The following is a 69,756-nucleotide window of genomic DNA, read 5'->3' on the forward strand; positions in this document are numbered from 1 at the left end:
GATTCAACCCGACCGCGAAGTGATTGAAATTGACCACGAACTGAATGAAATGGATTTTTGACCATCGACCCAATGAAATCTTGGAAAATAACTAGGTTGGTTGGCTAAATTAGCTTCTCCTACCCCAAAATCATATGTGGTACGTTAAGTAAATCATTCTAGTTTAGGAGATATGCTTGTTAAATAAATAGACAAAGAAATGAATTGAAAGATAGAAAATATTTTTATATACTTATATATACATATTTACTTAATTATATAGCCCACTATGCAGTATCTGTTAAACCACCTCTATCTATCAGGTCAAAACACTTATTTTCACCATTAGCTATAGGGTCCCACTGACCCTAATTCACTAGCTTCTTTTTCTTTTTCTTTTTTCGTTATAATTCCTACCGCATTTTGTGGGTCCCATTATAAGGTACGTGTTATATCCAAACCGTCCATCTATTTGACGAGCTCGTATTAAGGCTTGAGACGAAAAATAAGACAGATCTAGCTATCACCTAGATCCATAGCTCAACCGGCAGATTGAGGAAAGATACCCGTTTCAACACTTGAGGTCTTGGTATCGATCCTAAGAGCGGGGCAAGCATGAAAAGAGCGGGGTAAACATAAAAATGAGTAAGGTAAGCATGAAATATGAGCGGGGCAAACTAGAAAAGCAGTATGAGCAAATCAAGTATGAGAGGGAGTCCAAAATAAGGCAAACTAGAAAAGCAGTGAGAGAAACATAAAAAACAATGGGAAAACATGAAAAATAACGGAAACTAGAAAAATAGCGGAGCAGAACCAACATGGGGCAAACTAGAAAATAGGGGAAACATGAAAAATAACGAGGAAAACAAGAAAAAAAGTGGGAGAAACATGAAAAGCAGTGGACTTGAAAAAGCAGTGGAAACATGATCGGGGGAGCAAACATGAAAAACAACGGGGCATGTTTTTCATGTTTTCCCCGCTATTTTTCTAGTTTTCCCATTTTTATGTTTCCCATTGCTTTTTCTAGTTTGCCCACTGCTTTTTTATGTTTCCACTGCTTTTTCTAGTTTGCCCCATGCTGGTTTTTTGTCCCATTGCTTTTCATGTTTCCCCATGTTTTTCATGTTTCCCGCGTTATTTTTCATGTTTCCCACTGTTTTTCTAGTTTACCACGCTCTTATTTAAGTTTGCCGAATTGTCAATTTCTCAAGATAGATTTGCCGCCATTTTTCTAGTTTGCTCAGCTGATTTTCTAGAAATACCCCTCCTTCACGAAACGGATTGGGTACTCCTCCGCCACGCCAATGGCGGATCGTCCCGGTCTCGGGCCCCATCATGATGTATGATTTTCATCCATGCCGTCCATATATTTTTCCAAATCATTTTATGATATGATACCAAAAATGAGGTATATCCAAATCTCAACTATACCACATTACAGGAAACAGTGTTGAATGAGCGTCAACCATTAGAAACTCAGGTGGGGCCAACTGTGATGTTTGTGAGAAACCCGATAAAACTTAGGTTGGGCTTGGGTTGAGGTCTCAGGTTATCCGACCTAACCCGAACTCGATCAATATATTAGTTACTTATAAATTATAATTGAGTGTGGATTGTTTGTGTAGAAGGTACACTAGTGATGTCGGGTCTCATTTGTCCACGTCATTTCCAAGGGATCACATCACGGGAAACAATGGGCATAATGATTTCCACCATTGAAACCATAATAGGCCCAATAGTGATATTTGTTTGTTATCAAACCTATTCATAAGATCATATAGACATGGATTAATAGAAAAAACAATTATAAGCTTGATCTAAAACTTCTATAGCCCCCAAGAAATGATCAACAATAGAAGTTCAATTAAAAATTTCATTTCATGTGGTCCATTTGAACATTGAATAAGTTTAGATCCCCGATGATTGTCTAGTTTGCCCCATTGAATTTCATGCTTGCCTGCTCGATTTCATGTTTGCCCATTGATTTTCTAGTTTGCCCAGATTTCATAGTTTGCCCTGATTTTCTAGTTTGCCCCACTTATTTTTAGTTTGCCTGCTGATTTTCTAATTTGCCTCACTAATTTTTTAGTTTGCCCCGCTGAATTTCTAGTTTCCCGCTCAATTTCATGTTTGCCCCTCTGAATTTCTAGTTTGCCCCCTTAATTTCATGTATGACTAAAAGTTGGGCGGGTTCAACCCGACCGACTGTCGACCCGACATTGGGTTAAGCTCGGGCAGGATATCCAGTCCGATCTCAAGCTTGGGCTATGCAAACACCAACTTTGATAAAACTTAGGTTGGGTTTGGGTTGAGGTCTCAGGTTGACAACCCAACTGAACCCAATCAATATATTAGTTACTTATGAATTATAATTGAGTGTGAATTGTATGTGTAGAAGGTACACTAGTGATGTCGGGTCCCAACCTGATCGGTCCTACCATAGTAGATGCGAAGTGTGGCTGATAAAAGGTAACAAATTCGAGCTCTCTTCCAATTTTTGTAGCTATGGCTGCTTGCATGTGTCCTAACACAACTAACACAAAGAGAACCGGAAAACAAACCGTTCGGGGAATTTCAGCACTAAAGTCTTAGGCTATGATTCATGCATGTGCCTCGCTAGAATCATAGGATAAGAACTCCTTTGTTGTTCGCTAGAATCAACCAAGAGGTGAGATCCGACCCTTGACCCAAATCCTAGGTTAATTGGATTTTCTCTTTCCAACTATCCTTATAAACTTCGTGTGTTGGATAGGTTCTGATGACCCTTGACCCAAACCCTAGGTTGAAGCATTTAATCGGGTTTTCTCTTTCCAAATATCCATAAAAATGCTATACATATGTTATATTTGAGGATTATATAAATATGCAAACCCACTGATGTGTATTGTGTTCGACGAAATGCCTGTGTGGGCCTGATAATAACATTACTTGCTAAGTATGGTTGACAAAATGAGTTCAAACTTGGTTTTGCTAAGTGAGGTTGACAAAAAAGAAAAATGCCATCAGGATTATTGTGAAGGAAAAAAACTAAAAACACATTATAAACTCACTATTGTGACTTGACCCGGTCGACCCCAACTCACTGTTTTGACCTGACCCGGTCGACCGGGTAGACCCGGTCGACCCCATCTGGCTGTAATGGCCATTGACCCGGTCGACCGGGTCAGAGCTTGGCCTATCGCTACGGATTATAACCGTAGCCATAACTATAGTGCTATGCACTTTTTTTCTATTTTCTCTTCTTCTTTTTTCTTTTTTTTTACATGGAGAACATTTTCCCCCATACATTTTTCTATAATACATAATTATGTAAATATGTATATATAAGTACATAAAAATATTTTTCTATCTTTTAATTCATTTCTTTGTCTATTTATTTAACAAGCATATCTCCTAAACTAGAGTGATTTACTTAACTTACCGCATATGATTTTGGGGTAGGAGAAGCTAATTTAGCCAACCAACCTAGTTATTTTCCAAGATTCCATTGGGTCGATGGTCAAAAATCTATTTCATTCATTTCATGGTCAATTTCAATCACTTCGCGGTCGGGTTGGATCGAGTTGAAAGTCGAGTGGGTTGGTTCGGGTTAGTGCTCAACCCTAACCCAACCCAACCCAATCTTGGGTTGGAAATTCTCAACCCAAGCCCAACCCAAGAGGGCTCAACGGGTTGATTGGGTTGGTCGAGTGTATACGTGCTAATATTTTCATTATTACATTAGTTTATTATATTTCAATATATGACTTATTTTTTGTATCTATGATTTTATTAATTATATACGTGATTATTCATCATAAAGAAATTCATTTTTTTCTTTTAAAAACTAAGCTAAAATAAAGGCCTACTCCTTTAAAAAGTCATGTAGCATAACACGCAATCTATTTGGGAGAGAGAAATCCAGCATATCTTGTTAGTGTGAGTCCTTGGAAATCCGGCATACCTACTAATGTACCTTCTACACAAACAATCCACACTCAATTATAATTTATAAGTAACTAATATATTGATCGGGTTCGGATTGGGTCGGGCAACCTGAGACCTCAACCCAAGCCTAACCTAAGTTTTATCGGGTTGGTGTTTGTATAACCCTTCACGTAGGTAGCCCTTCGCACATATAGGTAACCCTTCACGTGTCATTAAGGGCCCTTTGTACTATGTAGAGCATCCGAATTGTGGGGCAAACTAGAAAAACAGCGGGGTAAACTGCATTATGAGCAGGGCAAACTAGAAAAATAGCAGGGCAAACTGAAATATGAGCAGGGCAAACTAAAAAAACAGCAGGGCTGTCTTTGAAACAACGGAGCAAACGAATTATGAGCGGGGTAAACTGCATTATGAGCGGGGCAAACTAGAAAAACAGCGGGGCAAACTGAATTATGAGCGGGGCAAACTACATTATGAGCGCGGCAAACTAGAAAAATAGCGGGGCAAACTAGAGAAACAGCGGGGCAAACTGAATTATAAGTGGGGCAAACTAGAAAAACAGCGGGGCAAACTGAAATATGAGCGGGGCAAACTAGAAAAACAGCGGGGCAAACTAGAGAAACAGCGGGGCAAACTGAATTATGAGCGGGGCAAATTAGAAAAACAGCAGGGCAAACTACATTATGAGCGGGGCAAACTAGAAAAACAGCGGGGCAAACTAGAGAAACAGCGGGGCAAACTGAATTATGAGCGGGGTAAACTGCATTATGAGCGGGGCAAACTAGAAAAACAGCGGGGCAAACTGAATTATGAGCGGGGTAAACTGAATTATCACAAAATAGCATTTTTTTCAGAAGTAATATCTCAAAATACTGTAGAAAAACAAAAGCTCTAAACACTCACACATAAAATCTAACAAAATCGAATATCACAGATTAACATTAGGCATGTTTTGATACAAGGAATGAAATTCTCTTGCTTCCAACAACAAGCATGAATTCCCGAAAAAGAATCTTTAAGTGTTCTAGATAGTTTATCTCATGTGCCTCTTCATGGATTGGTGATGGATCAAAAATCTCCCCCATAAAAGAATCCCAGCCATCCAACCATCAGACTTCTTTTCCAATAGAAAACAAAATCAACAATATTTAAGTAAAAAAATGACCATCTTGACCCTTTCAGGTAATAGTTTCTGGCCCAAAACAAAAGACACCCCACACTCAACATAGGCGTCTTTATGCCAATGTTAATAGTTTTGGAATTTTAAGTATTCATGATGTTGTGGTAACTCTTTAAGTAGATATAGATTAACTCATGATATGGCCTGTTCAACTGATATTTTTCCTGTTTTATAGTTGCTACACCAACAAGCTCGTAGCAATTCGATTAGTTAAGATAGAGAAAAGATTTAAAGTCTCCCAACTTATACTTTTCAATATCTTTGGAAGTTTATAAAAGAAAAGGAATAAAAAATCAGTAAAAAAAACCATAGCCAAACATACATGCAATTGGAGATTTAAATGCGTTAGAGAGATCTAGAAATGTGTTGGATTGAACCAAAAGGACTTCATCAGGACACTTTGGAAAACTTGGTTTGATTTCATGCAATTGTTCATGAGTGACCGTAGGATGAAAAGTTGGACCGAGTGTCAACAATGCCTTGTCTAATTAGATCGGAGTGTTGAACATGAGGTCATTGACCAGTCCCGACAACAACACATCTAGATCTTTGATGAATGACTCTAGATGGAAAGCTAGAGCAGATGAAGAAGAAGATGTGGCCATTGAGATAAGGAAATTGGAAAATTTTGATGCAAGAGAGAAGAAGCAAAGGTAAAAGAAGAGGCGCACAGATTTAGTCTTGTTTATGTATCGGCGACAATACGTGTGCATTAATGAAAGGATGATCATGACTCCTCGTACGATACGATTTTATATGATGTGTCACATGTACAACTCAAAAGGATGAGGCAAAGGATATCTTTCGGTATAGTTTCAGTCAGGTAGAATGAATGGGCAGACAATATGTGGAACAACGATCGATTACATTTATTGTATCGGACAACGGAAAAACGTCGCTTTCACCTTTTTACCAAAGGCGAACTGACGTGGGGGAAATGATGTAGCTTATTTCTGGCCATTTTGGAAAAATCCAATAGGAGAGCAACATGTGGCATTGTATGAGAAATATGATATGGATGAAAAGATCTTCAAGATATGTGGAGCGCTTTTTGTAGAATCATAGCTGACGTAAGTTCAATTTTACACATTAGTAAATGGTCGACAAAGTGATATGGCTGAGTTATTCAAAAGTCTAATGAACAAACCACTGTAGTAATGAGAGAAGGATTTGGAAAGAACAAGCTACAAGAAAACTCTATAAATAGCAGAGGAATCCAACAGAGAAAAAAATGCAATATCCAAACACAATACAATAAAAAAACCAACCAATCTATCCATTTACTTTTATTCCAGCTTATCCTAGAAATAACAATAATCCAATAGCGATAATTCTTAGTTATAATATTTAGTTGTAATCTAAATATACACTCATACGTTGGATTTGATCTTTATTCAATATCACGTAGTCCTTTCAAGAGACACAATCTTGCAGTTGCTCCTACTAACTGATGGTGAGTTTTTCCTTTCGTTTGATTGATGTTTTTCTAGTTTGCCCCCCTCATAATGCAGTTTGCCCCGCTGTTTTTCTAATTTGCCCCGCTCATAATTCAGTTTGCCCCGCTGTTTTTCTAGTTTGCCCCGCTCATAATGCAGTTTGCCCCGCTGTTTTTCTAGTTTGCCCCGCTCATAATTCGTTTGCCCCGTTATTTTTCTAGTTTGTCCCGCTGTTTTTCTAGTTTACCCCGCTCATACTTAAGTTTGCCGTTGTTTTTCTAGTTTGCCTCACTCATATTTCAGTTTTCATTGTTTTTCTAGTTTACCTCGCTTATAATTCAGTTGTCCCGTTGTTTTTCTAATTTGTCTCGCTCATATTTCAGTTTCCCTGCTTGTTTTCTAGTTTGCCTCGCTTATAATTGATTTGCCTCTTTGTTTTCTAGTTTGCTCGCTCTATTTCGATTTGCCGCTCATAATTGTTTGCCTGCTTTGTTTTCTAGTTTGCCCCACTCATATTTGTTTGCCATTGTTTTCTAGGCCCCCGTTCATATTTAAGTTTGCCCCGTTGATTTTCTAGTTTCTCTTGCTTAATTTCATTTTCGCATTTTTTTAGTTTGCCTCGCTCATAATTGTTTGCCGCTGTTTTTCTAGTTTGCCCGCTCATATTTTAGTTTGCCGTTGTTTTCTAGTTTGCTCTGCTCATATTTCAGTTTGCCCTGCTATTTTTCTAATTTGTCTCGCTCATACTTCAGCTTCTCTCATTGCTTTTCTAGTTTGCCCTACTCATATTTCAGTTTGCCCCGCTCGGGTGGTAGACTCTTAGGAGTTTCAACACCCGGTCAAGCGTTCGAGTATCCGTAGGTGGTGAAATTCCACTAGTGTGAGTGTGTGGGGGTGTGTGTTCATGTTTCCCCTGCTAAATTTCATGTTTCCCTCGATCAATTTTCTAATTTTCCCCACTCAATGTTTTCTCAAAGCGATCGTTTTTTATATATCGCAATGGAGAATTCCATCGTTTATAGTTGAAAAGAAGAGTCAAAAGAGGTTTTCCAATCTGATGGAATATTAGAAAATAACTAGGTTGGTTGACTAAATTAGCTTCTCCTACCCCAAAATTATATGTGGTAAGTTAAGTAAATCATCCTAGTTTAGGAGATATGCTTGTTAAATAAATAGACAAAGAAATGAATTAAAAGATAGAAAAATATTTTTATATACTTATATATACATATTTACATAATTATGTATTAGAGAAAAATGTAAGGGGAAAAAGTTCTCCCTAAAAAAATAAAAAATAAAAAATCTGCCACGCTGCCGCGGCAGGCTGTGTTTTTTTTTTTTTATGTTGTGTTACTTTTGTGGGTCCCATCATGACAAGCTCTGACCCGGTCGACTGGGTCCCAGCCCGGTCAACCCCAACTCGCTGGCTTCTTTTCTTCTTTCTTTTTTTTTTTTTTTTCCCTTTGTAATCCCCACTGATTTTTGTGGGTCTCATTATGAGCTATATGTTATATCCAAACCGTTCATCTATTTGACGAACTCATATTAAGGCTTGAGATGAAAAATAAGACAGATCTAGCTAGCAAGGGGACCACACTGTAAAAGGCAGTGGGGAATTGAACCTCTACCATTGAAACCCTTTTAGGGGTTACAGAAGTTTTGGATCATTATGAAATTTGTTTTTCCTCTCCGTACAGGTCTTTGTGACCCTATGAATGAACTTAGACGGAGAGGATTTCTCACAAACATCACAGTGAGCCCCACCTGAGTTCCCATCGCCCGACCGTCCGTCAGCGCTCGTCTCTGCATGCCTGCACGAGGAAGGCAGGGGTATTTTCGTCCTCAAATTCGGTGTCCGTACGAGGAGGTCTTGGTGCGTATGTTAAGTTTGTATTGCTTCGTAAAAACCACTGGATAAAAGGTGGGGTCCACAGTCGTAAATTTAGCAACGAGGAAAACGAGATAAAATTGTCTTTCCTTCTCGTCAATGGAATCAAGGCACGAGATACGAAGTGTACGCAGCTTTTCAGTTTGTACAAGTGCGGCCCATGCTTTGATGATCCAGACCGTCCATCTAGTAGTCCTCACCATGGTAGACCCAAAAAACTTAGGGGTCCTTTAGCACAATGATTTTGAGGGGGTTTGAGGGGATTTTAATTCTCCTGCCATGTTGGCACTGTAAAATAATTGGGGTTTTTAAATCCAAGTAGAAAGCTTAGATTACGTCTAAAATACGTATACGAGAGTTGCTTAAGTGACATGTGTTATTAGGTTATTAATTTATTGGGCACATGGCCCACTGATGATATCTCAAAATAATTAGATTATCAATTGCACTGCTATAATTACTTTAATCCGATGATATGGGCCGTCCAAATATTGTCTATGTGAATCATTGGTTGGTTACTTAGATGTGATCTTGTGCTTGTGGTCCATCCAAGACTTGCAATTTCATCATTTTCGAGCAAAGTATATATTTCGATAGGCTTATTATAACCATTGTGTTAAACATTATATACCTACACTAATTAGAGATATTAAAATTGATTTAATAATTAAATTTAAACTCCTGTAAATATATTATGCAAGACTATTTTTGAATAACAGGGACTATGAATTCAGGGGACGGGCCCTCGTGGGACCGTAATTCGTACAGGCAGGGCTCTATGGGGCCCACAATGATGTGAGTGTTTTATCCATGCTGTTCATCTCTTTTTTCAGATCAGTTTAAGGTACGATCCCAAAAATCAGGCAGGTCCACAGATCCAATGGACCACAAAGTGGGGATTGAACGTCCACCATTAAAAAGTTCTTGGGAACTGGAGAAGTTTCAGATCAAGCTTATATTTGTGTTTTCACTTCATCCACGTCTACATGAACTAATTAATAGGTTGGATGGTAAAAAAAACATCACAGTGGCCTGTAGAAAGGTTTCCACGGTGGGTGTCATTATCACTGAAGCTTTCTTTGGTGTGGTCCGCTGAAGCTGTGGACGTGCTTCATTTTTAGGATCATAATTTAAAATGGTCTGATAAAAGTGATAAATGGCATGGATAAAACACTTACATCACGGTGGGCCCCACAGAGCCCTGCCTGGACAGATTACCGTCCGGGCGTGGGTAGGACGCAATCCACGTCCGAATTCAGGGTGCCGTTTCATTCGTAGATTTAGTGCCCTTTTCGTGATTGGAGGGTGGATGGACAACAATTCTGGCAATCCCTAGATGCACTTATCCCATTGGATAGCCTTCTGATGGACAATTAAGAAAATATATATTTCAAGGGTCCACATTCAAATGAAAAAAGGTTAAAGGTTGGACGGTGAGCTTAGTCCATTATTGGAATTGTTGGGCCATGTTCCATCCATGCTGGGAGCATGAAAAGATTCCAATCCAAAAGAGGAAATCGTGGCCCCACCCTCACAAATTAACCTAAAGGATATCATGCTAAATAATCATATACTAAGTTATAAATAAAGCCATGGGAGAAAGATATCACTAGTCACCGATTATGATTGAAGTCTTCGTTGCAGTTGCTCTGATTTCATTTGCCTTTATTTTCTTCATCCTTCGTAGGGACTCTCGAGGGATGAAACTCCCTCCAGGGTCCCTAGGACTCCCCATAATCGGGGAGTCCTTGAGCTTCCTTAAAGCTCAGAGGGACGATAGAGGGTCCGAATGGATAAACGAAAGGGTTGCCCTCTACGGTCATGTGTTCAAGACATCCATTCTAGGCTCTCCGACTGCGGTCATAATCGGTAAGGAGGGTAACAAGTTCGTATTCATGGATGATGAAGCACTGGATGGAAACCAGCCAGAGTCCTCCAAGAAGATCTTCGGGAAAAACAGCATCTTCGGGCTGATGGGAGACAGGTATGAGATTTGACATAGGGCTAATTAGACCCTAGACACCTCCAGTCTATTTTAAGTTAAATCTCTTTTCATATTGTGTGTTTAGATGTAATTTCATAAAGCTGATCCAATTCGTTGCTGATTGAAATAGTCATTAAAAAGACAACTGATCTAATTAAAAAAAAATAAAATAGATAAACAAAGTCTGATATCTACTTGATTTTGTAGAATTTGCAACCAAACGGTCCCTTAGATGCACTTATGAGGCAATCTTGTTTATTATTTCTTCTATTACAGGCATAAACTTGTAAAGGGTGCAATGATGAGCTTCCTAAAACCCCAAAACCTTCAAGAATACATAGGAATCATGGATGATTTGGTGAAAACAGGATTACTAGCTGAAATGAAAGAAAAGGACGCGATCAAGATTGTGCCTTTTATGAAAGATCTCATGTTCAACATTACATGTACTCTATTGTTTGGATTATACGATGAGCATACCAAAGCGGCCTTGTTCGAGGATTTCTCCGAAGCGATGCAAGCCTCATGGTCCATTCCTATAAATTTCCCAGGCACCATCTTCTGGCGGGGCGTAAAAGCAAGATCTAGGATTGTTGAACGAATGGCCCCGATCGTGAGGAGGAGAAAAGAGATGCTAGTTGCTGGGACTGTCCGTCCGAAGAGCGATGTGATCTCAAGCATGGTTGCATTAAGAGATGAGAAGGGAGAATCGATCAGCGATGATGAGATTATGGATAATATAATCTCACTGGTATTTGCTAGTCATGATACTACCGCCATTCTCTTGAGCTTGATGGTATGGAAGCTGGCTAGAGATCCCAAGATTCATCAGAAAGTCTTGCAAGGTAACCATTTGCAAGAGGTTTGCTGCACACTTGAGAAAGAACTTAAAGTCGTCCATCTAATTAATTAGATATGGCCTTCTAGATCATTTGGCCCAAAAATCAGGTTTGTTCCATTTTTCAGGTGGGCCACAAAAGAACTTCGTTCGCCAAAGTACAGGTGGACCATCGTGATTTTTGGTCCAAAGCATCTTATGGTAGGACACTGACACACGGGTGAACTAGATGAGGTCGATCACGGTGTAATTATATAGGGTACATAGTATGGTCCAAAGCATCTTATATATGGTAGGACACTGCCACTTGAGCTATGGGTCGGGGTGTAATTATATAGGGTATATCGTATAACTCATTTTGGTTTGCGAAATAGGCTTATTTTAGGTTCCGACGGTCCTGATCACTTCCACTTCCACTTCCGATTGGGCCTTATCTGGTCCATCTTGGACATGAAAGTGGCTGCGACCGGCTCTACATTAGACACACCTTATGGACATATTGGGTCTCTCTCTCACTTTTTATTAGATAAATTAACTTGAAACCTAAGACCTTAAGGGTGTGTTTGGCCGGACCAATTTCATGGGATTAGGTGGGATGGAATGGATTTTAAGGTACTGATGGAGGTGTCAGTGTTTGTCCCTTGATCCCATGGGTTTAGGATAGCCCATGGGATATACAGCAGCCAGTTTGGACCGTCCCAAATGGATGGGTTTGCATCTACACTTGCTTCTTGTGGTGTGCCCCACTCACTGTTTTATATTTGCCTTAAAACAAGTTTATGGCTAAATGTAAGCCGGTGAAAATGATGGACGGAGTGGATATCTCATTGATATATTGGTGGGCCCCACATAGAGGTGAAAATTCACATCATATGATTTGCAGAATCCATGTTAGCTACCGGCGGTGTTTACGAGGGCGAGGTACATCCCGCCATCCCAAACGGGGGATGGGATGAGATGGCGCAGGATAACCCTCCTAATCACATCTAATACCATATCCAGCGCCCAGCCAAACACGCCCTAATGTTATAACATGCTCTATTTGTCATTGAGCTTGGTCTGCCGTTCATAAACGTCTTCATCTTACACATGTTTATGATGGCACAAATGATGGTTTGTGTGGATGGGCCACTTTGTACTCACATTTGTAACCTGACCAATGGTTCAGATTTTGTGCACATGAGCAGCCGTGTGGGGAAGGTTGGGCTTATTATACACACACCTGCATGTAAATTTTCAAGGAGAAACTGATCTGGGTGTCGTCTAGCCAGATCTGCATCTGCCATGAAGATTGCATGGCATGAAAGTCAAGCTTGTCTGCTCATTAGGTGAGCCATAACTGTATATTAAATAAGACCATTGATTCCAACATTTTACCTAACATGATGACCAAACCAGCTTGATTTTTGTTCTCGATGATATTCATAGTGGGGACCACCATCCACACTGTAAAAGACGACTCGGACGTGAATTACATTTACCAGATGTGATGCATGTGATATATATATGTGATGCATGTGTATCAATAAAAAATGTTCCTCACATGCATGCACCATACTAAAAACACACACACACGAACACACACACACGTGTGTGTGTGTGTGTGTATATATTGATGTGATGCATGTGTATGAATTGGAGAGGAGCTCATAGTGGCAGAGCTCCTCCCTCACACACACGTCTCTCTCTCTCTCTCTCTCTCTCTCTCTCTCTCTCTCTCTCTCTCTCTCTCTCTCTTATATATATATATATATATATATATATATATATATATATAGGTTCTATTTGGTGGAGCTCACGAGAACTTCCCATTAGGTCATGAGGTCGAGCTGTGTGGCCCCACCGTGATGCATGCCGAACATCTACCCCATCAGTCAAATAAAACATTCCATGGTGGGCCTTGTGCTTAAAAATTAAGTCAATCCATGACTTGTGTGGGCCACACTACATACAAAAGTTGAAAGGGGTTATCCTCCCATTAAAACATTCATAATCATTTGTTGGGCCCACTGAGGAATGATTCACAAATCCAGCCCATCCATTATGTGTGTCCCACTTGGACAAGGGGTCAGACCAAGTTTTAGATGTATCCAAATTTTAAGTGGACCCCACAAAGTGCTTTTATATGTTTTAGGCATATCTTCACATTATTTTAGATGGTATGGCCCACCTAAGTTCCTTATACAGCTTAATTTTGAGATATCCCATCATTTAAAGGGGACCCATCAAATGCACAGTGTTGATGTTCGGCACACATCACGGTGGGGCCCACACATCTCGACCTCATGGGAAGTTCCCTCATGGGCCCCACCATGATGCATGTCTAACATCAGCCACATCACCCCATTAGTTAGATGCACCATTCCATGGTGGTCCTTAAGCTTAAAAATAAAGTCAATCCATGACTTCTGTGGGCCACACCACATGCAAAGGTTGAGAGGAGTTACGCTCCCATTAAAACATTCATAATCATTTGCCGGGCCCACTGAGATGTGGTTCACAAATCCAGCCCATCCATTATGTGTATCCCACTTGAATGAGGGGTCATACCAAGTTTCAGATGCATCCAAATTTTAGGTGGGCCCCACCAAGTGCTTTTATATGTTTCAGGCATGTCTTCACATGATTTTAGATGGTATGGCCGACCTGAGTTCCATATACGGCTGATCTTTGGGATATCCCATAATTTAAAGGGGACCCATCAAATACAGGGCGTTGATGTTCGACACACATCATGGTGGGGCCCACAAAGCTCGACCTCATGGGAAGGGAAATAGATTGGCTACTCCTCTGCCACTGGCCATTGGCTAGTGGTTGGTGCTCTGTGGGCCCCACCATGATGTATGTGTTTCATCCATATCGTTCATCTATTTTTATAGATCATTTTATGGTATGAAAGAAAAAAGAGGTATATCTCAATCTCAAGTGGACCACATTACAGGAAAAGTGTTGAATGACCGTTGACCATTAAAAACGTTTTGGGGGCCATAAAAGTTTTGGATCAAGCTTATATTTATTTTTTCCCTTCATCTGGGTCTTTATGACCTAATCAATAGATTGGATGTCAAATAAACAATACCGGCCTTAGGAGGATTTTAATGGTGGATATCCAATCATTATTGTTTTCCTGTGGTGTGGTCCACGTAAGATTTATATCCCTGTCATTTTTTATCAATCCCTAAAATGATTTATAAAAATGAATGAACGGAATGGATGAAACACATCCATCATGGTGGGGCCCACAGAGCACTGACTACCAACCACGGGGCTGGTGTAAGGGGAGTAGCCAATCCGTCTCCCATGGGAAGTTCCCATGACCTCTACGCATAGAACCATTTCCCATATATATATATATATAGATATATAGATATATCTTTTTTTTCTTTTTTAAATTTAAAATTTAATTTTTCACAAATAAATCCAAGGAACATATTTAAGAATCGGGATCCTTTGTTTATCTCCCAGGTTAAATTTGTGTTTGTTGCAATCTAATTGGCCACATTATCACACATGGCATTTAATGTAGCAGTGCTGACAATGCCAATGACTACGTGGACCAATCTCCATGCAGTAAAATCGAAAGTTTAGCATGCAGTGGATCCAGATTCCATATTTAAACCCTTAAATTGTTAGTCTTATAAGAGGTCACTTAGCGGTTACCAACAATTACCTTTATCAGACAATTCTAACCATTCCATCTAGTGGCTTGCCAAACAGATGGCTATAAAAAAGAAGGCCATCTTTTTAGATGGATTAGATCATCCGATCAATACAGTTTATGCATTGTGGCCCATCAGATTTTATAATTTTTATTCCCAAACCACCAGAACACATGGAGATTTTGAAGGAGAGACAAACACCGGAAGGAAAGCTTACATGGCGTGAAGTTCAAAAGATGAATTATACATGGAGAGTTGCACAGGAGCTTATGAGACTTATTCCTCCTGTCTTTGGTAGCTTTAGAAAGGCTATTAAAGACACCAGCTTTGGAGGCTATGACATTCCCAAAGGATGGCAGGTATGTGTATATCTAACTTCTAAGCATGAAGAGCCAGGCTCTTATGACTCTTTCATTTGGCATGCTTTTTTTTATAATCCAGACCGTTGAGGATGGGCCGGGCATAACCCAAAGGTAACTCAGACATGTGAACGTAATCATCTGGGTTTGTCCTTGGAATTTAGGCCACTTACTATGTTCCTTCTAACTATTCATTGGATAACCGATTGATTGGACGGTTAGGATTGCTTGAAGAATGTGATTTTGTAGATATGTGCCATCTAAAATGTGCCCCACAGTTTAGATGGTCTGGATGGCCCTATGTAAATGGCATACACAAGGAGGGTGGATCATGGCCATCTTCAAAATGGTGGTAAAGTATAACACGTGTCTGTATTGGCATGCGTTTGCTACAATTTTATAAATGGTCGTGATTCATCCACTGAGCATGTGGCATGCATGTGCATCAATATGGATGGACTAACCAAACCATAGACTTGATTGTGAATGGAGCATAGCCTGCAAATCATACTGATCGGATGATCTCGACCATTAGTAATATCAGCTGCTCAACTTAGACCATTGATCATCTTCATTTTAACTGTTCACGTGATGGCCATGAAATAGATGGATAGAACCACTTAATCTCTGTGATTTTGGGTATATGCTCCATTTATGATAGCCCCACAAGTTAGATGGTCTAGATTGACATACATGTATGCCACGTATACACTAGATGAGTCACCACCATTTCATCGGAAACAGATTGGCTACTCCCCCTGCCACCAGCCCGGTGCTCTGTGGGCCCCACCATGATGTATTTGTTTCATCCATTCCGTTCATCCATTTTTACAGATCATTTTAGAATTTGAAACCAAAAAAGAAAGGGATATAAATCTCAGGTGGACCACACCAGAGGAAAACAATAACGATTGGATATCCACCATTAAAATCCTCTTAAGGCCCCCTGTACGGTTTATTTGACATCAAATCTGTTGATTAGGTCATAAAGACCCATATGAAGGGAAAAAAACAAAGATCAGCTTGATCCAAAACTTTTATGGCCCCCAAAAAGTTTTTAATGGTCGACATTCATTCAACACTGTTTCCTGTAATGTGGTCCATTTGAGATTGGGATATACCTCATTTTTGGTCTCATAACATAAAATGATCTAGAAAAATAGATGGACGGCATGGATGAAACACGTACATCATGGTGGGGCCCACAGAGATCCGACCACCAGCCATTGACTGGTCGCAGGGGAGTAGCTAATCCGTTTCCCATTTCATCTAAGCCCATATTCATCTTTTTCGTCTCAGTCACACGTGCATCTCACGCTTCTATTGTTTCTGGTTTCAGGTGCTTTGGGTCTGCCCGCCAACTCACATGGACAAGGACATCTTCGAAGATCCTGATGAGTTCGATCCATCACGTTTTCAAAACCCATCTAAGCCGATCCCACCGTTCGCTTACATCCCATTCGGTGCTGGGGTCCACATGTGCATTGGCAACGAATTCGCTAGGGTTGAGACGCTCACCATCGTCCATCACATGATCACAAACTTTGAGTGGTCACAATTGATTCCTGACGAACCGATCACACGCCAACCGATGCCTTATCCATCCATGGGCCTCCCCATCAAGATCAAAGCCAGGAATCCCTCTGATTTTATCTCAGATGCAACACGTTTCTCCTGACTACGTAAAACATTGCACGGGAAATGATGCTCCCGCTTGTATGATACTTATTAATCGGACCTTTGGAATCTAGTCAATGGATTTAATGCTTGATTGGTTTTTAATAGGCCGTTTGGATGTATGTGTGGTCCACCTATGTTTCGAATCTGCCTCAGTTTTGGCATATATACTAAAATAATAAGAAAGAAATGGATGAACTGCATGGATAAAATTTATATATGGATCCACATGGCCCTTGCTTGGACGCATAAAGCATTTAATTATATATGGATTTCAAATGGAACATTGACTGTCTCCTACCCCGCCACTGGGGCACAGGCATAAGCTCTAGCGGCCACCATGATGTATGGATTTTATCTGCACCGCAGATCATTTCGCCGTGGTAGTTTATAGGATAAGACCAAAAGTTGGACATTTCCAAGACTCGGGCAGACCACACCATAGAAATTAGCGGTAATAATAATAATGCTTGCTATATTAAAACTTTCCCAGGGTTTACTGTGATGTTTATTTGCTATCTAACCTATTTATAAATTTATATAGACTTAGGTGAAGGAAAACACAAATATAAGTTGGATCTAAAACTTTTATAACCCTTAAAAGGTTTTTAATTGTCAAACTGGTGTGGCTGAACGGATGAATTAGACTTTCTTGAAGAGGAGCTGATGCTTGATCAATAATGCTGCGTTGGGTAAGGAAATGTGGATTGAGGTCGTTAATATGGCTTGTTACTTAGTGAACGGTCCCATTCTACAACTATTAATTATAAAATTTTAAAGGAAGTGTAAAGTGATCAATGGGTAGACTATCAAGGATGTGAGTATTTGATTGCGATACTTACTCTCACATATTATTAGTTAAAAGAGATAAGCTGGACTAAATGACTAAAAAGTATGTCTTTATTGACTATGGAAATTGTGTGAAAGGGTATAGGCTATATAACCGGGTTACACAGAAAATCATCCTCAGTTGTGATGTCAGATTCGACAAATGACCCTTATTACGTAAGAATAAACACAAAAAGGATGAAAAGTCGGTTATAGACGTTCATATATACAAAGATGAGACATATGCTAATATTGAGACATAAACAGAGATACAGGAGCAGGTGGAGTAACCGCCTGTGAGAAGGAATCCACAAAGGGATCGTATGTTACCAGCCGCATACATGGATAACTTGAATTTGCATTTTTCCTCATTACGGATGTGAGGGATCCGTCTACTTTTTAAGAGACTTGATGATATAAATGCCGAAAGTTGGAAAGCGACGAGGTATGATGAGATGAATTCCATGTACAAGAATGAGACGTGGGAGCTGGTGAAGCTTTCCGTTGGCTGTAAAGCGATCGGGTATAAGTGGATCTTCAAGAAGGAACATAATAGGTACAAGATAAGGCTGGTGGCTAAAAGATATGCTCAAAGAGAATGTGTGAACTTCAGTTAGATATTCGCGCTCATAGTGAGGTAAGTATCTATCAGATTTGTATTGGCGCTAGTTCCCAATACAATCTCGAGCTGTAAAAGATGGATGTGAAGACAATTTTCTTGAATGGGAAACTGGAAGAGAAGATTTACATGAAATAATCATAAGGTTTCGAAATATAAGAGTTAGAGAATAAAGTTTGCAGGTTAAAAATGTCGTTATATGGCTTGAAATAGTTGCCTAAGCAACGGTACAAGAAATTTGATTATTTCATGGTGAGTCAAAGGTTTACCAGGATTAAGTATGATTATTGTGTCTATTACAAGACACAGTGATATACGAAGTTCATTATCTTGATATTGTATGTTAATGACATGCTTATCGCCAGTCATAGCATATATGAGATCGACATATTAAACACTCAACTATTAGGGACATTTGAAATAAAAGATTTGGAACTGCAACGAGGGTTTTCGGCATTAATATATATAGAGACAAGAAGAAGAGTAAGCTATAGTTATGTCAGGCAGAATACCTTGATAATGTATTCGTGAAGTATGAGATGGACAAGGCAAAGCTAGTCAATATTCCCCACACGGATTATTTTAGGATTTCTTCTGAACAATGTCTTAAAATAAATAAAGAAAAGCAAGTTATATCTTGTATTCCTTATTTGAGTACAGTTGGCAACTTGGTGTATGTCATGGTTTATACCAGACCAAATATTTTACAAGCAGTGGGTGTTGTTAGCAGATATATGTCTAACCTTGACAAGCAACACTGGGAGGCAATGAAATGACTACTTCGATATATTCGAGGTACGTAGGACTACATCTTGACATTTGAAAAATCAGGAGACAAGTTAGTAGGCTATGTGGATTCAGATTACGCGAGCAATGTGAATAATAGAAGGTCAAATTTCGATTACTCATTTGTGTTAACGGGTGGAGCGATCAGTTGGATGTTAAAGTTTCGGTATATGGTAACACTTTCCACAATCAAAGTTGAGTATTTGACGGTAACAGAAGCATTTAAAGGTGTTTGGTTGAGGGGAATGATAAATCAGTTAAGGCTTCAGTAGGAGGACGTGCTAGTTAATTGTGACAGCGAAAGCATAATTAATTTGATAAAGAATTCAATTTATTACTCATGTACTAAACAAATTGATATGCGTCATCATTTTATCCGACAAGTGCTTGAGGAAGGAAGCGTGACTCTTGATAAGATACACACAAACGTGAATCCGACTGACATGCTTGCGAAGGTAGTTCTCACAAAGAAGTTCAAGTTCTGTGCAACTTCTCTGGGCTTAACGAAGGCCTAATGAGGACGAAATATTCACAGGAAGCGACGATGAAAGTATGATGGAAGGCAATTAGAAATGATAATGTCAAATGAGCAATGGAGAATGAAGATTGAAGATTGAAGACATGGTGGATATCTGTTGTATAATGTCTTAAATTTGCAACAAGGTTTGTCGATGTCAACAGACCACTCAATCCTATCGAGCATATATCAATGGTATCGATGCCATCGATAGAAGCTCATGAATCATATCGAGAAAATCTAAAAAAATCGTAGTTGATTGCTAGACAGTTTTAGAGGTTGCTACTCGATGACATTGAATGATCTTTAATGTTATCGACTGGTCCTCGATGTCTATCGATGCAATCAAATGACCCATCGAAGGAGTGCGTAGAATTGCGTAAGTGCGTGATTTGTTTCCTATTATATATATATATATATATATATATGATGTAATTGGAATTAGGGAAGATATTAGGGCTTTCTAAGTTATTCTAAAGGGTTCGAGAGCATAACTAGGGTTTTCAAAGGAGATTTGAGGGTTGTTTGAATCGGTAAGATTTACTATATCTTATAATATTGTTTTCATAGTGCATTATTTATCGCTTTGTACCTTGTTTTTTTTTTTTCGAAAGAATTGTTCTATGTAAAATTCAAATTACCTTATTGTTTGGGTTTGTTTGCGTGACTATGATTACTTGGTTTAATTACGAGAGTCCCAACAACTCCTATATAAATGGCTTGGATCATTGAAAAATGACTCAATATATAATAAAGGCTAAAGTCTAAATATATCCGGTTGCAATGCATCAGGATGTGTTGTAGCAAATTTGTTTGTAGTTTGACTTGTTTTATTTCGAGACAATGTTGTATATATAAGTGCTCATGTTTTGATTGGATGATTAAAAATAGATTGCTTTTAAATGAGTATTATTATATAAATGGCTTGGATCATTGAAAAATGACTCAATGTATAAAGGCTAAAGTCCAAATATATCCTGTTGCAATGCGTCAGGATGTGTTGTAGAAAATTTGTTTGTAGTTTGACTGGTTTTATTTCGAGACAATGTCGTATATATAAGTGCTCATGTTTTGATTGGATGATTAAAAATAGATTTGTTTTAAAAGAGTATTAATATTTTTTGAAATGTAATAAACGGAGTTGTATAACAGCCATAAGTCAAAATTAAAATAGATGGCTTTTTCAGCGTATTTATACCATGAACAGATTTTAGGATACACTTTAAAAGCAAGTTTGTTTTATTATTATTATTATTATTTAAGAATTCAACCAATACTTAAGCACATGTACTGTGTAATATGTTTTTTTTTTTTTTTTTAAAAAAAAAAAAAAACCCTTTTTTAAACCTTTATTTGGGGGGAAATAGGCCACCAAACCAACGGCTTAGAATTGTCTGGCCTGTACAACATATGATTACGATCGATCGGATTTAAATGTCCGGTTCATCAATTGCTCATAGGCAACTGTATGGACAGGTGATATTAGCGCGGCCTCCCCTGGCCCACAACCATTTCCACCTGTTTCCATGCTCTTGAATTGATAATTCAATCAATGGCCAAGATCCAGTAAGAGTCCTTTTATGTAAATTCCTTTTGAGGTCCCAAGGGCCTACCAGTGAGTGCATATGATCAACCACCCTGAAGAGATGATCTAAACCATCAGATCGCAAGCCCTTAATCGATTGATTTTAACCATCTATTCAGGAATATTTTGGGGCATACACAGTCTACGCCGGGCCCTTCCAATCCAACGGTTAATCGTGGTTGAAGGTGGTCCCTACTGGGTCTGATTTGGGAATTTGCAATGGGAAATAAGTTGAAGAATATCCAATGGATAATTTCTCTTGATTAAAGATCATAAAGAAATACACGGACAGCATTAGTTTACCTGTCACTTACAGTACTGGGCGTACATTGTTAAGAAATGATTCTTGTGCAAGTTGTGGTCGACTAAGACCCGATACGTTCGAAATCAGTCACCTGAGTCGGAGTCGGGCCCTACTCAGACAATTAACGAGTTGGGTCAAGTGTCTGAGTCCTCACACCCTGTTCTATAGATCAAGTGGTAAACTAAGTGAAGATAACTTTTCTTCAACACTGAGGTCTTGGTATTGATTCCCTAGTAAGCATCTGAGTCCTTTAACTATGGTTAAAGTATTTGTGGTGCTGATTCTGTAATACCCAGTCCATTCCGTACTAGTTTCTATGCATATATGTAAGATAATCGACACCCTTAGCTAGACCTAGATTAGCCGTTCATAGTACACACCCAACTGACCAGGACCTCTAGACCTTGAAACCTATCTCATATCAACCGCCCCATCACCGCGATCGTGGCGGTACCACCCGTGCATCGGTATGATACTCCGTTAATGAGATACACCGTGAAGGATAATAAGTGTATCATGTGCGCATGGCACCATGTATTTCATTTCACACATGTGCACAACACATGTCATGCACACATGTACATGCCACACATGGGTGAGAGAATCTCTACCCATGTGTGTGATGTCACATACCCATACCTCTTCTCTCTCATGTGCATGAAAGTTAACCTTTCTCCATGCCATACACTATGCATGACATCACCACACCATGCCATCCCATGCTCCTTTAATCCACCATTAATTACAAAGCATGAATTAAGTACCATAATCCTAGCCTAAGATAATATTAATCACATTAGCTTAACTTAACCAAATTTTATCCATTTCTTTATAAATACCCTTCCATCCCTTAGCATTTCACCATTTTTCCATAAGAGAGAGAGAGAGGAATGATCTTGGTGGGCCATCAACTCCATCAATCCCATACCTTTCATCAATCTCAACCATCAATTCCATCCTTTCCATACATCTCAACCATCTATCTAATTCATCAAGGTGAGTACACCCACCCTACTCATTCTTATTTTGTTTTTGTTGTGTTTTTGTATGGTGGAGATGATGTTGATCATAATGATGTGATTAATGGTGTGGATGATGAAGATAGTATGATTGATGGTGATGATAATTGCAATAAATGTTATGAATGGTGTGGATGATGAAAATAGTATGATTGATGGTAAAGAAAATTGTAATAATGATAAGATGTTATTGATGGTGTAGATAGATAGGAGAAAACATATAAAAATAAAATAAAATAAATTTATTATAGAGTTCATGTGGGACCCATTAATAGTGGGCCCCACAAAAATGATTGTATGACATTCAAATCATCCAAGTGTGGCCCATTAGGCTAGCCACACACTCTCACACACACACCCCCATGCACACATGTGCACAAATATATATATATATATAAGAAAATAAATAAATAAATAAATTTAAAAAGAAAAATATACAGAGGGAGTGAGACGCTACTGCCAGCGTCCAGCGGACGTTGCAGCAGCAGCATCCCAGCTGCATTGTAAAGGGGCAGGGGCTGTGGGTCCACAACGAGCCTCACCCATAATGTATGTATCAAATCCACGCCGTCCATTCAATTCTTCATATCATTTTAGGCATTGAGCCAAAAAATGAAGCCAATCTAGTTCTCTGGTAGGCCACACCATCATAACTCATGTGAAAACATGCTAAAACATATAAAAGTACTTTCTGGGGGCCCACCTGAAATTTTGATGTATCTGAAACTTAGAATGACCCCTTAACTTAGTGGTACACACGCAATAGACGGACTGGATCGTCCCGTTGTGGGCCCCAAATATGAAAAACAAAAAAAAAAGAAAAAAAAAAGAGCAAAACAACACTGACGCTGCATGCTGCAGCGTCAGCGTCTGACGCTGGAAAGAGGTGGCCCCCACCACAGGCCCCACCATGATGTGTGTCGAACATCAGTCGCATGCACTTGATGAGTCCCGTTTAACAATGGGCCACCCCCAAATTCTAGCCATACACGGAACTCAGGTGGCCCACACCATCAAAAATCATGTAAAGACATGCTAAAATATACAAAAGTACTTGATGGGGCCCACCTGAAACTTTGATGCATCTGAAACTTGGACTCACCCCTCCACCAAGTGAGACACACACAATGGATGGACTGGATCTCTCAAGTGACCCACCTTGATGAGAAAATATACAAATAATAATAACAATAATATCAAAATAAAATAATGGTGCGAGGAAGTGACGTCCACATTTGGGGTAAAATTTTGTAGGCCGATCATGGCCACACCACAATGTATGTGCTAAATCCATACCATTCATCCATCTTACTAGTACCATTTATTGTATGGTCCCAAAAATCAGGCCGATTAGAAGTTCATGTAGGCCATGCCACTTGGACAGTGAAAATTGTATACAAAATGCTTAGATTTTTTTGGGGCCCACCTTGGTGATGAGTGGTATATCTGGGCCATTCATTCACTCCTTTAGACCATTTTAAGTCATGAGTAAAAGAATGAGGCAGATCCACAACTTAGGGGGACCACACTATAAGAAACAGAGGGAATAAAATTCCCTACTATTAAATCATTTGAGTTCTACTGTGACGTGTGACTGCCACTAAAGTTGAGTTAGCCATTAGATCATGGAGCCAACTCGTGACATGTATTTTACATCCCATTCGTTCATCATTTAGACCATCCATGTGTCATAAATCCCACTCGACGTATGTACCTTATATCCATGTCATTCATCTAGTGGGTGGTATCAGCTATGATGTTGTTTGTTATATGAACTGTTCATGGGGTGAACCCCACCATGTCAATGAGACCCACAATTATACAAAATAATAATAATAATAATAATAATAATAATAATAATAATAATAAGGAAAGGGAATTGTATGCTTACCAATGAAAGCTTCCCTGAACATAATGTGAAGCATGTGAAGCCCACCTAGGTGCATGTGTTATATACCTGACACTGCCTATGTATTTTCCAGTCACTTAGGAAGTGAGCCCACCTCTTGCCCGTAGACACAAGATGAAGTAGAACTCAATTTTAGGTGGGCCAGGCCATGCTACAAGTAGAAAGTGTAATAACCATTAGAAATTCTTAGGCTCTGGTATGCCCTTATATGCTGGGATGCTTCCTTGGCCATGGACTCCACTTTGTAGTATGATGTAGATGTATGCCTTTCATCAGTTTATCCTCATCATTTTAGGGTATGGTTCCATAGACTAGTCAGATCCAAATCTCATGCCACGGGAGCAATATTGATCACTTATCCTCCGTTAAATATTTCCTAGAGTTACAGTAATGTTTGTGAGAAATCTATCCATCTATTCCTTTTAATCGATCATGGACCATCTAATATACATGTTTTACCAGCCATTCATCTATTTTGATGAGATCATTTTAGAGAGCGGGGCTTCCTATATATTTGCAGCAATCTAAGTCGTTTTCATGGTGCCTATTGTAATAGTTATTTCTCATTTAGTCCGCCAGTGGGTAGGAATCATGTCGATCACTACACTATAGGAATTTGGGATCTTGGGTGGCCCAACTAATAGTGTGGATTGGTGGAAGTTATGTGGACCACCACATATGAGTGCTTGATCTTTTATAGCCCACCTAACTGTATGAAAATTGGGGTAATCGTGTGACTACTTGTTTAAGTAGATTTATGATTGTTGTGGCCATTAACCATATGATCACTGACGGGATGAGTGATAACTAGATTTGATAAAATGGTGCTAAATATGTAGCTCATAAATCTTGTGATCATGTGTGACAGATAGCCGTAAATCATGTGGGTATGTGGGGAATGTGTAGCCCAACCATATGATCAAGTAGTGCTTCGGTGACTACTAAACTATGTGAAATTGTGGTACTGGCCGCCCGGCTACGTGAAAATTTAGTAAAGCGGTTGCCCCATTATGCGAAATATGGTATAATAATAATAATAATAATAATAAGTAACTATCTCACCTTAAGTCCCTTATTATGACAAGTAGAATGACATTTGTGTGGCCACTCAACCATACGGACTTCTGATAATGGAATGACCATAAGACCATGTGGGCATATGAAAAATTGTGTGATTACTCAGACTCATGGACTATGCCGATGGTGTAACTTCCTGGGTACATGAACTTAGGACTTGTGACAGATTGATCATAGGCCCATTGAGATATATTTTAGGCCCATATGATGAGGCTCATTGTGATGTATTTCCTGCCCATGTGATGTGGCCCATGGTGATGTGAATTAGGCCCCGGTATGTGGCCTACTTGTGAATTAGATTTAAGGCCACTTGCAATGTATTTGAGACCCATGGGCGTGGCTCATTGAGATGTATTTTAGGCCCATGGGTTGTGGCTCATTGTGATGTATTTGAGGCCTATGTGTAGTGCTCACCTCTTGTGTGTTTGAAGCCCATGGGTCGTGAAGCCTGATGTGGTGTATTCATGGCCCATGTGACGAGGTCCATTGCGATGTGTAAGGCCCATATGATACGGCCCAATGTGATGAATGTGCGACCCTTGTGTGAGACCCAAAGCAATGTATCTGAGGACCGATGTGATTTGTGATTTCACCATGATGTATGTATTGATGTTTATGTGGGTCATTCCTTGGGGGCAATGTTGGTTAAATGTCCACATTGTCAAAGTCGATTGTTGATGCCGATTATTGATATTGATTATGAGTATGTGACAGCATAGCATCATGATACATGCCCATACGCATCATCTGCATGTTTGTTATGAGATATGATTGACCATTGCATATGTCATTGGACAGATTGTTATGAGACTCCCTGATAGGCGAAGGTTATCTCACATGAGCACGCGGTATGCGTAGGATTGATGCATGACTGGATTATATGACTCATGCATCTCGCATTATGATATGTGTACGCCCTAGCGACATCAGGGTCGTAGCCTCCACAAGCGTATCGTGGATGGCCAAATGGGACACCGGAAATGTTTGGTTCTAGCATACGGGCGCCATAGATGTCCGTGGGTGAAAGTCCCTAAACCTCCGTTGCTAGGAGACACCCCAACGTTCAAACCGAGTGGATACATGAGCGCCCGAGTGCCGAATACTAAGAGGTCACGTCTCCCACTGTGTCGTGGTCAGTTGGGAAGGGGTGTGGCCTTACCCGCTTGAGAGTAGGGGCCATAGCTAGGCTGAGTTTGACCAGCTCGTGAATGGGTCCTCTATCGACGTGCCGGGTAGATATTGGCTGACTGCTGGTCAGCGGATAGTGAGGTTTCTTACGCTCACTTGGGTTCTGTTGGGAGAGAGACAGTGTCATTTGGAGTGTACTAAACCCCTGATGATCCCAGAGATAAACTGTCTGATATGTAGACTTATTGAGCAGGAGTTGCATACTCATTCATTCATTCATTCACTATCCACTCGGGCTGGTGGTGTGTAACAATTTATTACGTGTACCTTCAAAATGGCCAGGATTTCGGTTGGGGCTCGCAACTAACCTAAGATCAAGAGTTTATTATATTGAGTATAACTATCCAAATTAGGTATGGGACTGGTTTGAATAGAAGTCCCTTGTGATGGACCCCATAACCTGCGATACTACATATTATCATCTCAACTTCACTCCAAGGATAGTCATTTCATTCGCATCACATGTTGCATTGCATTAGTAACATTTAGCATTTCGGTTACTATGTTTTAGTATTTAGATACGGTGATGGTATTCGTGAACTCATCGGGAACTGTATATTGCATTCGCATCCTCGACATCCGATATTTAGCTCTTTATCACTCATTATTTACATCGATTTATATTGCGTACTCTAATATTGTATGACTCATAGACTTTTCAGATTTCGATATTGTATAATTATGGCATGACAATATGATGATGATGATGTGATTACGGATGCATGTACTATGGTTATGGCTGTGGTATGATTTCCCTGTAGCATATTTATCTTGCCTGCATGTAGGATACACTGCACATACGTGTGTACTCACTAGGCTTTTTGTCTAAGCCTCCTATTTCCCATTTTTTTCAGGACAGGAGTAGCTTGGAAGACTTAGCTTTCTCGATGCATTGTATCTATTTTTTTGATTTGGCAATGTTAACGTCGTGTACCCTTGGAAAGCATGGTACTTGTAACTATCAGGATTTATAATGGAGAGTTTGCTTGGTATTTTGATCATGGATCTTCATGCTCAGGTATTATTACATGTATATACAAAAAAAAAATTCAGTCAAAAATCTTCCTTGTGGTGCGCCGAACTCGGGACTTGTTATATGGAAGTCGAGTGCCGGATTCGGGGCATCACGGAAGCTGTCCGTCCCCGGGTTTGGGGCGTGACAGATTCTATCACATTAAACTGATGGCCAAGATGATTGTGGCCCACTAAGGATAGCCATGGCCAATAATCAGAACCATTGTTTTAAAACTCAGTGATTTTGATGTAGAGTGGACCGTGGATTTTGATAGGAGGCGAAAGTGATCAGGGCTGTCGGAACCCTAATGCAACGCAAGCACATAACTAGTCATGAGTTATCAAAGGTACAATATGTGATTTTGGGCAGGAGAAGATACTTTAGCCAGCTAACCTACTACACTGGTTGTTTACATTGAATTTGTGAAATTTCATTCGAACAATGGCCGAAAGTCCATTTTAATTTTGTTTTTAGTATTTATAGTAAGTTTTACATAACTCTTGATCTTTTGAGCTTTAGGAGTCGTGCCTAACATGAAAAGAACTTAGAAATTCTAGGAGAATAATGTGTGCAAGCCAAATTGCACACTTACTATTTTTAGTCAAAAACCATGAAGTCCAGTAGAAATCATGACCATCAATAAATACTAAGCTGACTATTCATAGTAAGTCACGTCTTAAAGAAGTTTGAATTGGAGTTTGATTCTTAAACTTCTTTTTAGGTTTGACATCACTATCTAAAAGGATTGTAAATTTTTTTTTAAAAAAATTATCAATCAATTACTTTTTAAATTTATTAAAATTTATTTCTATTCACCTTCGGAAATTAAAGAATCTATGGGAGGAGTCCAAAGCAACTCAATGAATTTGGGGTAATTGTCTTGATCCGAATGAAGATATATAGCGCTCTACCTCATTACATCCTTTCCTGTGTTAGATTTGGACCTATTCTCCTAAGCCATGGTGCCGAACCAGATTCGACTCGGACGATTAGTCAATCTATGATAAGGGCATATCAATCTATACGGTAGAAATGACAACGATCATATACGGTCATCTTCAAGTCTACATCGGCCCACCTGGCCTCCGTAGAAACGACAACAGTGTCTATCATCACGAGGTGGGCCATGGATAACGATCATGATATACGGTCCCTATCATCGATGACATCATCCCACGTGATCCAAGTAAAGATGCCAAGAAGATGAGGCTAAACAAGTCTACACGTTCAGAATGGAGAAGACCCACCAATCGGATGGAATCCAAACCGTCGAATGGTAGCTCCACCATGTAACTGGGACCCCCCAAAGATCAGACCGATCCAGTCATCAAGTGGGCTAGAATGTACATTTTTTTTCATACGGTCTGATTGGATGGGCCTGAATTTTGGTGTGTCCCATTTCCATGGTAGGACGAACCTAATGGACGGAGAGGATTCCACGCACATATCACAGTGGGCCCCACACGCAGCGAGAAAAATTCTCAATTTCAACGAAAATTTTGGATATGCTTCAAGTTTGGGCTAATGCCCCAAAATGATATGGAAAAACGGATGGACAGAATGGATAAAACACATACATCATGGTGGGCCCCACAGAGTCCTGCCACCATGGAGGTCGGTGGTGACATGGTCACCACGCAATCTGCATCAGAAGGAATGAGCCATGGAAGACCAAGGAAGACCACGGCCCTGGTTTGATGATCCAGACCGTCCATCTAGTGGTCCTCATCATGGAAGATTTTTTTCCCCCCTGAATCTCCACGATGGGTGAATCATGGCCTTTAGCTTTTCAGCCATGGAGGTTCATAAGAGAAATGCAGCAACGATTCATGTTTAAATGAGAATATAACCCAGTTCGTGGACAGGATCTTCCAATGAGAGGCATGGTCCGCTCGGACTGACCTGATAGATGAAAGGTCAGGATGCAAGAAAAGCTTGAGTATACATTAGATTATACAGGTAGTGCCCTTTTTCGATGTTCCCATCGTTGATGGACAGCAAATCAGACAATCCCCAGATGCAGCAATCCCAATGGGTAGCCTTGAGATGGACAATTAATAAAATATATATTGAGATAGTCCACATTCAGCTGAAAAAAAGGCCAAACAATGGGCGGCGAGCTTATTTAATTATTTGAGATTTTTGGGCCATGTTCGAGTGGGACTACCAAATCAGCAATCCAAATAATGGTATGTGGGCCCACTAGAAAAAATTAAGAACCTAAGGATACCATGCACAATCCCTAGATATTAGGCTATAAAAGAATGAGATGGGAGAAAATTGTCTATAATCACCTAGCATGATTGAATTATTGTTTGTAGTTGCTTTGATTTCCTTCTCCTTCTTTCTCTTCAGCCTTTGTAGGGACTCTGGAGGAACGAAACTCCCTTCGGGGTTCCTAGGAGAGCTTCCTTCAAGCTCAGAGGGGCGATACAGGGACTGAATGGATAAATGAAAGGGTGGCCTACCATGGTCATGTGTTCAAGACATTGATTCTAGGCTCCCCAACTGTGATTATCACTGGAAAGGAAGGTAACAAGTACGTACTTATGGATGATGAAGCATTCGCCGGAAACCAGCCAGCTTCTCTTAGGAAGATCTTTGGGAAAAACAGTATCATAGAACTTACAGGAGACAGGTATGAAATCTGGCATAGGGCCGTTCGGCCTACCTTTTGATAAGGTGTCTGATGCTTAATTTTCGTTATGAGCCAAACTCCATTTCGTATTGTGCATTTGGATTTAATTTTATAAATTTTATACGATTTATTACTTCTCAAAACAGACCATAAAAAGCTCACTCACTTGTTTACAAAAAATATATTAACAAAGTAAATATGTACTTGATTTTGTGAAAGTTGCATCCAAAAGGTCCAATATTAGATCAATGCACTTATGAGGAAATATGTAGTCGATGGATCGACAAAGTCGATATGTATTTGATTTGGAAAATAAGATTGACAAGGTCAATATATAATTGATTTTGTGGAAGTTTTATCCAAATGGGGCCTTAGATGCACTTATGAGGTAATCTTGTACCATTTACAATGGTTTCTACATGACCAACCTCATTATTATTTTTTCTATTACAGGCACAAGCTTGTAAAGCGCGCAATGATGCGCTTCCTAAAACCCGAAAACCTTCAAGAATACATAGGAATCATGGATGGTTTGGTGAAAACAAGATTAGTGGCCGAAATGAAAGAGAAGGACACGATCAAGGCCGTGCATTTTATGAAGGATCTCACATTCAACGTTACATGCACTCTATTGTTTGGATTATATGATGAGCACGTCAAAGCGGCCTTGTCTGAGGACCTCTCCAAAGCATTGAAAGCGGCTTGGTCTATTCCTATTAATTTCCCGGCAGGCACCATCTTTGGGCGGGGTGTAAAAGCGAGATCTAAGATTGTTGAACGAATGGCCCCCATCGTAAGGAGGAGAAAGGAGATGCTAGTTGCTGGGACTGTCATTCCCAAGAGCGATGTGATCTCGAGCATGGCCGCACTGAGAGAGATGATGGAGAGCGGATTAGCGATGATGAGATTATGGATAATATAATCTCACTGGTAATTGCCAGTCATGATACTACAGCCATTCTCTTGAGCTTGATGGTATGGAAGCTGGCTAGAGATCCTAAGATTCATCAAAGAGTCTTGCAAGGTAACCATTTTCAAGAGGTTTTCTGGGACCACATGTACACTAGAGAAAAACCTTGAAGCTGTATCCATCTATTTGGCTATGGCCTTCTGGATGATCTGGCCCAAAAATCAGATTTGTGCCATTGATTCTAATAGTGTCCCACCTCATGATGACCAAACCAGCTTGATTTTTGATCCAGATCATCCTCAAGTGCGGTCCTGGTTTGATGATCCGCCTCCCTTTGTTTTTTCAACTTATAAGTTCTCAATTTTCAAACTTTAAATTCAAAGACATAAGGGGATTTGAAGAACTGTAAAAAAAGGACGGTCCAAAACCGTCTCAAATGACCAAAAAGGACGGTCATGGACCGTCGCAAGGGCCGTCAAATTTTGACGTGTCGTATTACTTAAAGGACGGTCGAAAACCGTCATTTTTATTGACAAAAAAAGGACGGTCGTGAACCGTCCTTAAAAAGGACGGTCTCGGACAGTCTCTTATGAGCCTTTAAAGGACGGCCATCGACCGTCCTTTAAAAGGACAGTCATAGATCGTCCTTAAAAAAGACTGTCGTAGACCATCTCTGATGAGCCTTCAAAGGACTGTCATGGTCCGTCTCTTTAATGGGCCTTTAAAGGACGGCCACAGACAGTCCGTAAAAAAGACTATCATGGACCGTCCCTTATAAGAGGGTCAATATACACCTGTTACATCATCATATTCTTCCTGATATACACCTGTTATATAATATATTTCATCATATTCACATTCACATCCATCTAAACCTAAACTACGTAAATCCAACATAAACTACATTCATCCAAACATAAACTACATCCATCTAAACCCAAACTACGTAAATCCAACATAAACTACATCCATCCAAACACAAGCAATCTTATCCACATTACATTCATCCACACATAAATACATATAAGTTTAACATCATAAAAAAAAAAAAATTAGCAACAATTTTCTTTTTGTGTCTTTCACCTGAAAAAAAAAATTATTAAACCAACAAAACATTATAATTCAGAATCATGAAGAATTGCATAAACTTCTTCCAAAAAAATGAGCACTTTTTAAAAATAAAACTGATCATTAAAATAGGTTCAGGTTTAGGTTTTAGGTTTTAGGTGTTAGGTTTAGGTTCAGGATTAGGTTTTAGGTTATAGGTTATAAGTTTAGATTATAGGTTATAGGTTATAGGTTAAGGTTTAGATCATAGGTTCTGGTTTAGGTTTAGGTTAAGGTTTAGGCTTAGGTTATAGGTTTAGGTTAAGGTTTAGGTTTTAGTTATAGGTTATAGTATATAGGTTATAGCTTTAGGGAATTAAGAATAGGTTAAGGTTAAGGTTTAGGTTTAGGAAATCCGGTCTGAGTTCGGGATCGGGTTTAGGTTTGGGTTATCAAGTTTAAGTTTAGGTTAGGGAGTTGAGATTAGGATTAGGTGTAGTTTTAGGTTCAAGGATTTGAAAATACATTTCGATTTTAGGTTTAAGTTTAGGTTTTAGGCTTATGTTTAGGTTATAAGTGCAGGTAATATGTTTAGGTTTATGTTAGGTTATAGGTTAACGTTTAGGTTTAGGAAATCGAGTTCGGTTCAGGATTGGGTTTAGGTTTGGATTAGGGAGTTGAAATTAGGATTAGGTGTAGGTTTAGGTTTAGGGATTTGAGAATACATTTAGGTTTAGGTTAAGGTTTAGGTTTAGGTTTAGCTTATAAGCAATAGGTTTTAGGTTTAGGTTTAAGTTATAGGTTACAGGTTTAGGTATAGCTTTAGGCTTAGGTTTAGGTTACAAGATAAAAGTTTAGGGAATTGAGAATAGGTTAAGGTTTAGGTTTAGGAAATCGGGTTCAGGTTCGAGATCGGGTTTAGGTTTGGGTTTTCAAGTTTAGGTTTAGGTTTAGGTTAGGGAGTTGAGATTAGGATTAGGTGTAGGTTTAGGTTTAGGGATTCGAGAATACATTTAGGTTTTAGGTTTAGGTTAAGGTTTAGGTTTAGGTTCAGGAAATTGAGAATAGGTTAAGGTTTAGGTTTAGGAAATCAGGTTCGGGTTCGGGTTTTCAAGTTTAGGTTTAGGTTTAGGTTAGGGAGTTGAGATTAGGATTAGGTGTAGGTTTAGGTTTAGGGATTTGAGAATACATTAAGGTTTAGGTTTAGGAAATCGGGTTCGGGTTCGGGATCGGGTTTAGGTTTGAGTTTTCAAGTTTAGGTTTAGGTTTAGGTTTAGGTTAGGGAGTTGAGATTAGGATTAGGTGTAGGTTTAGGTTTAGGGATTTGAGAATACATTTAGGTTATAAGTTTATGTTTAGGTTATAGGTTATAGGTTTAGGTTAAGGTATAGGTTTAGGTTTCGGTTTAGGTTATAAGCAATGGGTTTAGGGAATTGAGAATAGGTTAAGGTTTAGGTTGAGGAAATCGGGTTCGGGTTCGGGATCGGGTTTAGGTTTGAGTTTTCAAGTTTAGGTTTAGGTTTAGGTTAGGGAGTTGAGATTAGGATTAGGTGTAGGTTTAGGTTTAGGGATTTGAGAATACATTTAGGTTTTAGGTTTATATTTAGGTTATAGGTTACAGGTTTAGGTTAAGGCTATAGGTTATAGGTTTAGGTTAAGGTTTAGGTTAAGGTTTAGATTTAGGTTTAAGGATTTGAGAATACATTTAGGTTTTGGGTTTAGGTTTAGGTTATAGGTTACAAGTTTAGGTTTAGGTTTAGGTTTATGCTATAGGTTATAGGTTTAGGTTACGGTTTAGGTTTAAGTTTAGGTTATAAGCTATAGGTTTAGGGAATTGAGAATAGGTTAAGGTTTAGGTTTAGGAAATCAGGTTCGGGTTCGGGTTCGGGTTCGGGTTTAGGTTTGAGTTTTCAAGTTTAGGTTTAGGTTTAGGTTAGGGAGTTGAGATTAGGATTAGGTGTAGGTTTAAGTTTAGGGATTTGAGAATACATTTAGGTTTTAGGTTTATGTTTAGGTTATAGGTTATAGGTTTAGGTTAAGGTATAAGTTTAGGTTTCGGTTTATGTTATAAGCAATTGATTTAAGGAATTGAGAATAGGTTAAGGTTTAGGTTTAGGAAATCGGGATCGGGTTTAGGTTTTGATTTTCAAATTTAGGTTTAGGTTAGGGAGTTGAGATTAGGATTAGGTGTAGGTTTAGGTTTAGAGATTTGAGAATACATTTAGGTTTTAGGTTTAAGTTTTTTAGGCTTATGTTTAGGTTATAAGTGTAGGTAATAGGTTTAAGTTTATGTTAGGTTATAGGTTAACATTTAGGTTTAGGAAATCGAGTTCGGGTTCGGGATCGGGTTTAGGTTTGGATTAGGGAGTTGAGATTAGGATTAGGTGTAGGTTTAGGTTTAGGGATTTGAGAATACATTTTGGTTTAGATTAAGGTTTATGTTTAGATTTAGGTTTAGCTTATAAGCAATAGATTTTAGGTTTAGGTTTAAGTTATAGGTTACAAGTTTAGGTATAGCTTTAGGCTTAGGTTTAGGTTACAAGATAAAAGTTTAGGGAATTGAGAATAGGTTAAGGTTTAGGTTTAGAAAATCGGGTTCGGGTTCGAGATCGGGTTTAGGTTTGAGTTTTCAAGTTTAGGTTTAGGTTTAGGTTAGGGAGTTGAGATTAGGATTAGGTGTAGGTTTAGGTTTAGGGATTCGAGAATACATTTAGGTTTTAGGTTTAGGTTAATGTTTAGGTTTAGAAAATTGAGAATACGTTAAGGTTTAGGTTTAGGAAATCAGGTTTGGATTCGGGATCGGGTTTTGGTTTTGGTTTTCAAGTTTAGGTTTAGGTTTAGGTTAGGGAGTTGAGATTAGGATTAGGTGTAGATTTAGGTTTAGGGATTTGAGAATACATTAAGGTTTAAGTTTAGGAAACGGGTTCGGGTTCGGGATCGGGTTTAGGTTTGAGTTTTCAAGTTTAGGTTTAGGTTTAGGTTAGGGAGTTGAGATTAGGATTAGGTGTAGGTTTAGGTTTAGGGATTTGAGAATACATTTAGGTTATAAGTTTATGTTTAGGTTATAGGTTATAGGTTTAGGTTAAGGTATAGGTTGTGGTTTCGGTTTAGTTTATTAGGAATTGGTTTATGGAATTGAAAATAAGTTAAGGTTTAGGTTGAGGAAATCGGGTTCGGGTTCGTGATCGGGATCGGGTTTAAGTTTGAATTTTCAAGTTTAGGCTTAGGTTTAGGTTAGGGAGTTGAGATTAGGATTAGGTGTAGGTTTAGGTTTAGGGATTTGAGAAAACATTTAGGTTTTAGGTTTATATTTAGGTTATAGGTTAAGGTTTAGGTTAAGGCTATAGGTTATAGGTTTAGGTTAAGGTTTAGGTTAAGGTTTAGATTTAGGTTTAAGGATTTGAGAATACATTTAGGTTTTGGGTTTAGGTTTAGGTTATAGGTTACAGGTTTAGGTTTAGGTTTAGGTTTATGTTATAGGTTATAGGTTTAGGTTACAGTTTAGGTTTAAGTTTAGGTTATAAGCTATAGGTTTAGGGAATTGAGAATAGGTTAAGGTTTAGGTTTAGGAAATCGAGTTCGGGTTCGGGGTTTAGGTTTAGGTTAGGGAGTTGAGATTAGGATTAGGTGTAGGTTTAGGTTATAGGTTTAGGTTTAGGTTATAGGTTCTAGGTTTAGGTTTAGGTTTAGGTTTGGTTTTGGTTTTGATTTAGGTTATATATTATAGGTTTAGGTTAAGGTTTAGGGAAAGGTGGTTTTGATTTAGGTTATAGGTTATAGGTTTAGGTTAAGGTATAAGTTTAGCTTTCGGTTTAGGTTATAAGCAATTGGTTTAGGGAATTGAGAATAGGTTAAGGTTTAGGTTTAGGAAATCGGGTTCGGGTTCGGGATCGGGTTTAGGTTTTGGTTTTCAAGTTTAGGTTTAGGTTTAGGTGAGGGAGTTGAGATTAGGATTAGGTGTAGGTTTAGGTTTAGGGATTTGAGAATACATTTAGGTTTTAGGTTTAGGTTAAGGCTATAGGTTACAGGTTTAGGTTAAGGCTATAGGTTATAGGTTTAGGTTAAGGTTTAGGTTCAGGTTTAGATTTAAGTTTAAGGATTTGAGAATACATTTAGGTTTTAGGTTTATGTTTAGGTTATAGGTTATAGGTTTAGGTTTAGGTTTAGGTTAAGGTATAGGTTTTGGTTTCGGTTTAGGTTATAAGCTATAGGTTTAGAGAATTGAGAATAGGTTAAGGTTTAGGTTTAGGAAATCGGGTTTGGGTTCAGGATCGGGTTTAGGTTTGGGTTATCAAGTTTAGGTTTAGGTTTAGGTTAGGGAGTTTAGATTAGGATTAGGTGTAGGTTTAGGTTTGGGGATTTGAGAATACATTAGGTTTTAGGTTTAGGTTTAGGTTATAGGTTATAGGTTTAGGTTTAGGTTTAGGTTTGGTTTTGGTTTTGATTTAGGTTATAGGTTATAGGTTTAGGTTAAGGTTTAGGGAAAGGTGGTTTTGATTTAGGTTATAGGTTATAGGTTTAGGTTAAGGTATAAGTTTAGCTTTCGGTTTAGGTTATAAGCAATTGGTTTAGGGAATTGAGAATAGGTTAAGGTTTAGGTTTAGGAAATCGGGTTCGGGTTCGGGATCGGGTTTAGGTTTTGGTTTTCAAGTTTAGGTTTAGGTTTAGGTGAGGGAGTTGAGATTAAGATTAGGTGTAGGTTTAGGTTTAGGGATTTGAGAATACATTTAGGTTTTAGGTTTAGGTTAAAGCTTTAGGTTACAGGTTTAGGTTGAGGCTATAGGTTACAGGTCTAGGTTAAGGTTTAGGTTCAGGTTCAGGTTTAGATTTAGGTTTAATGATTTGAGAATACATTTAGGTTTTAGGTTTAGGTTTAGGTTATAGGTGATAGGTTTAGGTTTAGGTTTAGATTAAGGTATAGGTTTAGGTTTCAGTTTAGGTTATATGCTATAGGTTTAGGGAATTGAGAATAGGTTAACGTTTAGGTTTAGGAAATCGGGTTTGGGTTCGGGATCGGGTTTAGGTTTGGGTTATCAAGTTTAGGTTTAGGTTTAGGTTAGGTAGTTTATATTAGGATTAGGTGTAGGTTTAGGTTTAGGGATTTGAGAATACATTAGGTTTTAGGTCTAGGTTTAGGTTTAGGTTTGGTTTTGATTTAGGTTATAGGTTAAGGTTTAGGAAAATGTGGTTTTGATTTAGGTTATAGGTTATAGGTTTAGGTTTTAGGTTTAGGTTTAGGTTTTGATTTATGTTATAGGTTATAGGTTTAGGTTAAGGTTTAGGTTTAGGTTATAGGTTTTGGGATTTAAGAATGGGTTTGGGTTTAGGTTATAGGTTTTGGTTATAGGTTATAGGTTTAGGTTAATGTTTATGTTTAGGTTATAGGTTTTGGGATTTGAGAATGGGTTTGGGTTTAGGTTATAGGTTTTGGTTTTGGTTTAGGTTATAGGTTTTGGGATTTGAGAATGAGTTCGGGTTTAGGTTATAAGTTTTGGTTTTGGTTTAGGTTTAGGTTATAGGTTTTTGGATTTGAGAATGGGTTATGGTTTAGGTTTAGGAAATCGGGTTCAGGTTCGGGATCGGGTTAGGTTATAGGTTAAGGTTTAGGGATTTGAGTTTAGGCTATAGGTTTAGGTTTAGGTTTAGGTTTAGGTTGAGGTTTAGGTTATAGGTTAAGGTTTTAGGTCATAGGTTTTGGTTTAGGTTAAGGGTATGGTCCCTGCAAATACAGATATAAACACGGCCATCCGACACAAATTGCCAGGCCCTTCCAATGCTGTCCATAAAAAATGGACAGCTTCATCATGGTCATAATAGCGGTTCCCTCTTTCCAGGGAACCCCGCTCTTCCGGATAGCTCCGACGCACATCCGGGTCTGCTCCATCAATTTCGAGTTAATACATAAACATGGCCTGTCCAAATGGTCAGGCCACTCCAATGCTGTCCATAGAAATGGACCACTTCATCATGGTCATAACAATGGTTCCTACCTTCCAGGGACCCCGCTCAACATCCGGATAGCTCCGACGCACATCCGGTCCGCTCGATCAATTTGTATTAAATACATAAACATGGCCTCAAATGGCCAAGCCACTCCAATGCGTCCATAGGAAATGGACAACTTCATCATGGTCATAACAATGCGTTCCCACCTTCTAGGGACCCCGCTCAACATCCGGATAGCTCCGACGCACATCCGAGTCTACTCCATCAATTTCGAGCTAATACATTTAAAAACAACATAATTATATCTAAAAGCATCTGGATACCTGGAGAAGGCCTCCCATATTCGTATTGTTGGTTACTCATCCCTTTGTCTATAAGCCACAATCGACCAACACTTTCTATTGCTACCTGTACTCTGAAACCAACACAAATATAACTAGGAAACAATATAAGGAATAAGAAAAAATCAAGAAAACATTTACTAAATAAAAAATTTCCAATTTATCAGTAAGGTTCAATTTATTAGTCAGATACATCCAGCTAGACCAAATACTGCTTCTTTTTTCTAGATTGAAACAGGGTAGATAGTTGATGATCTTTTCATATATAACCAACGTGACATATGGAGAGATGGACTCACAATTATGCCATGTGCCTCACTCAAACATCTCCTAACAAATTTTCTTTCTAATACAACAAAAAAGCTCATCACTTGTCCATCCTCTGTTCATGAAACAAAATGAAGGTTCTTCTTGAAACAATGTTGGGTTTCAAAATCAATTTGAAAACACTATATATAAGCGTGTTTTGCATAAATGATAAAAGCCATATATATAAGATCTTGATGTCACCAAAGAATATATCAAAATCAATTTGAAGGCATTGTGGATAAGTGCATTTTGCAGATAAGTATGATAAAAGGGTGTGAAATACCTACAGAGACTGTCCAGACATCACACGAACATATCATGACAGTTTTACATTCAACAAGAATCTAGTTTTCTTTTTTAAAAAATATATATTTTTACATTTTTTTAATTTTTTCACAATTTTGTTTAATTTCGCATTTTTTTTTCAAAATATCATTTTTTAGTTTGACTTTTGTTATATAACTTTTTAATTTTTGTTGTCAAAATACAAAATCCTTTATAAGGAACACTGTCAGTTTGAAGATGCACAGAAAACATCACATTGGAGTTGGGAAAAAATGATGCACCTTGCAAGAAAGCATGTAGCTTCTGCTTCCGTAGCTTTAGCTTAACAGTACTTATCGAAACAAGACCATCCACACTATATGTTAAAATCTGGAGCATATGCAAAGTTACCAATAAGAAAATACATGGAAGCAGCTGGCTCAATCCTGATAAGGTAAGACACTAAAACAAAGTTTTTATTTATGAAAGAAGATTGCATTTTTTCTGATCATCAAGATAATTATCTTGATGATTTGAAGAAAAAATGGGAGAATGAATTATTGTGGAAGAAAAGGACACAACCTCATTCATGAGACTCTTATTTACTCCAAAATTAGTAGCAGGTTCCATGTTCAAATCATTAGATGAATTTTGTTGTTGCTGTTGGGCTTCTGCTTTCACCTACCCAGCATCTGCATTACAAATAATAACAAATTTTTATTTCGAGAACAAAGAGAGGAACTAATAAACTTGGAATGTAGTGAGGGTACATCGAATAGTGATGTCATGAGCACTTGCATCTTTCGCTCCAGCTGACATCAATGCATGCTGAGCAGACTGTTGATGCATGGAATTTTGCTGTAGTGAAGAAGATATGATAGCAGGGAGATCCACAGGTGAAAAATGAATTAAATCATGATAATACATAAATGGGAAACAATATCATACTCGAAATCAATCACTTTAAGATAGATATAGACACCTATTTTGTGAATATGGTTCAAATAAGGTTTTTCCTGACCTTCACTACAATAGGGGATTCCACCTGTTGCAGGGCAGCACCTACTGCAGTTCAGCTGAATATATGCTTGAACTTGCACCACAAGAGAAGCAAATCTCTCCTATACAAATACCTGAAAATCCCTCTTCTAGGAAATCCTGGATTTTATCCACATCGTCCATGCATTTAGCCACATTATTTTAGGGTGGGTCCTTGCTCTTGCTCCAGTGGTAGACTCTTAGCAGTTCAACACCTGGTCAAGGGATGAATTCCTCATGTCAAATCAGTGGGTCTATACCAGAATGGTGATTCCTTACATGTGCAGACATACAAAACATGTGCAAGATTTGTGATGATCAATGAGCAGTAAAGATTAGGTGAATGTATTTTAGCAAAAAATGTTGTGCAAATTGCATGTGACAGATAATTGTAAAAAGAAAAAGAAAAAGAAAAGAAAGAAAAGAAAAAAAAAACAACCACATACCTTTGTCACATCCTACACCCGATGTCCATGTCTATCAGTGAAACTCTGCATAGTTCTGCATAATCACAACAAACCCTAAACTAAAAACAAGAAATTGAAATTCACACTCAAACCAGAAAACACCCAACAGAAGACAAATCAAGAAACAGAGACATACGCATATGTAACTTCCCAGTCTTGCCTAAAAGGAAGAAAGGGAAGAAAAATACACCAAGGAAATACTATATACAATTGGATCCAGAAGTTTGTGCTTCTGTAATGAATTCTGCATATGAAGCCTGACCAACAAATAACCAGATTATACTCCTGCCAGCAAGGACCTTTAAAGAGAATCCATAGTTAATGCTTATAGAGAAGATTTTAGCCATTTTGTTCTGAAATGCTTTTCCTTGATAACAAGTGAATTTTGATTTCAAATATAGCACACGACATGATATTATAGAGGACTCGAGAAATTTCTACTTGTAGCCACGAGGAGCTACAAAGTATACCTAGAAAATAATGTAGTTGAAAATGTGTTAGAGATGGGGGTTTATCATTTTTATACACGCATAGGATAAATAATAGTTTTCTATGATACACTTTAAGCATCATCAGTGTTTGTCCATATGCAATGTCGAATGAATTGATTGTATCTAGATCTTTGAAATGACACATGATGTTAAGAGTAAGTCTTGATCATGAGACACATTCTAGACGTAGATAATTTTTCATTCTCCATATATTTGGTTCTATCATCTATGTAGCTGTTCTAGAGATTTTTCTTTTACACACGCACTCACACCCCACACACCCATGCACTCACACCACAATGGATTTTAACCACTATAGGCACTTGAACCTATGACCTCATGTTGAAACTCTTGTGAGTATACCACTGAGGCATGACTAAGGACCCATGTTCTAGAGAGAACAAAAGATGTAGTTAAATTATAAAGAAATTAGCATAAAGCAAGATTAATAGCAAAATGCCTCAAATAAAAACTTGGCATTAACAATCATGTGGTATTTCTTTTATTGCTCGAACTGAATTTGTTAGATTAGCACAAAATCAGTAAATAGTCCATCAAATGAATGTGAAATCGGTAGTCTTAAATGACATAATTTAGGAAGCAATTTATGTTGAGCAACTCGTTGGTGGTATAAAGAAGGGATATGATCACTTAGTGTATTGATTCAAGAAGGCACTTATATATATATTCATTATATTGAATCACAAGTGACCAATGAGCATGCTATTTGGTAAGCACAATGAGATCACAAGTGACCAATGAGCATGCTATTTGGTAAGCACAATGAGATCACAAGTGACCAATGAGCATGCTATTTGGTAAGCACAATGAGATCTAATTTTTGCAGGCAATGACAATGCTCTCAATGATGAGTTTAGTAAAGCTATGGTTTGTGAATTTGAGATGAAAAACATGAGTCTCAAGGTGTATTATCTTGGATCGAAGTAAATCAAACAGATGATGAAATTTTTATTTGTCAGGAAAAATATGCATAGAAATTTCTAAAAAGGTTTAAGATAGAAAATTTCAAGTTATAATCAGTATGCAGACTAGTGGAGATTAGATTAAAGTTAAAAAAACTACAAGAAAGTCAATCTAGTACTTCATATACACTTCAAGTGATTAATCAAGACCAAATAACCAAATATACTCCTGCCAGCAAGCACAATTTTCCGTAAATGGCTAAAATGATCTGTAAAAATAGATGAATGGCATGGATAAAATATATACATCATGGTGGGGCCATAGATCATGGTGGTGCTGCAGACGAAATCGGATTGCATACTGAGTTACTCAGTACGCTCTTATTGTACTGAGTAAACTCAGTAGGGCCCACCTTAATCCCAAAATCCCTAAATCCCCATATCCCAAAATCCCTAAATCCCCAATCCCCAAATCCCTAAATCCCCAAATCCCTAAATCACCAAATCGTTTCAATCGGTATTGAGATTGAGAGAGAGAGAGAGAGAGATACCTCATGTGGATGTACGAGAGAGAGAGCACCGAGAGAGACAGAAACAGAGAGAGGGCGCGGTGGAGAGCGGACCGAGAGAGAGACAGAGAGAGAGAGAGAGAGAGAGAGAGAGAGGATGCGCGTGAGTGAGAGAGGGCGGCGAGGGAGGGAGGGCGGCGAGGGAGAGAGAGACAGAGAGAGAGAGAGAGAGAGCCCTCGCCGAGGGAGGGCAGGGGTGAGAGAGTGAGACAGGAGGGAATGCGCTTGGGCGCGCGCGGCTCTTTTGAGCGCACGCCCAAATTTGGGCGAGATTGGACGGTGCTCTGTGGGCCCCACCATGATGTATGATTTTCATCCATGCTGTCCATCTATTTTTACAAATTATATTAGAGCTTTACGCCGAAAATTAAAGGAAAATAAATCTCAGGTGGTCCACACCACATGAGAACAATAGTGATTGGATATCCACCAATAAAATCCTCCTAAGGCCCACTGTACTGTTTATTTGACATCAAATCTGTTGATTTGGTCATCCAGGACCAGATGAAAGGAAAAAACAAAAATAAGCTTGATCCAAAACTTTTATGCCTATTGATCATATTTTTAATGGTCGACGCTCATTCAACACGTTTCCTGTGAGGTGGTCCACTTGAGATTTGCATATATCTCATTTTTGGTCTCATATTGTAAAATTATCTGTAAAAATATATGGACAGCATGGATGAACACATACATCGTGGTGGGAGCCATGGAGCACTGAACACTAGTCATTGGTTAGTGTCAGGGGAGTAGTCAATCCATTCTCAAGCGTACAAAGTAAATCTTATGGGAGCCACCATAATTTATTCATTTTATCCACTCCATCCATCCATTTTAATATATAATTTTATTACATAAGTTCAAAAATGAAGCCTATAAAAATTTGAAGTGGACCACATCATAGGAAATAGTATAAACTGAACGTCTACCATTAAAATAATTTGTAAGGCCACCGAAGTTTTGGATCAAGTTGATACTTTAGTTTTCCCTTCATCCATGTATTTGTAATCTATTGAACAGGTTGGATGACAAATAAAAATCATTGTACCATAGGAAGATTTCAACGATGGAAATCATTATTCCTAATGTGTTCCCGTGGTATGGTCCATTATGTCCACATCGTCCATTTGAGAGAGAGAGAGAGAGAGAGAGAGAGAGAGAGAGAGTGAGTGAGAGAGGGCGTGAGAGTAAGAGTGAGAGAGGATAGAGAGCGAGTCTCTCTTACGAGCGGTCATGGGTCACATGGTCTGTGCTCTATGAGCCCCACCATGATGTATGTGCATGTTTCATCCTTGTCATCCATCTATTTTTCATTTTATTTTATGGTATGAGACAAAAAATGAGGTATATCCCAATCTCAACTGGACCACATTATAAGAAACAATGTTGAATGAGCGTCGACCATTAAAAACCTTTTGGGGGCCATATAAAGTTATGGATCAATCTGATATTTTTTTTCCCTTCATCTGGGCCTGTATGACCTAATCAACAGATAGGATGTCAAATAAAAGGTACAGTGGGCCTTAGGAGGGTTTTAATGGTGGATATCCAATCACTATTGTTTTCATGTGGTGTGGTCCACCTGAGATTTATATCCCTTTCATTTTTAGTATTTGGCCCTAATATGATTTGTAAAAATGGATGGACAGCATGGATGAAACACATACATCATGGTGGGACCCATAGAGCACCGACCAACATCCAAAAACGGTTACTCGCCTCGATCATATTTCGTATGAGAAAGATATTGGGCAAACAAGATTGATCAACAATTTGAGTGAATTTTGATTTAAACATCTGAAGTTATTTACTTTTCATGTTTGGACTGATCAGATTGTCCAAAAACAGTTAAAGGTTGTTCATAATATCAAAAATATATAAATGAATAGAAAACACAAACATCAGCTTGATCCAAAACTTCTATAGTCGCCAAGAAATTTTAAATGGTAGAGGTTCAATCACACTATTTCCTGTGGTGTGGTCCACTTGAGCTTTGGATATGCTTCCTGTTTGTTCTTTAGACCTTAAATTATCTGTTAACATGGATGAATGGAGGGGATAAAATAAATAAATAATGGTGAACCCCACAAAGTTTACTCTGATAAAGGTAACGAGTAATTCACTTAAATGTAGTGGAGAAAGGTTTCCTTAAAACATTCATAATCATATATTGGGCCTGCCTAAATGTGATTCACATATCCAACCCACTCATTATGTATGTCCGACCAAGTTTCAACCGCATCCAAAACTCATGTGGGCCCCACCAAGTGCTTATATTTTTTAGGATGTCTTCACATAGTTTTAAATGGTATGGCCCACTCGAGTTTCGTTTACCGATGATTTTTGAGATATCTCATAACTATAAATGGGACACATCAAATCCACGATGTTGATGTTCGACACACATCATGATGAGGCCCACAAAACTTACTAACATCAATTCTTAGGTTCTCACAAGGTCAGTTATAAGTTGGGTCACAATTTTAACCAGAATATTTGGCCCATTTTACATGTCTAGTTCATTCACTCTATTTTACTAATTAATTCTCAATTTGACTAGTTACTCGCCTTAATCAGGCTACATATATATGAGAAAGATATTGGGCATACAAGATTGACCAACAATTTCAGTGAAATTTGATTTAAACGTCTGAAGTTATTTACTCTTCAATTTGAACTGATTAAATTGTCCAAAAACGATTAAAGGTTCAATTAGTAGATGTGCCTAATAATTTAGTAATTTTATTTTTCACAATTAAATTTAACATTTTTTTTTTCAAAATGTATATATTTTTTTACTCTTTTAACTAAATATCATTTTTATTATAAATAAATTTAACATTTTTTTTTTACAAAATTAATTTTCTTTTTAAAAAAAATATTTTTTTTTTACAATTTGTCAATTTTTTCACAATTTTGTTTAATTTTTTAAATTTTATTTTTCAAAATATCATTTTTTAAATCTCACTTTTGTTATATAACTTTTTAATTTTTCTTGTCAAAATACAAAATCTGATTGGTGGACTTGGTATGATTGGATGGATGTCAGTTGTCTTTTTTTTTTTTTGAGATTCCATTTGGCTTAAACTATATTCCAATTCCTTTTTAATTAACAAGCAGCTTAAACTATATCTAAGCTGTGCAAGTTTGCATCTCATTGCTTTGGAGACGAGTTAATAGTCGAAAAATGATAACATGAGAATGGCCTATACTAATGTATACATTTGGTACCAATTCTTAATGTTGGCAACACCTGGCATACCTGTACCTCTCCAAAGGTCACACTGATTGGATGATCTTAACTGTCTGAAATTGCTGTTGGATTAATTTGGACCATTTTCTTTTTGACTATCCCGAGGAACATTGACTTGTACTATTCTTTTTAAACATCTATATGCTTCAATCTCCTTTGGTCTGCACTTGTGTTGAAGGGCACATCTATTATGTTGGGTAGAACACTTATTTTAATATCACAATGATTGGATAATCTCAACCATCTGATATTACCGTTGAATTTAGACCATTTTCTTTTTTTACCAAGGTATTGAGGAACTTTGATTTGCACTCCTCTTTCTTAAATGTGTATATTTTTTTTTAACCTCGAGTTAACACTCTTCTTCTTCTTCTTTTTCTTTTTTCTTTTCACGTTTACATGTTTTTAATCCCACCTTGTGTATTGTAGGCCACATCCATTCAATTTGGTATAGATCCTTTTTTTTATTCAATTTTTCTTATCAAAATACAAAATCTAGTTTTCTTTTTTAAAATATATTTTTTTTCTACATTTTTTCAATTTTTTCACAATTTTGTTTAATTTTTTTTTTTTTTTTTCAAAATATCATTTTTTATTCTTACTTTTGTTATATAACTTTTTAATTTTTGTTGTCAAAATACAAAATCTAGTTTTCTTTTTAATATATATATATATATATATATATATATATATATATATATATATATATATATATATATATATATATATATTTACAATTTGTCAATTTTTCACAATTTTGTCTAAATCATTTTTGTTATATATCTTTTTAATTTTTCTTTTCAAAATACAAAATCTAGTTTTCTTTTTAAAAATATATTTTTTTTTTTACAATTTGTCAATTTGTTCACAATTTTGTTTAATTTTTAAAATTTTCTTTTTCAAAATATCATTTTTTAAATATCACTTTTGTTATACAACTTTTTAATTTTTCTTTTCAAAATACAAAATCTAGTTTTCTTTTTTAAAATATATTTTTTTTTTTACAATTTGACAATTTTTTTACAATTTTGTTTAATTTTTAAAATTTTCTTTTTCAAAATATCATTTTCTTATCGAAATTTTTTTTTTTCAAAATTATCAACTTTATTAAAAGTTCTTAATTTTTATTTCAAAATCTAAATTTTTTTCTTAAACATTGTTAGTTATTTTTCTAAGCTTTTTAACTTCTTTTTTTTTTTTCGAAATTTGTAATTTTTTTTGTTTTTAATGTTTGACTTGAGCATTAGTCTAATGCAGACGGCCTTTGACAATCTCAAATAATCACAATAAGACGGCTAAGGACCGTCTCTAATAGAGATGGTCGTTGACAGTCTCAAATAGGGACTGCTAAGGACCGTCCCTAATGCAGGTTATTTTTGACTGCTAGTAAAAGACGGCCGTTGACCGTCTATAATTGAGACGGTCCATGACAGTCTCAGATTACCAATACAAGACGGTCAATGGCCGTCTCTAATAGAGACGGTCCTTGACAGTCTCAAACAGAGACAACTAAGAACCGTCCCTAATACAGACTTTTTTTTACAGTCTCAAATTACAGAAAAAGACGGCCAACAACCGTCTCTAATTGAGACGGTCCTTGACAGTCTCAAATTACCAGTAAGAGACGGCCAATGACCGTCTCTAATAGGGACGGTCTTTGACCGTCTCAAATTCCAGTATATAAGACGGTCAGGGACCGTCTCTTATTCCAGACGGTCAATGGCCGTCTTTTATCTGCAGTTAACGACAGTTTTCGACCGTCTTAAATGATTTGTGGACGTTCAAATTTTTAAGACAATAATAAGGACGGTCATGGGCCGTCTAAAAGTTTAGAGACGGTTTACGGCCGTCTCTAAAGCGTCTTTAAACCAAGCAATTTTAGAGACGGTCCAGAACCGTCTCTAAATCCGTCATTTTTTTCCATTTTTCACGTATAAGGGGATTTGAAGATTACAAAAGAATTATTTGGATTTAAACAAAGTTGGGTATGATTAAGCTGTCTGGTCCAGTTGTGGTGGCACTAGCTATCTAAATCATACAATTGAGAAAAGTTATTTTGCTACCTGTTTATAAAACACCTTAAAATAGATAACAAAGACGGATTATGACACACGTGAGGAGCTTAACCTGAATAATGGCATATGTAATATTTACAGCTGATGTGCATATTGACACATATCATGTATTGCGTGCTTGAAGATTGATGGTAGTGCATGCGCACATATGGAGTTGCACATGTGGTGCATGTGTGGCTGAACATGAACTTCTAGGGTTGCACATGTGTTGCATGTGCAAGGAGGAAATACTTCATCATATGCACTGAACTAGAGAAATAATTCTGCCTTTTTGTTTTTGTTTTTTTTACAAAAAATTATCAATCTGTGATAGTGGACAATATATAAGACTACTTATATATCTCTATTTTTCTACCTTCACGTGTAAAAATGGATTTCACAAACTATAGACAAGCTTGCTCTGCTCGAAGAGCTAATTAATCTCAACATTAATTTCATAGGGATGTAGGAATAACTTAATCAGTCACTCTCTGATTGCACAATTTTGACCCATAGGCTATAAAATGAATGGATAAGATTATTTATGAAATTTAGTCCAATTAACATTTTTAAACCCTAAAATTTTGGGGCTTATAATGGGCCACTTAGCAGTTATCAACAATTACTTTGATCAGACAATTCTAACCATTTCATGCAGGGTTTGCAAAGCAAATGTCCATAAAAAAGAAGGCCACCTTTCTGATGGGTCCTTACTCTTGCTCCGGTGGTAGACTCTTGGGAGTTTCAACACCCGGTCAAGGGTTCCGGTACCCATAGGTGGTAAAATTCCACTAGGCGTGAGTGCGTGGGGTGTGTGCGTGTGTAAATAAAAAATAAAAATTTAAAATTTTAAAAAAAAATTTGAAAAAAAGGAAAGAAAAAGAGGCCACCTTTCGGATGGATAAGATAATTCAGTTAATATAATTTTTATTCCAACGTGGACAGAACACATGGAGATTTTGAAGGAGAGAAACACCGGAAGGAAGGCTCACATGGAGTGAAGTGCAAAAGATGAAATATACATGGAGAGTCGCGCAAGAGCTGATGAGACTCATCCCTCCTGTCTTTGGTAGCTTTAGAAGGGCGGTTAAAGATAGCAGCTTTGGAGGCTATGACATTCCCAAAGGATGGCAGGTATGTATATCTACTCATCTAAGCTTAAAGGGCCTCCGGGCTTTCACATGGTATACTTGTTTGGCAATCCAAGCTGTTGGCGGGACATAACCCAAAAGTAAGACACAGCATATGAAAGTAATCATCTGAATTTGTTCTTGGAAACCAAAACATTTAAAATTCTATTTTTAATATAAAATTTGAAACAAAATACAACAGAACATGCCCCACAATTTAGATGGTTTAGATGGCCAAGTGTCATATGCAAAGAGGGAGAGTAACCTTCAAATTCAAACTGGTGATAAATTGTCGTACAGTCTAGCCTCTTAGGAGTGTTTGGAAACTCTTATTACAATGCATTAGATGATGCTAACATAATGATTATTCCTACAATACTTGACAAGAAATACCATAATAATTCAACCCTCAAATACTACTTTTAGGATTGAATTCTTTTTTTAAGGAAAATATTGTGTTATATGAAACCAATGTTTGGCAGATGTTGGAATATCAACAGACTAGATAATGCTCATTACTCATATTCATTTGCAAGTTGAGTGTTACATGTTTAGGGTGTTGAAGACTGGACCTTGTAGAATCACCTTAAATTGAAACGAATAAGAAAAACAAAAATTTAAGCAACCACGCATAGAGAAGACATGATTTTTACATGAAAAATTTCTATAGAAAAAAAACGACGGCATAAAGCGACGGTCAATCTACTATTTATAAAAGATTACATGAATGGAGAGATTTTATAATAAGAAACCCTAACTTTCTTATCTTGGAGGCTCTCAAAACATCAAAAAATAAAAAATTATAATCCCTTCTTAACCCCAATGTAACTTATCCTAAAAGTCAATATTTTAAAAGACATATCAAAAATACCTTTCCAATGATCCACTATGAAACATGAGTTATATAAGCTCAAAAAAGTGAATAGGCCCCATAATGATTTTGATGTCACAATTTTAACAAAGAGCACATATAAATGATATCAACTATGTGCTCACAAATATATTGGATTTCATGTGCGGCGGACTGTTTAGCTAAGCAGAGTAGTACATCCTAAGAATTCAAGCGCCTCTCGGTTCCCTATGATCTCTCCTCTTGTTAGAGGTTCTTTCTTTTTGGACAACATAGGGCTGTGATCTATTAGGAAAAGAAGATCGGCTATGTATAGGATAGAAGTGATCCAGACCATCGAACCTTAAATCGGGCGTATCTTGCAATCCGGAATGAGTTATCTGACGTAAAATATATGATTTTGGGGTAGAACGAGCTACTGAAGCCAACCAACCCCGCTATGCCGGGTTGCGTAGCCCGGAATTGTGAAAAACCCCTGGATTGACGGTCGTTTCCCTGTTTTAATTTCATTTTTACTATAAATAATAAGTTTTAGTTTGATTATAACTCTTCATCCGTCGAGCTTTAGGAGTTGCGCCCAACGTGAAAAGAGCTTAGAATAATTAGGAGAACGGTTTGGTGAAGCCAAATAGGACACTTACTATTTTTGGCCGAAAACCTTGCGCACTAGTAGACATCACGACCGTCTATAAATAGTAAGTTTACTATTTATAGTAAGTCGCGGATTCTAAGAGTTTGAGTTGTAGTTTGATTCTAATTTCTTTCCCATTGCTTGGTAGCCCTATTTAAAGGGTTGTAAACTCGTTTTTATTCATCAATTAATCAATTTCGAATTTATTAGAATTTATTTCTATTTTCTGCTTTCTTTCCTCGTGGATTCGAGAAGTCTCTGTGAGGAGTCCAGAGAAGCTCCGTGGATTCGGAGTAGTTATCCTCATCACGTTCATCTCTGCGTCAATTGGTATCAAAGTGAGGATTTCCCTCAGCCGATGGCAAACAACAAAGGTATGAATCAAAATCCCGTGGATGGTGATCCAGGATTCGTTATCTTTCGGAAAGAATGGAAGCTTTCCACCGGAGAGTCGATTGACCATGCAAGGGCCGCAGGCAACTCTCGACCGTCTTGCCAGATGCGCTACTTCCGCCCGAGCCCTAGGCGGTGCTCCACCACCCATGGTGGCTCCACCACCCATGGTTGCCTGTACGACCCAACCCCGATTTTCGTAAAGCACTACCGGTGGCAAACCGTAGGGCTACACCAGATGATTCAAGTTCCTGACGAGGACCTTAATGAAGGTTTTGCTCGACGACCAATCCATGGAGGTGATCATCTAGATCGTGAAAAAGACTATCGAGGTAAGGTGAACTTCCTAGTTTTAACAGCTTTATTACGTATAGAAGATTTTCTCGATTGGCTAGCAAGTAGAGAGATACTTTGATTACATGGACGTGCGGATCATAAAAGGGTAAAATTGGTAGCGTTTAAATTAAAATCGGGTGTTCCGCATGGTGGGAACAATTACAACTCTCACGAGCCCGTCGAATAAGGCACCCATCTCATCATGGCCACGGATGAGACGTCTTCTTCGATCACGATTTCTCCTAGTGATTATGAGCAGATATTATTCCAACAATATCAAAATTGCAGATAAGGAAATCGAATAGTCATAGTTACATCGAAGAATTTCAACGGTTGGCTACACGAAACGATCTGTCAGAATCGAGTCACAGAAGGTAGCACGATTTATAGGTGGGTTGCGGCCGATAATTTAGGATCGAGTTCAGATGTACCCGGTCGGGACCGTGGATGAAGCAGTTCAATTGGCGGGTACGCGAAACACAACTTGCAAGAGCTCCCGCTCGTCCATATCCTTCAAATCGACCCCCATGATGGGTCCCACGTAGGATCCAAAGCTTGCCACGAGGAAAAGATCCAGACATCAACTTCCTACAACCGCAAACCGTGATACGGGAGCGGCTCATCCAGACCTCAACGTGCAAAGACCCACAACAAGAGGTTCGAGTAGAATTCCCAAATCCTTATACTCGCTAAGGTCGAACAATTGTACTCTGGCCAACCGTGCCACTTATCAAACACTTGTCCTCAACGCCCGCACGCACTTGACTATAAACGAAGGGGGCATCAAGAAGAGGCGCAGAAGAAGACCATCGCTTTGAAGAAATAGCAGGTGGCGATAAAGTGACGGCGAGGATCGTGGTGAATTTCTAGTTGTGAGGCGATTATTGTATGCCCCAAAAGGAATTACATCCACAGCGACACAATATATTTTGTACTCGGTGCACTGTCAACGGAAAGGTCTGTGATGTGATCATAGACAGTGGTAGTAGCGAAAATATCGTCTCGAGAGTAATGGTGGACAAGTTGCGGCTACCAACGATGAAACATCCTTCCCCATACTCTATTGGCTGGATAAAAAAGGTGAATGAGACCAAGGTAACTGAACAATGCACTATCTCATTTTCAATTGGTAAAAATTATAAGGATTAAATACTTTGTGACATGGTCGATATGGAATCTTGTCATATGTTACTCGGTCGACCCTGGCAATCGGACCGTGATGCGACCCATCGGGGACGAGATAATGTCTACGTATTCGTCAAGGATAGTCGAAAAATAATCCTTGCCCCTATGGCACCAGAGAACCACCCTGAAGCCTCTAAAGTGGAGGGGAGTTCCCTCTTGACCATTCGGGATTTCATGGAGGAATCCAAGGAAACTGGCGAGGTATACGCCGTAGTAGTAAAGGGCGAGGAAGAGGAACCCTCAAACATCCCTCTAAGTTTAAGACTGCTAAATGAATTCAAAGAAGTCGCCCGAGGATTTACTTGATGGATTGCCCCCATGAGGGACATCCAACATCACATAGACATCGTCCCTGAGGCTAGCCTGCCCAATCGCCCTCATTATCGGATGAGTCCGAAGGAGTGTGAGATACTTCAAAGGCAAGTGGAGGAATTGATCTGTAAGGGTCTCTTGAGAGAGAACATGAGCCCATGTGCCATACCAACGTTTATTAACGCTAAAAAGATGGAAGTTGGCGCATGTGTGTCGACAACTGAGCAATCAACAAAATTATCATCAAATATCAGTTCCCAATACCACGGTTGGACGATATGCTCGATATGTTAGAAGGGGCCAAGGTGTTCACTAAACTAGATCTAAGGAGCGGGTACCATCAGATTTGTATTCGACCTAGTGATGAGTGGAAGATGGCATTCAAGACCAAGGAAGGGTTGTATGAGTGGCTGGTCATGCCCTTCGGCCTATCGAAGGCACCAAGTACTTTTATGCTTTTGATGAATCAAGTTTTAAAACCGTTTACTGGCCGATTTGTGGTAGTATATTTTGATGACATATTGATATATAGCCAGGATGAGGCAGAGCACAGGAAACATCTCAGGCAGGTGCTACAGGTCCTACAAATTAACAAGTTATACCTCAACTTGAAGAAGTGTAGTTTTTTAACTGACAGCCTATTGTTTCTAGGATTTGTTATAACGTCCACAGGTATTCGTGTGGACGATGAAAAGGTGCGAGCTATTAGGGAATGGCCGATCCCGACAAACATTCATGAGGTGAGGAGTTTTCACGGGTTGGCGACTTTCTATCGTCGATTTGTGCGAGATTTTAGCACCATAATCGTGCCTATAACAGATTGCATTAAAAAAAGGACAGTTCCAATGGACCGATAAAGCGACAAAAACTTTCATGAGATCAAGCATCATTTGTCTACAATACCAGTCTTGGTGCTTCCTAATTTTGACAAATTGTTTGAGGTTGAGTGTGACGCTTCATACGTCGGAATTGGAGGAGTATTATCACAGGAAGGCAGGCCGGTAGCCTTCTACAGCGAGAAGCTCAGCGAAGCCCGAAAGAAGTGGTCGACTTATGAGCTTGAGTTGTACGCAGTTGTTCAGGCGCTGCGACATTGGCGGCATTATAAAGAGAGTTTGTTTTGTACACTGACCATCAAGCATTAAAGTTTATTAATAGTCACACTAACATGAATCGTGTGCATGCTAGATGGGTTGCGTTTTTACAGAAATTCATGTTCGTTCTGAAGCACAAGTCAGGGTAGCAGAACAAGGTGGCTGATGCACTTAGCCGTCGTGCATCACTACTAGTTACAATGAGCAACGAGGTAGTCGGCTTCGACTATCTCAAGGAGCTGTATGCCGAGGATGAGGACTTCAAAGATTCTTGGATGAAGTGTCAAGAAGGTCACCCCAGTGACCTTCATATACAGGACGATTTTCTCTTCAAAGGGAATCGATTGTGCATCCCCCAAAGTTCTCTGAGGGAGCAGATTATTCAGGAGCTACATGGAGGTGGCCTTGGTGGACACCTGGGGCGAGACAAGACGCGAGCTCTTGTGGAAGAGCGGTATTACTGGCCGCAGTTAGTACGTGATGTGGGAAAAGCCGTACAACGTTGTCATGTTTGTCAGACCTCCAAGGGGCAATCTCAGAATACGGGCCTCTACACCCCGTTACCTGTGCCTGACGGTCCTTGAGAGGATTTATCAATGGACTTCGTGCTTAGTCTCCCACGAACACAACACGGTACGATTCGGTGTTCGTGGTGGTAGATCGTTTCTCAAAGATGGCGCACTTTATCCCATGTAAGAAGACCCTCGATGCAACACATGTGGCGAATTTATTTTTCAGGGAGGTCGTTCGGCTACACGGGGTCCCCAAGACCATTACTTCCGATCGTGACACGAAGTTCATTAGCCACTTTTGGCGGACTTTATGGAATCGATTCGATACACGACTTCAATTCAGCAGTGCTTACCACCCACAGACTGATGGGCAGACCGAAGTTGTGAATCGCACATTGGGAAACCTCCTTCGCTGTATTTCAGGAGAAAAACTGAAGCAGTGGGATTTGTCCTTGTCCCAAGCAGAGTTTGCATTCAACAACATGGTGAACCGCTCGACAGGGAGATCACCGTTCCAGATTATCTACGGACGAGTGCCTCGCCACACACTTGACTTGGTCCCTCTACCCAAGCACCCAGGCACGAGCATTGCAGCAGAACATATGGCAGACAAGATCATGGGCATCCATGCAGAAGTGCAGACCAAGCTACATGCCTCGAACGAGAAGTACAAGGAACAAGCGGACAAGCATCGGCGACAAAAAGTGTTCGAGGTGGGCGACCGCGTTATGGTCCATCTGCGCAAAGAGAGATTTCCGACCGGGACGTACAACAAGTTGAAAAATAAGAAGATTGGACCCGTCCCAATCATCCGAAAGATTAATGATAACGCTTATATTGTTGATCTTCCAGATGACATGGCAATCTCACAGACTTTCAATGTCGCGGACTTGCCGAGTATCATGAACCGTGAGCATGACGAAAAGGCCCGGCCGATTACGTAGTGGAGGAGACGATGCGACGAGTCGCGGACAGTTACATGGCCAAGATGGATCAGAAAAGGCCCGGTCGACGACAAAAGTGATACAGACCATTGGACCTTAAATCGGGCATATCTTGCAATTCGGAATGAGTTATCTGACGTAAAATATATGATTTTGGGGTAGAACAAGCTACTTTAGCCAACCAACCCCACTACACTAGGTTGCGTAGCCCGGAATTGCGAAAAACCCCTGGATCGACGGTCGTTTCCCTATTTTAATTTCGTTTTTACTATAAATAGTAAGTTTTAGTTTGATTATAACTCTTCATCTGTCGGGCTTTAGGAGTTGCACCCAACGTGAAAAGAGCTTAGAATAATTAGGAGAATGGTTTGGTGAAGCCAAATAGGACACTTACTATTTTTGGTCGAAAACCTTGCGCACTAGTAGACATCGCGACCGTCTATAAATAGTAAGTTTACTATTTATAGTAAGTTGTGGATTCTAGGAGTTTGAGTTGTAGTTTGATTCTAATTTCTTTCCCATTGCTTGGTACCCCTATTTAAAGGGCTGTAAACTCGTTTTTATTCAGGAATTAATCAATTTCAAATTTATTAGAATTTATTTCTATTTTCTGCTTTCTTTCCTCGTGGATTCGAGAAGTCTCTGTGAGGAGTCCAGAGAAGCTCCGTGGATTTGGAGTAGTTATCCTCATCACGTTCATCCCTGCGTCACTAATATAGGGCTGTGATCTATTAGGAAAAGAAGATCGGCTATGTATAGGATATGATAGGCAGGCCACCCATTTTGTCCCTAGTCTTTGCCCGAATTCCCTCCTTGTAAATTTTGCCTCATCAATGAAATTCTCCTTTTTCCAATATATATATACATATATATTCGATTTCAAAATTCATCATAAAATGCCATATCTCTTGTTGGAACTGGCATGTCAAAAGGACGGATTAATTCAATCCTTTCTATCAATTTCAAATGAAGGTTGGAATTTATATCCCATCAAATACAATAATATATATAATTGGTTGAAAATTTCTCTAACAAGCACGCCTACATATCATGCATGAGACATCCAAGTGCAGCAAACTTATATGGACAGCATCTTGTACTCATCCATTGATCACACGCATGCATGTGCAGGAATATGGATGAGCTACACAAACCATAGACATGATTGTGAATGGAGCGTAGCCCGTAAATCACACTGATAGGATGATCCCAACCATTGATAACATCAGCTGCTCAACTTAAACCGTCGATCATTTTCCTAATTGTTCACATGATGGCCATGAAACAGATGGATAGGACACCACCCAACGTTTGACTTTCGGTATATGTTCCATTTGTGATATCCCCCAATTTGGATGGTATAGATTGACACACATCGTGCCACATGTGGACTAGATGAGTCACCACCATTTCATCAAACCCATGTTCATTTTTCATCTCGGTTGCACGTGCATCTCACGCTTTTATTGTATCTGATTTCAGGTGCTTTGGGTCTCCCCGCCAACCCACATGGACAAGTACTTCTTCGAAGATTCTGATGAATTCAATCCATCACATTTTCAAAACCCATCTAAGCCGATCCCACCGTTCGCTTACATCCCATTCGGTGCTGGGGTCCACATGTGCATTGGCAACGAATTCGCTAGGGTCGAGGTGCTCACCATCGTCCATCACATGATCATAAACTTTGAATGGTCACAAATGATTCCCAACGAACCGATCACACGCCAACCGATGCCCTATCCATCCATGGGCCTCCCCATCAAGATCAAAGCCAGGATTCCATCAGATTAGGTCACAGATGCTACTTGTATCTCCTGACTATGCAAAGCGTAGCACTGGAAATGAAACTCCCGTTTGTATGATACTTTAATTAGTGGGAAGTGCCATTTTCGTACTCGGATTAGCTACTGACAGGTTGAGTAGGGAGACTCGCTACTGACGTGACGTCACCATATTATGTGGGCCCCACCGTGATGTATGTGTTATATCCATACCGTCCATCCATTTGGAGAGATCATTTTAGGGAATTTGTCAAAGAATGAGGTAGATAAAAATCTTAAGTGGACCCCACCACAGAAAAAAAGTGGGGAGAATAATGCACACCGTTGAAACCTTCCAAGGGTCCCCTATGATATTTATTTGAGATCCAACCTGTTCATAAGTTAACACAGACATGAACAAAGGGAAAATAAAAATATAATCTCGATCGAAAACATCTGTGGCCCATAGAAATTTTCAATGGTAGGCGTTCAATCTACATTGTTTTCTGTGGTGGGGTCTACTCAAGATTTGGATCTGACTCATTCTTTGGCTCATAACCTAAAATGATATCTCCAAATGGATGGACGGTGTGGATATAACACATACATTATGGTGGGGCCCACAGAACTTGGTGAGGTCACTTCGAGTCTGGCTACTCAACCTGTCAGTAGCTAATCCGCGTCCTCCATCTTCTTGTTTAAAGCTAATCAATGGATTTAATGCTTGATTTGTTTTTAAGGAGGGTTGTTAGTGAGCTGGGCGGGCCTATCGGGCTCGTGGGCCAAGCCCACCACGTATCTAGTGGGTTTGATTTTAGGACCCAAAAAATAGGTGGGCCAACCTGGACTTGTATTTAACAACATTTGAATGGACCAGATACATGCCCACTTATATCAGCCCTTAGCCCGGTTTGGACCTAACTTTTGAGTCCATGAGCTAGGTCTAGGGCTAAAATTTAGGCCAGATTTAAATGGGCCATGTTTGAGCTGAAGGACCATTGACCAGCATATGATATGATCCAATACTGCAATAAGAGATATGTTGGATTAAGTTCTTTAATTGTATTTGTAGCTATTATAATAGGAAGTGAGCATTGTTAATAAACTCACTTCTATGATTGTGGAAGTGGGGTCGTTTCTTATAAATAGATTCACTTATGCGAGTGTTGAAGTGGGGGCTGCTTTTTATAAAATATCAAGCTAAATCTCTATTTAGAACTCACTAAACAGATCTAGCACTCACTAACCGGGATATTAACACATGGATGAAATGTGTTTGCCTTATTTATGAAAATAGTCTTTTAGAAAAAAATTGAGGGCCAAATCTTATAAGATTTGGTTCATTAATACTCATGTACGACTTTATTTATTGGACAGCATAAAGGTACAAATAATGTATTCCAAACTACAAATCAATGCATTTTGGCCAAAGGGATTTAGAATTGAGAATACGTGCCTGCTTCAATCATTACTTCTTTTCTATTTGTGATGATTCCACGTTTCAAGCTTCATGAGGAAAGATCATATATATAATGACTACGCTCATTGACCAAGTCATCACTTTTATCTACATATAAAAATAAAGTGGATTACCAGAATTAAGGTTAGCAAAAGAGGATGAAGACAATCACCGAACTTTTGCTCCTCAACTTCTAACCAATGGAGATCCTTGCTGCTTGAGTCAAGTGATATGAGAGGAGACCACAATATGAAAGTCTTTAAGCGATTGAGGAACTGTTTGGCTACGAATCGCATATAACAATGCTTTCTCACATGTCTAAGTAGCTTCAGTTCTCTTCATATAGCTTAAACTATAAATACATTGGGTTTTTATAGAGCCCATGTATTTCTTACCACTTTAGGTTTTATCATTTATTGTCAGAGAAGAAACATCATCTTTTGATTTTTTCAAAGGGTTTTTATACATTACATAATAATGAGAATTTCATATGTTATAAAATGAGGCCGTACAGTCATGTGTTCCACCATCTGTCACTTGATCAATATGGCCAAAATATTTCTCATACTGATTAATGGTTCAACTTATCAATTAATTTATCTAGATGATATAAGATATTTGTGATGTACCAAAAACATTCTCAGTAGCCCTTTTTCTTTTACCCGGCGGTGTGGGGATCTTTTTTACTCGTGATTTTTTTGCTTCTTGATTTACCTTGTGACATGAGGATCATTTTCTCCATTATCCGTGGTTTTAATGTTTTGAACTATAATTATTACTCATTTCTCAAAGCCATTTGATGTCATCTTTACAAAATAATATGCATCCATATATAATTGGTCTGAACATGTTTAATAACCAACAATATGTTTATTACCAAAAAAAGTTTTTATTTTTTTAATTCTCAAAATTAATAAAGGTAACCTTTTATGTTCCACATGTAGGCTTTTTTTTTTTTAATTAATTAATTTATTTATTTTTAAAGAAAAAAGAAAAGTAGGAATACACCATTTGTAACTTTGTTAGTCCGATAGAAATCTATACAAGCTTTCAGGTGGGCATCATAAAAAAGTCCAGTCTTGCATATCACGCATGAAAAAATAGAAACCAAGATATACACAAGGGAGAGCGTAAACATGTGCCACAGCAATGAACCCAAGGAAAACAAGGCTCTCAACCACAACCCCCACCAGACCTTTGCACCCATAGCCCTCTTCCTAAGGCTGAATAAGGTGGACATGACACCAGCCACCCTAAGCACGGACTGTTCAATGCACATACATGTACATATGCATGGCAAGTCCTACCCTTCTTCTTCTTCTTCTTCTTCTTCTCTCTCTTTTATTTTTTATTTTTTATCTTTTTATAAATTTAAGGGCTATTAGTTATGATCCATCTCTGGCTACACCATTAAAAATATATTTATAATCTTTAAAAACAAAAAAAAAAATCCACCATGCACATCTCAACATTTAATAACTTATGATTATCAATCCAAATACCTATAATTCTAATCAATTCATTCATTAGCCAATAATTTTTATAATAGTAAAATAGGACAAGAATTAGAAAGAACTGATTTGACTTTAGCCAACATCCTTTGTGTGGAAGGACTCCTTAACCACTACAGCTACGAGCTCAATCTGTTGGGCCTGTACTTAATGAAATGGGCCTTGAACCTTAGAATCGGAATTGGGCCACTACTGCAATACACCTGATCTGATGTGGCCTGGGCTTGATGAACTAAGCCTCAAAATCCATGCTCCCACTTTTATGATGAATTTTAGCTGTACGATGAAAAAGTATGACCACATTTTATTGGGGCCCACCTGACACATGTGATGAGAAGGCCTAATAAAGCACACCTGTCTCATTCTCTGCATGAATGCAGAATGCATCCAAATCCCTCAAATACACGTCCTCCTCTGTCCATTTCCTTAATTGGCTGCATAAAAATGGATATTATAGAATCTTGCAAAGATGTACCTTATCTTACCTAGATTGCTTATCCTAAAAGACTATCTAATGGATGTTGTAATAATATCGATCCTAAATTAGAGGATCTCAAACTTGTATACATGTGTATGGTAGTAATTCAGAAAATCCAAGCAAGTTTTCCACGTATTACAAACTTTGTTAGGGCCCACCCGGAGGAGTAACCACGATGATCCAGACCATCCATGTCGTTTATCTGGACAGGAGCGCCACATTTGAACCATCTCTAAGCACCTGCCACCCTCTCGCCATGCCTGGTAACACTACACCATAGACCGTGGTAGACTGTAGTTGTTAAATCTGAGGTCATGTTAATGATCCAAACTGTTTAAATGGTGGGCCACACCATGAATGAAAAAAAGGGAAAAAGCTTTCATATTTAATAATCCAACCACTTCATCATTTAAACTCCATTCCTTTATTAGATAGATCAACTCCTCGTAGAATAAGAAGTCATGTTACAATGATCCAAACTGTTTAAATGCTAGGCCACACCATGAATGAAAAAAAAGGGAAAAAGCTTTCATATTTAATAATCCAACCACTTCATCATTTAAACTCTATTTCTTTTTCACATAGATCAATTCCTCCACTGACATTTTATGGGCCGTCAATAGGATCCGCCAATCTTGAAGATTTTATTGAGTATAACCCTTCAACGGTGAGGCCCACTGTGTAAAAGGTTTTGATCACTGTGACCTAAACCCAAATTCATCGATAACAGTACTAATATAGAAAGAAACGCAATCTGCGGGGAAGTACCCCCAGCAAACTACCGTGGTAGACTTGATAGACATGAATGAGATATATATGCCATTCAACAAGAAGCCCAACAGGTCCTAATTCATGCCTTGGTGGTAGAGATGGTAAAATCCCACCATGATGTGAGTGCATGGGTAAAATAAAAGGGAAGGTCCCGTACAAGTAAAAAAGAAATATAGGGTTTGGTATGTACAGTTTAATGGCAAGGCAATAAATTAAAAGAAAAAAAATGAAGATGAAGCCAATTGACTTGAAGGATAAATAAAAATAAAAATAAAAGGATAGCTAACGATAAGATACTAGGATCCGTATTCACTCGGTGAGATAATCGGTAATAATGATTTGTTCATCACTTGATTGAATTCCCTAGATTAGACAATTGTGGTTTGTGAGAATGGACAGCAGGCGGATGGCATTGTTAGATGATAAAACCGTGGCTCATGGTTCACTAGATTGAATTAAGAAAGGCGGTCATTGTTAGATAACAATCTTGTTATATCTTGGAATCACACTTTATAAGCACCGGTAATAATAATGTTCACTATTAAAACTTTGGTAGGGTTCATTGTGATACTTATTTGCCATTTAACCTATTTATAAAATTATATAGACCTAGGTAAATGGAAATGCAAATATCAGCTGGATCCAAAACTTTTATGATCCCTAAAAAGTTTTCAATGGCAAGAGTTTAATCCCCAAAATGGTATGGTTGAACGGATGAATCAAACTCTCTTTGTAAGGATTCGATACATGATGAGTAATGCTATGTTGGGTAAGGAAATGTGGATTGAGGTCATTAATACGGCTTGTTACTTGGTGAACGGTCCCATTTTATAACTATTGATTTTAAAATTCCAGTGGAAGTGTGAAGTGGTTAACTGGTAGACTACTCGAGGATGTGAGTATTTGGTTGCAATACTTACTTTCACGTATCATCAACTGAAAGAGATAAGCTGGACCAAATGGCTAAAAAATATGTCTTTGTAGGCTATGAAAATGGTGTGAAAGGGTAGAAGTTATATGATCGGGTTACATGAAAAATCATCATTAGTTGTAATATCATATTCAATGAAGGATCCTTGTTCCGTAAGGATAAACACAAGGAGGACGAAAAGTTGATTGTGAATGTTCAGATTGACAAATTAAGATGAAACACAAACTAATATTGAGATGCAGATAGAGGTATAGGAGCAGGTGAGGCAACTACCTGTGAGAAGGAATCCGTCAAGGGATTGTAGATTTCCAGCGAGATAAAAGGATAACTCGAATGTTGCATTTTCCCTCATTATGGATGTGAGGGATCCGTCTACTTTTTAATAGGCTTTTGACGATATAGATGCCGAAAAGTAGAAAGATCAATGTACTGCTTGAACGATCCCTTTTGTAAATTGAATGAGTCGACTGTTTGAAAAGCCCGTTCTTTTGCACGAATGGATGAACATACTCAATTGATATGCATTCACACATCTATGTGTTTAAATAAGATTGTATCGTGGATTGTTTTGTAAGTTTTCTTGTTTAAACTATGTTTAACTAAGGCGGTGATGTGTAATCTTGAGAAAAATTCATGCTGAGTTGGTCACTCATTCTTTGAATTTACAACCGTACAGATGTGCAAGTGATTTAAAAGATATTTATGTTCAGACAGATGAGGGGCATGATACAGATATCAGGGATGCATGGCCGTATCTGCCCCAAGAAAGCTGTGCGATCTTACAGCTCAAGTTTAGCTACATTTTATTCTATTTTATGTGTTAAATTGTTCATTCCTGTATTTGTTAGTATCGAGACATGAAATTTTATAAGCCCTATGGGCAACCGGTCATATGTTCTAAATGTGTATGCAAATTTTATTTATGCTTGATTTGTTTATTTTCTGTCGATCTACTCACTCTGAAAAATAAAAGAAAAGAAAAGAAAAAAATACATATGAAATTTGGCTATCTTTAAATGTTAACACTCGAATTTTTGGAAAACAAGTTGTATACTTAGGTTTTGGGAACCAGATGTTATAGTATGATGGGAAATAGTTAGATATGATGATGACGAATGACCAATAAAGGATGAAGATTGAAGACATGGTGGAGATTGTTGTCTAATATCTTAAATTTGTCTTTAACAGAGTTTGTTGATATCATTGATGGACCACTTAATTCTATCAAACATATGTCAATGATGTCAATGTCATCGAAAGATGCTCGATCCTATCAAGAAAATCTGAAAAAAATTCTAGTTAATTGTTAAAGTTTTAGAGGTTGCTACTCGATGGCATCGAAAGATCTTCGATGGCATCGACCGGTCCTCGGTGTCTATCATGCCATCAAAGGACCCATCGAAGGTGTGCGCAGAATTGTGTGAGTATGCGATTTGTTTCCTATATATTCCGGTTGGGTTATGTGTGTGTGTGTAGGATATAATCGAGATTAGGGAAAGCATTAGGGCTTTTAAAGTTGTTCCAAAAGGTTCAAGGGCATAGCCAGGGTTTTAAATGAGATTCAAGAGTTGTTCGAATCAGTTAGATCTACTATATCTTGTAACATTATTTTCATAATGTATTACTTGTCGCTTTGTGCCTTTTTTTTTTTTAAAGAGTTTTTTCCACATAAAATTCAAATTACCTTCTTGTTTAGGTTTATTTGTGCGATTGTGATTACTTTTCTTATTCTACTTTATTTTTCACATGTCCTAACAACCCCCATATAAATGGTTTGGATCGTTGAAAAATGACTCTAGATCTAAAGGCTAAAGTCTAAATATATCTTGGTTGCAATACATCAGGATGTATTGTAGCAAGTTTGTTTGTAGTTCAACTTGTTTTATTTCGAGACAATGCCGTATAAGTGTTTATGTTTTGATTGGATGATTAAAAATAGCTTGCTTCTAAAAGAGCATTATTATTATTTCGAATGTAACAAACGGATTTATATAACAACCGTCAGTCAAAGTTAAAATAGTTGGCTTTTTCAGCGTATTTCGAAATCATAAGCAAATAATTGGCGTTTTAAGCTAATTTCCAAACCATAAGCAGGTTTTATGATACACTTAAAAAACAAGGTGTTTTTTTTTTTTTTTTTTTTTAAGAATTCGACTAAAACTTAAACATATGTACCGTACAATATTGTCTTTTTTTTCAACCGTTTTTTATATATATTTTTTATTTTTTATTTGGAAATGGGCCACCAAACGAACGACTAGAATTGTCTGGCCTGCACAATATTTCATTACGATCGGAATTAAAAGTCTGGTCCATCAATTGCTCACATGCCACTGTATATGGACAGGTGACATTAGCGCACCTCCTGTTTCCATACTCTCGAATTGATAATTCAATCAATGGCCAATATCCAGTGAGTGTATATGATCAACCACCCTGATGAGATGATCTAAACCATCAGATCACAAGCCCTTAATCGATTGATTTTGACCATCTGTTCAGGAATATTTTGGGGCATACACAGTCTACACCGGGCCCTTCCAATCTAACGGTTAATCGTGGTTGGAAGTGGTCCCCACTGGGTCTGATATGGGAATTTGCAATGGGAAATAAGTTGAAGAATTCCCACTGGATAATTGCTCTTGATTAAAGATCATAAACAAATATACGGACAGGATTACTCACAGTGGGCTGACATTGTTGAGAAATGATTCGTGTGAAAGTTGTGGTCGACTCACACCCGATCCGTTTGATTCCACAAGTCACCTGAGTCGGAGTCGGGCTCTACTCGGACAATTAACGAGTTGGGTCAAGTGTCTGAGTCCTCTAACCCTGGTTAGAGTATTTGTGGTGCTGAGTCTATCACATTAAACTGATGGTTAAGATGATTGTGGCCCACTAAGGATAGCCATGGCCAATGATCAGAACCATTGTTTTAAAACTCAGCGATTTTGATGTAGAGTGGATCGCGGATTCTGTTCGAAGGCGGAAGTGACCATGGCGTCATAACCCTAATGCAATGCAGGCATATCTCCCAAACCAGAAAGAATTATTAGAAGTATACCATATGATTTTAGGTAGGAGAAGCTACTTTAGCCAAGGAGAAGCTACTTTAGCAAAGTAACTTGCTACGCCTGGTTTCTCACGCCAAATTTGCAAAATTCTATTAGATCGGCGGTCAAAAGTCTATTTTAAATTTGTTCAGATAGATTTACTGAATCCTTCCTGCCTTGAGAGCTTCCATCTTGTTTCTTGAGCGCCCTGCAATCACGTTTCACGTGCCCCTTTTTGCCGCAATACCAACACCCGTCTTTGTCTTTAGTTCCCTTGGACTTCTTCATCAACTTAGAATGTCCGTGTTTATTGCCTCTTTTGTTCAGCGATCTTCCTCTTCCTTCAACATTTAGAGCATTCCCGAAATTCATGAAACTCCCGATGCCTTTCTTCTAAATTCTTCGATAATAGACGGCCACATCATCAAATTTCAGCTTTGTCGACTCTAAAGAATTGCTCACAGCAATGATCAGAACCATTGTTTTAAAACTCAGCGATTTTGATGTAGAGTGGATCGCGGATTCTGTTCGAAGGCGGAAGTGACCATGGCGTCATAACCCTAATGCAATGCAAGCATATCTCCCAAACCAGAAAGAATTATTAGAAGTATACCATATGATTTTAGGTAGGAGAAGCTACTTTAGCCAAGGAGAAGCTACTTTAGCAAAGTAACTTGCTACGCCTGGTTTCTCACGCCAAATTTGCAAAATTCTATTAGATCGGCGGTCAAAAGTCTATTTTAAATTTGTTTTTAGTAGTTATAGTAAGTTTTACATAACTCTTGATCCTCTAAGCTCAAGGAGTCGTGCATAATGTGTTTCGGTCAAATTGCACACTTACTAGAAATCATGACCATCAATATATAGTAAGCAAACTATTTATAGTAAGTCAATGTTTTGAGGAAGTTTGAATTGGAATTTGAATCTTAAATTTCTTCTTAGGTTTGATGTTACTATTTAAAGGATTGTAAATTTATTTATTTATTTTTAATTATTAATCAAAATTTGTTAGAATTTACTTCTATTTACCTTGTAGATTCAAAGAATCCATGCGAGTCGTCCAAAGAAACTCAAAGGATTTGAGTAATTGTCTTGCTCCTAACGAAGACATCACTCTACCTCATTACATCATTTCCTGTATTAGATTTGGACCTATTCTCTCAGTCCCGAGTCAACAGGAAACTCAGCCGATTCACCAGGTGCATGACTCGTCCAAGTTGGTCTTATTTTCACTACTGATCCATGCTGCCGAACCAGATTCGACTCGGACGATTAGTCAATCTATGATAAAGGCATATCAATCTACACTGTAGAAATAACAACGATCATATACGGTCATCTGCCAGTCTACATCAGCCTCCATAGAAACGACAACAGTGTCTATCTTCACGAGGTGGCCCATGGCTAACGATCATGACATACGGTCCCTATCATCGATGACATCATCCCACGTGATCCAAGAAAAGATGCAAAAATTCTGGATTTCTACGACATTTTTGGATATGCTTCAAGTTTGGGCTAATGCCCCCAAAATGATCTGGAAAAACGGACAGAATGGATAAAACACATGCATCACGGTGGGCCCCACAGAGTCCCGCCACCACCGAGGTTGGTGGTGGCATGGTCACCACGCAATCTGCGTCAAACGGAATGTGTCCGTGGATATGAAACTGTACGCGGCTTTTCAGTTTATACAAGTGCGGCCCCTGGTTTAATGATCCAGACCGTCCATCTAGTGGTCCTCATCAAGGAAGAATTTTTTTTTTTCTCCATGAATCTCCACGATGGGTGAATCTTAACCTTTAGTTTTTCAGCCTCGGAGGTTCATAGGAGAAATGCAGCAACGGTTCATGTTTAAATGAGAATATAATCCAGTTTGTGGACATGATCTTCGGGTCGAGGTGCTCACCATCGTCCATCACATGGTCATAAACTTTGAATGGTCACAAATGATTCCCAACGAACCGATCACACGCCAACCAATGCCTTATCCATCCATGGGCCTCCCCATCAAGATAAAAGCCAGGATTCCATCAGATTAGGTCTCAGATGCTTCTTGTCTCTCTTGACTATTCAAAGCGTTGCACTGGAAATGAAACTCCTGCTTGTATGATACTTTTATTAGTGGGAAGTGCCATCTTCGGACGCCGATTAGCTACTGACGGGTTGAGTAGCGAGACTCGCTACTGAAGTGACATCACCATATTCTGTGGGCTGCACCGTGATGTATGTGTTGTATCCATACCGTCCATCCATTTGGAAATATCATTTTAGGGAATGTATCAAAGAATGAGGCAGATCCAAAGCTCGAGTGGACCCCACGGCAGAAAACAGTGGGGAGAGTAATGCCCATTGTTGAAACCTTCCGAGGGTCCACCATGATATTTATTTGAGATCAAACCTGTTCATAAGTTAACACAGACATGAACAGAGGGAAAACGCAAATATCATCTTGATCGAAAACTTCTGTGGCCCCTAGAAATTTTTAATGGTAGGCGTTCAATGTACACTGTTTTCTGTGGTGGGGTCTACTCTAGATTTGGATCTGACTCATTCGTTGGCTCATGCCTTAAAATGATCTCTCCAAATGGATGGACGGTGTGGATACAACACATACATTATGGTGTGGTCCACATAACATGGTGACGTCACTTCGGTAGCCAGTCTAGCTACTCAACCTGTCAGTAGCTAATCATCTTGTTGTTTAAAGCTAATCAATGGATTTAATGCTTGATTTGTTTTTAAGAGGGCTGTTAGTAAGCTGGGCAGGCCTATCGGGCTATTGGGCCAAGCCCACCATGTGTCCAGTGGGTTTAATTTTAGGGCCCAAAAAATAAGTGGGCCAGCCTGGACTTGTATTTAACAACATTTGAATGGACCAGATGCATGCCCACTTATATATATCAGCCCTTGCCTGGTTTGGACCTAACTTTGGAGTCCATGAGCTAGGTCTAGGGCTAAATTTTAGGCCAGATTTAGATGGGCCATGTTTGAGCTGAAGGACCATTGACCAGCATATGATATGATCTAATACTGCAATAAGAGATATGTTGGATTAAGTTCTTTAATTGAATTTGTAACTACTATAATAGGAAGTGAGTATTGTCAATATACTCATATAATTGTGGAAGTGGGGCTGTTTCACTTATGCGAAGTGGGGCTTCTTCTTATAAAATGTCAAGCTAGATCTCTGTGGAGCTCACTAAACAGATCTAGCACTCAGTAAACAGGACATCAACACATGGATGAAATGTGTTTGCTTTATTAATGAAAATAGTCTATTAGAAAAAAATTGAGGGCCAAATCTTACAAGATTTGGTTCATTAATACTCCTGTATGACTTTATTTATTCCACGGCGTAAAGATATAACTAATGTACTCCAAACTATAAATCAATACATTTTGGCTAAAGGGATTTAGAACTGAGAATACATGCTTCTATTCGTGATGATTCTACATTTCAAGCTTCACGAGGAAAGATTATATGTATAATGATTGTGATCAATGACCAAGTCGTCACATTAATCTACATATAAAAATGAAGTTGATTATCAAAATTAAAGTTATCTGAAGAGGATGAAGACAATCACTGGACTTTTGCTCCTCGACTTCTAACCAATAAAGATCCTTGCTGCTTGAGTCAAGTGATATGAGAGGAGACCACAATATGAAAGTACAACGGATGAAGAGTTATAATCTGCAGGGGCATTTTCACACTGAGCTCGAGTGGGGTAGCCTGTGGGATGCGGGGACACACTCGGGGTGGGTGACCCATGTGATTTGGTGCTCACGGGGGAGGTCTCGTATTCGAGACTCCTCACCGGGGGTGATTAATGCGCATTTCACACCGGGCTCAAGTGGGGTAGCCCGTGGGATGCGGGGACACACTTGGGGTAGCAGCCCATGTGATACTAATTTGATGAAGGACAATTAACCACTTGCTCTATGGCAAATAACGAAGGTATGAACAAAAATTCTTTAGATAGTGATCCAGGGATTCATTATCTTTAAGAAAGAATACAAGCTTTCCACCGAGAGAGTCAGTTGACCATGCAAGGGCTGCAGGCAACCCTCAACCGTATTGCAGATGCGCTAATTCCGCCACGAGCCTTATGTGATGCTCAATCGCTCGTGGTTACTATACGGCACAACATCAATTTTCATAAAGCAATACTAGTGGTGAATCGTAAGGCTATACCAGATAATGCGAGTTCTAGCGACAAGGACCTCAATGACGATTTTGCCCGACGACCAGTCCATGGAAGAGATCATATAGATCATATTAAAAGATAATATCGAGGTAAGGCCGAACTTCCTAGTTTTAATAGATTATTATGTTAGATTTACTCGATGGATTGCCCCCCATGAAGGACATCTAA

At 38.5% G+C, this 69,756-nt stretch overlaps 2 protein-coding genes across 2 annotated transcripts; both read left to right on the plus strand.

The window, feature by feature from the left end:
- The first annotated feature begins 10,005 nt into the window (after positions 1-10,005).
- LOC131253592 (taxadiene 5-alpha hydroxylase-like) lies at positions 10,006-17,145 on the plus strand. Its single transcript, XM_058254647.1, has 4 exons — positions 10,006-10,394; positions 10,671-11,239; positions 15,060-15,250; positions 16,590-17,145. Exons 1-4 carry the CDS (start codon positions 10,033-10,035, stop codon positions 16,926-16,928), a joined length of 1,461 nt encoding a protein of 486 aa, XP_058110630.1. The 5' UTR covers positions 10,006-10,032; the 3' UTR covers positions 16,929-17,145.
- Positions 17,146-30,184: 13,039 nt separating this feature from the next.
- Positions 30,185-57,321, plus strand: LOC131253593 (taxane 13-alpha-hydroxylase-like). The gene is made up of 4 exons (XM_058254648.1): positions 30,185-30,412; positions 30,866-31,436; positions 48,970-49,158; positions 56,894-57,321. The coding sequence occupies exons 1-2, from the start codon at positions 30,324-30,326 to the stop codon at positions 31,332-31,334; spliced, it is 558 nt and encodes a 185-aa protein (XP_058110631.1). The 5' UTR covers positions 30,185-30,323; the 3' UTR covers positions 31,335-31,436; positions 48,970-49,158; positions 56,894-57,321.
- Positions 57,322-69,756: the final 12,435 nt, after the last annotated feature.

Source organism: Magnolia sinica, chromosome 8 (genome assembly GCF_029962835.1).
Source record: "Magnolia sinica isolate HGM2019 chromosome 8, MsV1, whole genome shotgun sequence".
Classification (NCBI taxonomy): Eukaryota; Viridiplantae; Streptophyta; class Magnoliopsida; order Magnoliales; family Magnoliaceae; genus Magnolia; species Magnolia sinica.

Bases quoted from the DNA above. Each gene is read 5' to 3' on its own strand.
- LOC131253592 (XM_058254647.1), top strand. From the start codon at position 10,033: ATGATTGAAGTCTTCGTTGCAGTTGCTCTGATTTCATTTGCCTTTATT. The intron at 11,240-15,059 runs GTAACCATTTGC...CCAAACCACCAG, and splicing joins TCATCAGAAAGTCTTGCAAG to AACACATGGAGATTTTGAAG. The intron at 15,251-16,589 runs GTATGTGTATAT...TTCTGGTTTCAG, and splicing joins ACATTCCCAAAGGATGGCAG to GTGCTTTGGGTCTGCCCGCC.
- LOC131253593 (XM_058254648.1), top strand. From the start codon at position 30,324: ATGGATGATGAAGCATTCGCCGGAAACCAGCCAGCTTCTCTTAGGAAG. The intron at 30,413-30,865 runs GTATGAAATCTG...TTTCTATTACAG, and splicing joins ATAGAACTTACAGGAGACAG to GCACAAGCTTGTAAAGCGCG.